The sequence below is a fragment of the Dicentrarchus labrax genome, unplaced genomic scaffold (assembly GCF_905237075.1).
Source record: "Dicentrarchus labrax unplaced genomic scaffold, dlabrax2021, whole genome shotgun sequence".
NCBI lineage: Eukaryota > Metazoa > Chordata > Actinopteri > Moronidae > Dicentrarchus > Dicentrarchus labrax.
Window position 1 is genome coordinate 6,929,260 of NW_026136721.1, and position 72,089 is coordinate 7,001,348.

Below are 72,089 nucleotides of genomic sequence, written 5' to 3' on the forward strand. Positions count from 1 at the left end.
TGTGGAAATGGTTGTATTCTGTATTTAAGATGGGGAAATCTGAGGAAGAAATGTCACTTCCACTGCTGCTGGGACACAAGACAGAACAAACCAGAAACTGCAGAGAAACTCAAGAGCAAAGAAGATTCATCACTGCGAGTCTGTGATATTGGTCCAACATGAGCATTGACTTTGAATTCAGTAAGTGCTACTTGTTGGGGCGGTTGTGCATGACAAATGCTACAGATTATAACTGAAGAAAGATGCCACATTCAGATCACCTCAAATGGAGACACTGCTGATTCTTGTGTTCATAAGTGCTTCTCTTTGGGGTTGTCTTAATTGTGAGTCCCTCAACAGGCAAATCACTGGACAAATGCAGTGACTGGACTGTCAATTTTTATCATTGTCCTATGACTGGCTCTAAGTTTGTCACCAACATTACCCAAACACAAGCACTGACTTGAGTTCTGAATGCAGTAATAGCTACTTGTTGGGGTACTTTTGTTGACATCTGAAGTCCTGTGTTCCCTTTGAAGAATGTACCTACACTGCTATTCTAGATCAGTTGTTGCTGGGTGAGGAATGAAGTTTTGTGGCCATTTTATTTGAGGACAGTTTATTGAAGGTATCGGAAGCAATACTGTGCGAAAATCATTCTCAGACCACCTCAAACAGAGTCACTGGTGATTTTTGTTTTCACAAGTGCTTCTCTTTGGGGTTGTCTTGGTTTTGAGAAGTTCCTTGGGGAAATGTCTCCACAAAGCTCATTGAGGGGTCATGTGTTATTACTCCTAAACCAAACGAGGGACACATTTCAACTACTGACTTCAATGCTATTTACACAGGATTTCAACCTGATGGGAAGGAATGCCCTTTAGCTTTAGCTCCCCATGGTCCAGATTTGGTCATTAATATTACCCTAACACAAACACTAACTTTGGTTCTCATTGCAGTAAGTGCTTTTTGTTGGGGTAATTTTGCTGACTTCTGCATCCTCAGGTGTGTGTCTGTCATTTGATAACTTGAGTGAGAAATAGACTCCAATTTTAGAATGAATCTTAGACAAACATTTCCAAAGTTGTGTACACATACAATGAAAACCAATTCTCAAAAGCTTTTTTTGGGGTCTTTTGGCAGAATATGCCCTTCGAAGTAGATATTCAGTGCCAACTGTACTACGTTCTCTTGCTTCAAAGGTCTGCTGATGGAGCTGAAACTGGAGGTCACTACGTGGCAATGAGTCGTATCAAAAACCATGGGCGTGTAATTGACCACTCATCAACTGCTAATGGCATGCATGGAATTAAGATGATGGTCCCCTGTTCATCAAGTACAAAGAGTGCTATTGTTTACTCACCGTTGTCTATAAAGAGTGGGCGGAGGTTTGTGGAAATGGTTGTATTCTGTATTTAAGATGGGGAAATCTGAGGAAGAAATGTCACTTCCACTGCTGCTGGGACACAAGACAGAACAAACCAGAAACTGCAGAGAAACTCAAGAGCAAAGAAGATTCATCACTGCGAGTCTGTGATATTGGTCCAACATGAGCATTGACTTTGAATTCAGTAAGTGCTACTTGTTGGGGCGGTTGTGCATGACAAATGCTACAGATTATAACTGAAGAAAGATGCCACATTCAGATCACCTCAAATGGAGACACTGCTGATTCTTGTGTTCATAAGTGCTTCTCTTTGGGGTTGTCTTAATTGTGAGTCCCTCAACAGGCAAATCACTGGACAAATGCAGTGACTGGACTGTCAATTTTTATCATTGTCCTATGACTGGCTCTAAGTTTGTCACCAACATTACCCAAACACAAGCACTGACTTGAGTTCTGAATGCAGTAATAGCTACTTGTTGGGGTACTTTTGTTGACATCTGAAGTCCTGTGTTCCCTTTGAAGAATGTACCTACACTGCTATTCTAGATCAGTTGTTGCTGGGTGAGGAATGAAGTTTTGTGGCCATTTTATTTGAGGACAATTTATTGAAGGTATCGGGAGCAATACTGTGCGAAAATCATTCTCAGACCACCTCAAACAGAGTCACTGGTGATTTTTGTTTTCACAAGTGCTTCTCTTTGGGGTTGTCTTGGTTTTGAGAAGTTCCTTGGGGAAATGTCTCCACAAAGCTCATTGAGGGGTCATGTGTTATTACTCCTAAACCAAACGAGGGACACATTTCAACTACTGACTTCAATGCTATTTACACAGGATTTCAACCTGATGGGAAGGAATGCCCTTTAGCTTTAGCTCCCCATGGTCCAGATTTGGTCATTAATATTACCCTAACACAAACACTAACTTTGGTTCTCATTGCAGTAAGTGCTTTTTGTTGGGGTAATTTTGCTGACTTCTGCATCCTCAGGTGTGTGTCTGTCATTTGATAACTTGAGTGAGAAATAGACTCCAATTTTAGAATGAATCTTAGACAAACATTTCCAAAGTTGTGTACACATACAATGAAAACCAATTCTCAAAAGCTTTTTTTGGGGTCTTTTGGCAGAATATGCCCTTCGAAGTAGATATTCAGTGCCAACTGTACTACGTTCTCTTGCTTCAAAGGTCTGCTGATGGAGCTGAAACTGGAGGTCACTACGTGGCAATGAGTCGTATCAAAAACCATGGGCGTGTAATTGACCACTCATCAACTGCTAATGGCATGCATGGAATTAAGATGATGGTCCCCTGTTCATCAAGTACAAAGAGTGCTATTGTTTACTCACCGTTGTCTATAAAGAGTGGGCGGAGGTTTGTGGAAATGGTTGTATTCTGTATTTAAGATGGGGAAATCTGAGGAAGAAATGTCACTTCCACTGCTGCTGGGACACAAGACAGAACAAACCAGAAACTGCAGAGAAACTCAAGAGCAAAGAAGATTCATCACTGCGAGTCTGTGATATTGGTCCAACATGAGCATTGACTTTGAATTCAGTAAGTGCTACTTGTTGGGGCGGTTGTGCATGACAAATGCTACAGATTATAACTGAAGAAAGATGCCACATTCAGATCACCTCAAATGGAGACACTGCTGATTCTTGTGTTCATAAGTGCTTCTCTTTGGGGTTGTCTTAATTGTGAGTCCCTCAACAGGCAAATCACTGGACAAATGCAGTGACTGGACTGTCAATTTTTATCATTGTCCTATGACTGGCTCTAAGTTTGTCACCAACATTACCCAAACACAAGCACTGACTTGAGTTCTGAATGCAGTAATAGCTACTTGTTGGGGTACTTTTGTTGACATCTGAAGTCCTGTGTTCCCTTTGAAGAATGTACCTACACTGCTATTCTAGATCAGTTGTTGCTGGGTGAGGAATGAAGTTTTGTGGCCATTTTATTTGAGGACAATTTATTGAAGGTATCGGGAGCAATACTGTGCGAAAATCATTCTCAGACCACCTCAAACAGAGTCACTGGTGATTTTTGTTTTCACAAGTGCTTCTCTTTGGGGTTGTCTTGGTTTTGAGAAGTTCCTTGGGGAAATGTCTCCACAAAGCTCATTGAGGGGTCATGTGTTATTACTCCTAAACCAAACGAGGGACACATTTCAACTACTGACTTCAATGCTATTTACACAGGATTTCAACCTGATGGGAAGGAATGCCCTTTAGCTTTAGCTCCCCATGGTCCAGATTTGGTCATTAATATTACCCTAACACAAACACTAACTTTGGTTCTCATTGCAGTAAGTGCTTTTTGTTGGGGTAATTTTGCTGACTTCTGCATCCTCAGGTGTGTGTCTGTCATTTGATAACTTGAGTGAGAAATAGACTCCAATTTTAGAATGAATCTTAGACAAACATTTCCAAAGTTGTGTACACATACAATGAAAACCAATTCTCAAAAGCTTTTTTTGGGGTCTTTTGGCAGAATATGCCCTTCGAAGTAGATATTCAGTGCCAACTGTACTACGTTGTCTTTCTTCAAAGGTCTGCTGATGGAGCTGAAACTGGAGGTCACTACGTGGCAATGAGTCGTATCAAAAACCATGGGGCGTGTAATTGACCACTCATCAACTGCTAATGGCATGCATGGAATTAAGATGATGGTCCCCTGTTCATCAAGTACAAAGAGTGCTATTGTTTACTCACCGTTGTCTATAAAGAGTGGGCGGAGGTTTGTGGAAATGGTTGTATTCTGTATTTAAGATGGGGAAATCTGAGGAAGAAATGTCACTTCCACTGCTGCTGGGACACAAGACAGAACAAACCAGAAACTGCAGAGAAACTCAAGAGCAAAGAAGATTCATCACTGCGAGTCTGTGATATTGGTCCAACATGAGCATTGACTTTGAATTCAGTAAGTGCTACTTGTTGGGGCGGTTGTGCATGACAAATGCTACAGATTATAACTGAAGAAAGATGCCACATTCAGATCACCTCAAATGGAGACACTGCTGATTCTTGTGTTCATAAGTGCTTCTCTTTGGGGTTGTCTTAATTGTGAGTCCCTCAACAGGCAAATCACTGGACAAATGCAGTGACTGGACTGTCAATTTTTATCATTGTCCTATGACTGGCTCTAAGTTTGTCACCAACATTACCCAAACACAAGCACTGACTTGAGTTCTGAATGCAGTAATAGCTACTTGTTGGGGTACTTTTGTTGACATCTGAAGTCCTGTGTTCCCTTTGAAGAATGTACCTACACTGCTATTCTAGATCAGTTGTTGCTGGGTGAGGAATGAAGTTTTGTGGCCATTTTATTTGAGGACAATTTATTGAAGGTATCGGGAGCAATACTGTGCGAAAATCATTCTCAGACCACCTCAAACAGAGTCACTGGTGATTTTTGTTTTCACAAGTGCTTCTCTTTGGGGTTGTCTTGGTTTTGAGAAGTTCCTTGGGGAAATGTCTCCACAAAGCTCATTGAGGGGTCATGTGTTATTACTCCTAAACCAAACGAGGGACACATTTCAACTACTGACTTCAATGCTATTTACACAGGATTTCAACCTGATGGGAAGGAATGCCCTTTAGCTTTAGCTCCCCATGGTCCAGATTTGGTCATTAATATTACCCTAACACAAACACTAACTTTGGTTCTCATTGCAGTAAGTGCTTTTTGTTGGGGTAATTTTGCTGACTTCTGCATCCTCAGGTGTGTGTCTGTCATTTGATAACTTGAGTGAGAAATAGACTCCAATTTTAGAATGAATCTTAGACAAACATTTCCAAAGTTGTGTACACATACAATGAAAACCAATTCTCAAAAGCTTTTTTTGGGGTCTTTTGGCAGAATATGCCCTTCGAAGTAGATATTCAGTGCCAACTGTACTACGTTCTCTTGCTTCAAAGGTCTGCTGATGGAGCTGAAACTGGAGGTCACTACGTGGCAATGAGTCGTATCAAAAACCATGGGCGTGTAATTGACCACTCATCAACTGCTAATGGCATGCATGGAATTAAGATGATGGTCCCCTGTTCATCAAGTACAAAGAGTGCTATTGTTTACTCACCGTTGTCTATAAAGAGTGGGCGGAGGTTTGTGGAAATGGTTGTATTCTGTATTTAAGATGGGGAAATCTGAGGAAGAAATGTCACTTCCACTGCTGCTGGGACACAAGACAGAACAAACCAGAAACTGCAGAGAAACTCAAGAGCAAAGAAGATTCATCACTGCGAGTCTGTGATATTGGTCCAACATGAGCATTGACTTTGAATTCAGTAAGTGCTACTTGTTGGGGCGGTTGTGCATGACAAATGCTACAGATTATAACTGAAGAAAGATGCCACATTCAGATCACCTCAAATGGAGACACTGCTGATTCTTGTGTTCATAAGTGCTTCTCTTTGGGGTTGTCTTAATTGTGAGTCCCTCAACAGGCAAATCACTGGACAAATGCAGTGACTGGACTGTCAATTTTTATCATTGTCCTATGACTGGCTCTAAGTTTGTCACCAACATTACCCAAACACAAGCACTGACTTGAGTTCTGAATGCAGTAATAGCTACTTGTTGGGGTACTTTTGTTGACATCTGAAGTCCTGTGTTCCCTTTGAAGAATGTACCTACACTGCTATTCTAGATCAGTTGTTGCTGGGTGAGGAATGAAGTTTTGTGGCCATTTTATTTGAGGACAATTTATTGAAGGTATCGGGAGCAATACTGTGCGAAAATCATTCTCAGACCACCTCAAACAGAGTCACTGGTGATTTTTGTTTTCACAAGTGCTTCTCTTTGGGGTTGTCTTGGTTTTGAGAAGTTCCTTGGGGAAATGTCTCCACAAAGCTCATTGAGGGGTCATGTGTTATTACTCCTAAACCAAACGAGGGACACATTTCAACTACTGACTTCAATGCTATTTACACAGGATTTCAACCTGATGGGAAGGAATGCCCTTTAGCTTTAGCTCCCCATGGTCCAGATTTGGTCATTAATATTACCCTAACACAAACACTAACTTTGGTTCTCATTGCAGTAAGTGCTTTTTGTTGGGGTAATTTTGCTGACTTCTGCATCCTCAGGTGTGTGTCTGTCATTTGATAACTTGAGTGAGAAATAGACTCCAATTTTAGAATGAATCTTAGACAAACATTTCCAAAGTTGTGTACACATACAATGAAAACCAATTCTCAAAAGCTTTTTTTGGGGTCTTTTGGCAGAATATGCCCTTCGAAGTAGATATTCAGTGCCAACTGTACTACGTTCTCTTGCTTCAAAGGTCTGCTGATGGAGCTGAAACTGGAGGTCACTACGTGGCAATGAGTCGTATCAAAAACCATGGGCGTGTAATTGACCACTCATCAACTGCTAATGGCATGCATGGAATTAAGATGATGGTCCCCTGTTCATCAAGTACAAAGAGTGCTATTGTTTACTCACCGTTGTCTATAAAGAGTGGGCGGAGGTTTGTGGAAATGGTTGTATTCTGTATTTAAGATGGGGAAATCTGAGGAAGAAATGTCACTTCCACTGCTGCTGGGACACAAGACAGAACAAACCAGAAACTGCAGAGAAACTCAAGAGCAAAGAAGATTCATCACTGCGAGTCTGTGATATTGGTCCAACATGAGCATTGACTTTGAATTCAGTAAGTGCTACTTGTTGGGGCGGTTGTGCATGACAAATGCTACAGATTATAACTGAAGAAAGATGCCACATTCAGATCACCTCAAATGGAGACACTGCTGATTCTTGTGTTCATAAGTGCTTCTCTTTGGGGTTGTCTTAATTGTGAGTCCCTCAACAGGCAAATCACTGGACAAATGCAGTGACTGGACTGTCAATTTTTATCATTGTCCTATGACTGGCTCTAAGTTTGTCACCAACATTACCCAAACACAAGCACTGACTTGAGTTCTGAATGCAGTAATAGCTACTTGTTGGGGTACTTTTGTTGACATCTGAAGTCCTGTGTTCCCTTTGAAGAATGTACCTACACTGCTATTCTAGATCAGTTGTTGCTGGGTGAGGAATGAAGTTTTGTGGCCATTTTATTTGAGGACAATTTATTGAAGGTATCGGGAGCAATACTGTGCGAAAATCATTCTCAGACCACCTCAAACAGAGTCACTGGTGATTTTTGTTTTCACAAGTGCTTCTCTTTGGGGTTGTCTTGGTTTTGAGAAGTTCCTTGGGGAAATGTCTCCACAAAGCTCATTGAGGGGTCATGTGTTATTACTCCTAAACCAAACGAGGGACACATTTCAACTACTGACTTCAATGCTATTTACACAGGATTTCAACCTGATGGGAAGGAATGCCCTTTAGCTTTAGCTCCCCATGGTCCAGATTTGGTCATTAATATTACCCTAACACAAACACTAACTTTGGTTCTCATTGCAGTAAGTGCTTTTTGTTGGGGTAATTTTGCTGACTTCTGCATCCTCAGGTGTGTGTCTGTCATTTGATAACTTGAGTGAGAAATAGACTCCAATTTTAGAATGAATCTTAGACAAACATTTCCAAAGTTGTGTACACATACAATGAAAACCAATTCTCAAAAGCTTTTTTTGGGGTCTTTTGGCAGAATATGCCCTTCGAAGTAGATATTCAGTGCCAACTGTACTACGTTCTCTTGCTTCAAAGGTCTGCTGATGGAGCTGAAACTGGAGGTCACTACGTGGCAATGAGTCGTATCAAAAACCATGGGCGTGTAATTGACCACTCATCAACTGCTAATGGCATGCATGGAATTAAGATGATGGTCCCCTGTTCATCAAGTACAAAGAGTGCTATTGTTTACTCACCGTTGTCTATAAAGAGTGGGCGGAGGTTTGTGGAAATGGTTGTATTCTGTATTTAAGATGGGGAAATCTGAGGAAGAAATGTCACTTCCACTGCTGCTGGGACACAAGACAGAACAAACCAGAAACTGCAGAGAAACTCAAGAGCAAAGAAGATTCATCACTGCGAGTCTGTGATATTGGTCCAACATGAGCATTGACTTTGAATTCAGTAAGTGCTACTTGTTGGGGCGGTTGTGCATGACAAATGCTACAGATTATAACTGAAGAAAGATGCCACATTCAGATCACCTCAAATGGAGACACTGCTGATTCTTGTGTTCATAAGTGCTTCTCTTTGGGGTTGTCTTAATTGTGAGTCCCTCAACAGGCAAATCACTGGACAAATGCAGTGACTGGACTGTCAATTTTTATCATTGTCCTATGACTGGCTCTAAGTTTGTCACCAACATTACCCAAACACAAGCACTGACTTGAGTTCTGAATGCAGTAATAGCTACTTGTTGGGGTACTTTTGTTGACATCTGAAGTCCTGTGTTCCCTTTGAAGAATGTACCTACACTGCTATTCTAGATCAGTTGTTGCTGGGTGAGGAATGAAGTTTTGTGGCCATTTTATTTGAGGACAATTTATTGAAGGTATCGGGAGCAATACTGTGCGAAAATCATTCTCAGACCACCTCAAACAGAGTCACTGGTGATTTTTGTTTTCACAAGTGCTTCTCTTTGGGGTTGTCTTGGTTTTGAGAAGTTCCTTGGGGAAATGTCTCCACAAAGCTCATTGAGGGGTCATGTGTTATTACTCCTAAACCAAACGAGGGACACATTTCAACTACTGACTTCAATGCTATTTACACAGGATTTCAACCTGATGGGAAGGAATGCCCTTTAGCTTTAGCTCCCCATGGTCCAGATTTGGTCATTAATATTACCCTAACACAAACACTAACTTTGGTTCTCATTGCAGTAAGTGCTTTTTGTTGGGGTAATTTTGCTGACTTCTGCATCCTCAGGTGTGTGTCTGTCATTTGATAACTTGAGTGAGAAATAGACTCCAATTTTAGAATGAATCTTAGACAAACATTTCCAAAGTTGTGTACACATACAATGAAAACCAATTCTCAAAAGCTTTTTTTGGGGTCTTTTGGCAGAATATGCCCTTCGAAGTAGATATTCAGTGCCAACTGTACTACGTTCTCTTGCTTCAAAGGTCTGCTGATGGAGCTGAAACTGGAGGTCACTACGTGGCAATGAGTCGTATCAAAAACCATGGGCGTGTAATTGACCACTCATCAACTGCTAATGGCATGCATGGAATTAAGATGATGGTCCCCTGTTCATCAAGTACAAAGAGTGCTATTGTTTACTCACCGTTGTCTATAAAGAGTGGGCGGAGGTTTGTGGAAATGGTTGTATTCTGTATTTAAGATGGGGAAATCTGAGGAAGAAATGTCACTTCCACTGCTGCTGGGACACAAGACAGAACAAACCAGAAACTGCAGAGAAACTCAAGAGCAAAGAAGATTCATCACTGCGAGTCTGTGATATTGGTCCAACATGAGCATTGACTTTGAATTCAGTAAGTGCTACTTGTTGGGGCGGTTGTGCATGACAAATGCTACAGATTATAACTGAAGAAAGATGCCACATTCAGATCACCTCAAATGGAGACACTGCTGATTCTTGTGTTCATAAGTGCTTCTCTTTGGGGTTGTCTTAATTGTGAGTCCCTCAACAGGCAAATCACTGGACAAATGCAGTGACTGGACTGTCAATTTTTATCATTGTCCTATGACTGGCTCTAAGTTTGTCACCAACATTACCCAAACACAAGCACTGACTTGAGTTCTGAATGCAGTAATAGCTACTTGTTGGGGTACTTTTGTTGACATCTGAAGTCCTGTGTTCCCTTTGAAGAATGTACCTACACTGCTATTCTAGATCAGTTGTTGCTGGGTGAGGAATGAAGTTTTGTGGCCATTTTATTTGAGGACAATTTATTGAAGGTATCGGGAGCAATACTGTGCGAAAATCATTCTCAGACCACCTCAAACAGAGTCACTGGTGATTTTTGTTTTCACAAGTGCTTCTCTTTGGGGTTGTCTTGGTTTTGAGAAGTTCCTTGGGGAAATGTCTCCACAAAGCTCATTGAGGGGTCATGTGTTATTACTCCTAAACCAAACGAGGGACACATTTCAACTACTGACTTCAATGCTATTTACACAGGATTTCAACCTGATGGGAAGGAATGCCCTTTAGCTTTAGCTCCCCATGGTCCAGATTTGGTCATTAATATTACCCTAACACAAACACTAACTTTGGTTCTCATTGCAGTAAGTGCTTTTTGTTGGGGTAATTTTGCTGACTTCTGCATCCTCAGGTGTGTGTCTGTCATTTGATAACTTGAGTGAGAAATAGACTCCAATTTTAGAATGAATCTTAGACAAACATTTCCAAAGTTGTGTACACATACAATGAAAACCAATTCTCAAAAGCTTTTTTTGGGGTCTTTTGGCAGAATATGCCCTTCGAAGTAGATATTCAGTGCCAACTGTACTACGTTCTCTTGCTTCAAAGTTCTGCTGATGGAGCTGAAACTGGAGGTCACTACGTGGCAATGAGTCGTATCAAAAACCATGGGCGTGTAATTGACCACTCATCAACTGCTAATGGCATGCATGGAATTAAGATGATGGTCCCCTGTTCATCAAGTACAAAGAGTGCTATTGTTTACTCACCGTTGTCTATAAAGAGTGGGCGGAGGTTTGTGGAAATGGTTGTATTCTGTATTTAAGATGGGGAAATCTGAGGAAGAAATGTCACTTCCACTGCTGCTGGGACACAAGACAGAACAAACCAGAAACTGCAGAGAAACTCAAGAGCAAAGAAGATTCATCACTGCGAGTCTGTGATATTGGTCCAACATGAGCATTGACTTTGAATTCAGTAAGTGCTACTTGTTGGGGCGGTTGTGCATGACAAATGCTACAGATTATAACTGAAGAAAGATGCCACATTCAGATCACCTCAAATGGAGACACTGCTGATTCTTGTGTTCATAAGTGCTTCTCTTTGGGGTTGTCTTAATTGTGAGTCCCTCAACAGGCAAATCACTGGACAAATGCAGTGACTGGACTGTCAATTTTTATCATTGTCCTATGACTGGCTCTAAGTTTGTCACCAACATTACCCAAACACAAGCACTGACTTGAGTTCTGAATGCAGTAATAGCTACTTGTTGGGGTACTTTTGTTGACATCTGAAGTCCTGTGTTCCCTTTGAAGAATGTACCTACACTGCTATTCTAGATCAGTTGTTGCTGGGTGAGGAATGAAGTTTTGTGGCCATTTTATTTGAGGACAATTTATTGAAGGTATCGGGAGCAATACTGTGCGAAAATCATTCTCAGACCACCTCAAACAGAGTCACTGGTGATTTTTGTTTTCACAAGTGCTTCTCTTTGGGGTTGTCTTGGTTTTGAGAAGTTCCTTGGGGAAATGTCTCCACAAAGCTCATTGAGGGGTCATGTGTTATTACTCCTAAACCAAACGAGGGACACATTTCAACTACTGACTTCAATGCTATTTACACAGGATTTCAACCTGATGGGAAGGAATGCCCTTTAGCTTTAGCTCCCCATGGTCCAGATTTGGTCATTAATATTACCCTAACACAAACACTAACTTTGGTTCTCATTGCAGTAAGTGCTTTTTGTTGGGGTAATTTTGCTGACTTCTGCATCCTCAGGTGTGTGTCTGTCATTTGATAACTTGAGTGAGAAATAGACTCCAATTTTAGAATGAATCTTAGACAAACATTTCCAAAGTTGTGTACACATACAATGAAAACCAATTCTCAAAAGCTTTTTTGGGGTCTTTTGGCAGAATATGCCCTTCGAAGTAGATATTCAGTGCCAACTGTACTACGTTCTCTTGCTTCAAAGTTCTGCTGATGGAGCTGAAACTGGAGGTCACTACGTGGCAATGAGTCGTATCAAAAACCATGGGCGTGTAATTGACCACTCATCAACTGCTAATGGCATGCATGGAATTAAGATGATGGTCCCCTGTTCATCAAGTACAAAGAGTGCTATTGTTTACTCACCGTTGTCTATAAAGAGTGGGCGGAGGTTTGTGGAAATGGTTGTATTCTGTATTTAAGATGGGGAAATCTGAGGAAGAAATGTCACTTCCACTGCTGCTGGGACACAAGACAGAACAAACCAGAAACTGCAGAGAAACTCAAGAGCAAAGAAGATTCATCACTGCGAGTCTGTGATATTGGTCCAACATGAGCATTGACTTTGAATTCAGTAAGTGCTACTTGTTGGGGCGGTTGTGCATGACAAATGCTACAGATTATAACTGAAGAAAGATGCCACATTCAGATCACCTCAAATGGAGACACTGCTGATTCTTGTGTTCATAAGTGCTTCTCTTTGGGGTTGTCTTAATTGTGAGTCCCTCAACAGGCAAATCACTGGACAAATGCAGTGACTGGACTGTCAATTTTTATCATTGTCCTATGACTGGCTCTAAGTTTGTCACCAACATTACCCAAACACAAGCACTGACTTGAGTTCTGAATGCAGTAATAGCTACTTGTTGGGGTACTTTTGTTGACATCTGAAGTCCTGTGTTCCCTTTGAAGAATGTACCTACACTGCTATTCTAGATCAGTTGTTGCTGGGTGAGGAATGAAGTTTTGTGGCCATTTTATTTGAGGACAATTTATTGAAGGTATCGGGAGCAATACTGTGCGAAAATCATTCTCAGACCACCTCAAACAGAGTCACTGGTGATTTTTGTTTTCACAAGTGCTTCTCTTTGGGGTTGTCTTGGTTTTGAGAAGTTCCTTGGGGAAATGTCTCCACAAAGCTCATTGAGGGGTCATGTGTTATTACTCCTAAACCAAACGAGGGACACATTTCAACTACTGACTTCAATGCTATTTACACAGGATTTCAACCTGATGGGAAGGAATGCCCTTTAGCTTTAGCTCCCCATGGTCCAGATTTGGTCATTAATATTACCCTAACACAAACACTAACTTTGGTTCTCATTGCAGTAAGTGCTTTTTGTTGGGGTAATTTTGCTGACTTCTGCATCCTCAGGTGTGTGTCTGTCATTTGATAACTTGAGTGAGAAATAGACTCCAATTTTAGAATGAATCTTAGACAAACATTTCCAAAGTTGTGTACACATACAATGAAAACCAATTCTCAAAAGCTTTTTTTGGGGTCTTTTGGCAGAATATGCCCTTCGAAGTAGATATTCAGTGCCAACTGTACTACGTTCTCTTGCTTCAAAGTTCTGCTGATGGAGCTGAAACTGGAGGTCACTACGTGGCAATGAGTCGTATCAAAAACCATGGGCGTGTAATTGACCACTCATCAACTGCTAATGGCATGCATGGAATTAAGATGATGGTCCCCTGTTCATCAAGTACAAAGAGTGCTATTGTTTACTCACCGTTGTCTATAAAGAGTGGGCGGAGGTTTGTGGAAATGGTTGTATTCTGTATTTAAGATGGGGAAATCTGAGGAAGAAATGTCACTTCCACTGCTGCTGGGACACAAGACAGAACAAACCAGAAACTGCAGAGAAACTCAAGAGCAAAGAAGATTCATCACTGCGAGTCTGTGATATTGGTCCAACATGAGCATTGACTTTGAATTCAGTAAGTGCTACTTGTTGGGGCGGTTGTGCATGACAAATGCTACAGATTATAACTGAAGAAAGATGCCACATTCAGATCACCTCAAATGGAGACACTGCTGATTCTTGTGTTCATAAGTGCTTCTCTTTGGGGTTGTCTTAATTGTGAGTCCCTCAACAGGCAAATCACTGGACAAATGCAGTGACTGGACTGTCAATTTTTATCATTGTCCTATGACTGGCTCTAAGTTTGTCACCAACATTACCCAAACACAAGCACTGACTTGAGTTCTGAATGCAGTAATAGCTACTTGTTGGGGTACTTTTGTTGACATCTGAAGTCCTGTGTTCCCTTTGAAGAATGTACCTACACTGCTATTCTAGATCAGTTGTTGCTGGGTGAGGAATGAAGTTTTGTGGCCATTTTATTTGAGGACAATTTATTGAAGGTATCGGGAGCAATACTGTGCGAAAATCATTCTCAGACCACCTCAAACAGAGTCACTGGTGATTTTTGTTTTCACAAGTGCTTCTCTTTGGGGTTGTCTTGGTTTTGAGAAGTTCCTTGGGGAAATGTCTCCACAAAGCTCATTGAGGGGTCATGTGTTATTACTCCTAAACCAAACGAGGGACACATTTCAACTACTGACTTCAATGCTATTTACACAGGATTTCAACCTGATGGGAAGGAATGCCCTTTAGCTTTAGCTCCCCATGGTCCAGATTTGGTCATTAATATTACCCTAACACAAACACTAACTTTGGTTCTCATTGCAGTAAGTGCTTTTTGTTGGGGTAATTTTGCTGACTTCTGCATCCTCAGGTGTGTGTCTGTCATTTGATAACTTGAGTGAGAAATAGACTCCAATTTTAGAATGAATCTTAGACAAACATTTCCAAAGTTGTGTACACATACAATGAAAACCAATTCTCAAAAGCTTTTTTTGGGGTCTTTTGGCAGAATATGCCCTTCGAAGTAGATATTCAGTGCCAACTGTACTACGTTCTCTTGCTTCAAAGTTCTGCTGATGGAGCTGAAACTGGAGGTCACTACGTGGCAATGAGTCGTATCAAAAACCATGGGCGTGTAATTGACCACTCATCAACTGCTAATGGCATGCATGGAATTAAGATGATGGTCCCCTGTTCATCAAGTACAAAGAGTGCTATTGTTTACTCACCGTTGTCTATAAAGAGTGGGCGGAGGTTTGTGGAAATGGTTGTATTCTGTATTTAAGATGGGGAAATCTGAGGAAGAAATGTCACTTCCACTGCTGCTGGGACACAAGACAGAACAAACCAGAAACTGCAGAGAAACTCAAGAGCAAAGAAGATTCATCACTGCGAGTCTGTGATATTGGTCCAACATGAGCATTGACTTTGAATTCAGTAAGTGCTACTTGTTGGGGCGGTTGTGCATGACAAATGCTACAGATTATAACTGAAGAAAGATGCCACATTCAGATCACCTCAAATGGAGACACTGCTGATTCTTGTGTTCATAAGTGCTTCTCTTTGGGGTTGTCTTAATTGTGAGTCCCTCAACAGGCAAATCACTGGACAAATGCAGTGACTGGACTGTCAATTTTTATCATTGTCCTATGACTGGCTCTAAGTTTGTCACCAACATTACCCAAACACAAGCACTGACTTGAGTTCTGAATGCAGTAATAGCTACTTGTTGGGGTACTTTTGTTGACATCTGAAGTCCTGTGTTCCCTTTGAAGAATGTACCTACACTGCTATTCTAGATCAGTTGTTGCTGGGTGAGGAATGAAGTTTTGTGGCCATTTTATTTGAGGACAATTTATTGAAGGTATCGGGAGCAATACTGTGCGAAAATCATTCTCAGACCACCTCAAACAGAGTCACTGGTGATTTTTGTTTTCACAAGTGCTTCTCTTTGGGGTTGTCTTGGTTTTGAGAAGTTCCTTGGGGAAATGTCTCCACAAAGCTCATTGAGGGGTCATGTGTTATTACTCCTAAACCAAACGAGGGACACATTTCAACTACTGACTTCAATGCTATTTACACAGGATTTCAACCTGATGGGAAGGAATGCCCTTTAGCTTTAGCTCCCCATGGTCCAGATTTGGTCATTAATATTACCCTAACACAAACACTAACTTTGGTTCTCATTGCAGTAAGTGCTTTTTGTTGGGGTAATTTTGCTGACTTCTGCATCCTCAGGTGTGTGTCTGTCATTTGATAACTTGAGTGAGAAATAGACTCCAATTTTAGAATGAATCTTAGACAAACATTTCCAAAGTTGTGTACACATACAATGAAAACCAATTCTCAAAAGCTTTTTTTGGGGTCTTTTGGCAGAATATGCCCTTCGAAGTAGATATTCAGTGCCAACTGTACTACGTTCTCTTGCTTCAAAGTTCTGCTGATGGAGCTGAAACTGGAGGTCACTACGTGGCAATGAGTCGTATCAAAAACCATGGGCGTGTAATTGACCACTCATCAACTGCTAATGGCATGCATGGAATTAAGATGATGGTCCCCTGTTCATCAAGTACAAAGAGTGCTATTGTTTACTCACCGTTGTCTATAAAGAGTGGGCGGAGGTTTGTGGAAATGGTTGTATTCTGTATTTAAGATGGGGAAATCTGAGGAAGAAATGTCACTTCCACTGCTGCTGGGACACAAGACAGAACAAACCAGAAACTGCAGAGAAACTCAAGAGCAAAGAAGATTCATCACTGCGAGTCTGTGATATTGGTCCAACATGAGCATTGACTTTGAATTCAGTAAGTGCTACTTGTTGGGGCGGTTGTGCATGACAAATGCTACAGATTATAACTGAAGAAAGATGCCACATTCAGATCACCTCAAATGGAGACACTGCTGATTCTTGTGTTCATAAGTGCTTCTCTTTGGGGTTGTCTTAATTGTGAGTCCCTCAACAGGCAAATCACTGGACAAATGCAGTGACTGGACTGTCAATTTTTATCATTGTCCTATGACTGGCTCTAAGTTTGTCACCAACATTACCCAAACACAAGCACTGACTTGAGTTCTGAATGCAGTAATAGCTACTTGTTGGGGTACTTTTGTTGACATCTGAAGTCCTGTGTTCCCTTTGAAGAATGTACCTACACTGCTATTCTAGATCAGTTGTTGCTGGGTGAGGAATGAAGTTTTGTGGCCATTTTATTTGAGGACAATTTATTGAAGGTATCGGGAGCAATACTGTGCGAAAATCATTCTCAGACCACCTCAAACAGAGTCACTGGTGATTTTTGTTTTCACAAGTGCTTCTCTTTGGGGTTGTCTTGGTTTTGAGAAGTTCCTTGGGGAAATGTCTCCACAAAGCTCATTGAGGGGTCATGTGTTATTACTCCTAAACCAAACGAGGGACACATTTCAACTACTGACTTCAATGCTATTTACACAGGATTTCAACCTGATGGGAAGGAATGCCCTTTAGCTTTAGCTCCCCATGGTCCAGATTTGGTCATTAATATTACCCTAACACAAACACTAACTTTGGTTCTCATTGCAGTAAGTGCTTTTTGTTGGGGTAATTTTGCTGACTTCTGCATCCTCAGGTGTGTGTCTGTCATTTGATAACTTGAGTGAGAAATAGACTCCAATTTTAGAATGAATCTTAGACAAACATTTCCAAAGTTGTGTACACATACAATGAAAACCAATTCTCAAAAGCTTTTTTTGGGGTCTTTTGGCAGAATATGCCCTTCGAAGTAGATATTCAGTGCCAACTGTACTACGTTCTCTTGCTTCAAAGTTCTGCTGATGGAGCTGAAACTGGAGGTCACTACGTGGCAATGAGTCGTATCAAAAACCATGGGCGTGTAATTGACCACTCATCAACTGCTAATGGCATGCATGGAATTAAGATGATGGTCCCCTGTTCATCAAGTACAAAGAGTGCTATTGTTTACTCACCGTTGTCTATAAAGAGTGGGCGGAGGTTTGTGGAAATGGTTGTATTCTGTATTTAAGATGGGGAAATCTGAGGAAGAAATGTCACTTCCACTGCTGCTGGGACACAAGACAGAACAAACCAGAAACTGCAGAGAAACTCAAGAGCAAAGAAGATTCATCACTGCGAGTCTGTGATATTGGTCCAACATGAGCATTGACTTTGAATTCAGTAAGTGCTACTTGTTGGGGCGGTTGTGCATGACAAATGCTACAGATTATAACTGAAGAAAGATGCCACATTCAGATCACCTCAAATGGAGACACTGCTGATTCTTGTGTTCATAAGTGCTTCTCTTTGGGGTTGTCTTAATTGTGAGTCCCTCAACAGGCAAATCACTGGACAAATGCAGTGACTGGACTGTCAATTTTTATCATTGTCCTATGACTGGCTCTAAGTTTGTCACCAACATTACCCAAACACAAGCACTGACTTGAGTTCTGAATGCAGTAATAGCTACTTGTTGGGGTACTTTTGTTGACATCTGAAGTCCTGTGTTCCCTTTGAAGAATGTACCTACACTGCTATTCTAGATCAGTTGTTGCTGGGTGAGGAATGAAGTTTTGTGGCCATTTTATTTGAGGACAATTTATTGAAGGTATCGGGAGCAATACTGTGCGAAAATCATTCTCAGACCACCTCAAACAGAGTCACTGGTGATTTTTGTTTTCACAAGTGCTTCTCTTTGGGGTTGTCTTGGTTTTGAGAAGTTCCTTGGGGAAATGTCTCCACAAAGCTCATTGAGGGGTCATGTGTTATTACTCCTAAACCAAACGAGGGACACATTTCAACTACTGACTTCAATGCTATTTACACAGGATTTCAACCTGATGGGAAGGAATGCCCTTTAGCTTTAGCTCCCCATGGTCCAGATTTGGTCATTAATATTACCCTAACACAAACACTAACTTTGGTTCTCATTGCAGTAAGTGCTTTTTGTTGGGGTAATTTTGCTGACTTCTGCATCCTCAGGTGTGTGTCTGTCATTTGATAACTTGAGTGAGAAATAGACTCCAATTTTAGAATGAATCTTAGACAAACATTTCCAAAGTTGTGTACACATACAATGAAAACCAATTCTCAAAAGCTTTTTTTGGGGTCTTTTGGCAGAATATGCCCTTCGAAGTAGATATTCAGTGCCAACTGTACTACGTTCTCTTGCTTCAAAGTTCTGCTGATGGAGCTGAAACTGGAGGTCACTACGTGGCAATGAGTCGTATCAAAAACCATGGGCGTGTAATTGACCACTCATCAACTGCTAATGGCATGCATGGAATTAAGATGATGGTCCCCTGTTCATCAAGTACAAAGAGTGCTATTGTTTACTCACCGTTGTCTATAAAGAGTGGGCGGAGGTTTGTGGAAATGGTTGTATTCTGTATTTAAGATGGGGAAATCTGAGGAAGAAATGTCACTTCCACTGCTGCTGGGACACAAGACAGAACAAACCAGAAACTGCAGAGAAACTCAAGAGCAAAGAAGATTCATCACTGCGAGTCTGTGATATTGGTCCAACATGAGCATTGACTTTGAATTCAGTAAGTGCTACTTGTTGGGGCGGTTGTGCATGACAAATGCTACAGATTATAACTGAAGAAAGATGCCACATTCAGATCACCTCAAATGGAGACACTGCTGATTCTTGTGTTCATAAGTGCTTCTCTTTGGGGTTGTCTTAATTGTGAGTCCCTCAACAGGCAAATCACTGGACAAATGCAGTGACTGGACTGTCAATTTTTATCATTGTCCTATGACTGGCTCTAAGTTTGTCACCAACATTACCCAAACACAAGCACTGACTTGAGTTCTGAATGCAGTAATAGCTACTTGTTGGGGTACTTTTGTTGACATCTGAAGTCCTGTGTTCCCTTTGAAGAATGTACCTACACTGCTATTCTAGATCAGTTGTTGCTGGGTGAGGAATGAAGTTTTGTGGCCATTTTATTTGAGGACAATTTATTGAAGGTATCGGGAGCAATACTGTGCGAAAATCATTCTCAGACCACCTCAAACAGAGTCACTGGTGATTTTTGTTTTCACAAGTGCTTCTCTTTGGGGTTGTCTTGGTTTTGAGAAGTTCCTTGGGGAAATGTCTCCACAAAGCTCATTGAGGGGTCATGTGTTATTACTCCTAAACCAAACGAGGGACACATTTCAACTACTGACTTCAATGCTATTTACACAGGATTTCAACCTGATGGGAAGGAATGCCCTTTAGCTTTAGCTCCCCATGGTCCAGATTTGGTCATTAATATTACCCTAACACAAACACTAACTTTGGTTCTCATTGCAGTAAGTGCTTTTTGTTGGGGTAATTTTGCTGACTTCTGCATCCTCAGGTGTGTGTCTGTCATTTGATAACTTGAGTGAGAAATAGACTCCAATTTTAGAATGAATCTTAGACAAACATTTCCAAAGTTGTGTACACATACAATGAAAACCAATTCTCAAAAGCTTTTTTTGGGGTCTTTTGGCAGAATATGCCCTTCGAAGTAGATATTCAGTGCCAACTGTACTACGTTCTCTTGCTTCAAAGTTCTGCTGATGGAGCTGAAACTGGAGGTCACTACGTGGCAATGAGTCGTATCAAAAACCATGGGCGTGTAATTGACCACTCATCAACTGCTAATGGCATGCATGGAATTAAGATGATGGTCCCCTGTTCATCAAGTACAAAGAGTGCTATTGTTTACTCACCGTTGTCTATAAAGAGTGGGCGGAGGTTTGTGGAAATGGTTGTATTCTGTATTTAAGATGGGGAAATCTGAGGAAGAAATGTCACTTCCACTGCTGCTGGGACACAAGACAGAACAAACCAGAAACTGCAGAGAAACTCAAGAGCAAAGAAGATTCATCACTGCGAGTCTGTGATATTGGTCCAACATGAGCATTGACTTTGAATTCAGTAAGTGCTACTTGTTGGGGCGGTTGTGCATGACAAATGCTACAGATTATAACTGAAGAAAGATGCCACATTCAGATCACCTCAAATGGAGACACTGCTGATTCTTGTGTTCATAAGTGCTTCTCTTTGGGGTTGTCTTAATTGTGAGTCCCTCAACAGGCAAATCACTGGACAAATGCAGTGACTGGACTGTCAATTTTTATCATTGTCCTATGACTGGCTCTAAGTTTGTCACCAACATTACCCAAACACAAGCACTGACTTGAGTTCTGAATGCAGTAATAGCTACTTGTTGGGGTACTTGTGTTGACATCTGAAGTCCTGTGTTCCCTTTGAAGAATGTACCTACACTGCTATTCTAGATCAGTTGTTGCTGGGTGAGGAATGAAGTTTTGTGGCCATTTTATTTGAGGACAATTTATTGAAGGTATCGGGAGCAATACTGTGCGAAAATCATTCTCAGACCACCTCAAACAGAGTCACTGGTGATTTTTGTTTTCACAAGTGCTTCTCTTTGGGGTTGTCTTGGTTTTGAGAAGTTCCTTGGGGAAATGTCTCCACAAAGCTCATTGAGGGGTCATGTGTTATTACTCCTAAACCAAACGAGGGACACATTTCAACTACTGACTTCAATGCTATTTACACAGGATTTCAACCTGATGGGAAGGAATGCCCTTTAGCTTTAGCTCCCCATGGTCCAGATTTGGTCATTAATATTACCCTAACACAAACACTAACTTTGGTTCTCATTGCAGTAAGTGCTTTTTGTTGGGGTAATTTTGCTGACTTCTGCATCCTCAGGTGTGTGTCTGTCATTTGATAACTTGAGTGAGAAATAGACTCCAATTTTAGAATGAATCTTAGACAAACATTTCCAAAGTTGTGTACACATACAATGAAAACCAATTCTCAAAAGCTTTTTTTGGGGTCTTTTGGCAGAATATGCCCTTCGAAGTAGATATTCAGTGCCAACTGTACTACGTTCTCTTGCTTCAAAGTTCTGCTGATGGAGCTGAAACTGGAGGTCACTACGTGGCAATGAGTCGTATCAAAAACCATGGGCGTGTAATTGACCACTCATCAACTGCTAATGGCATGCATGGAATTAAGATGATGGTCCCCTGTTCATCAAGTACAAAGAGTGCTATTGTTTACTCACCGTTGTCTATAAAGAGTGGGCGGAGGTTTGTGGAAATGGTTGTATTCTGTATTTAAGATGGGGAAATCTGAGGAAGAAATGTCACTTCCACTGCTGCTGGGACACAAGACAGAACAAACCAGAAACTGCAGAGAAACTCAAGAGCAAAGAAGATTCATCACTGCGAGTCTGTGATATTGGTCCAACATGAGCATTGACTTTGAATTCAGTAAGTGCTACTTGTTGGGGCGGTTGTGCATGACAAATGCTACAGATTATAACTGAAGAAAGATGCCACATTCAGATCACCTCAAATGGAGACACTGCTGATTCTTGTGTTCATAAGTGCTTCTCTTTGGGGTTGTCTTAATTGTGAGTCCCTCAACAGGCAAATCACTGGACAAATGCAGTGACTGGACTGTCAATTTTTATCATTGTCCTATGACTGGCTCTAAGTTTGTCACCAACATTACCCAAACACAAGCACTGACTTGAGTTCTGAATGCAGTAATAGCTACTTGTTGGGGTACTTGTGTTGACATCTGAAGTCCTGTGTTCCCTTTGAAGAATGTACCTACACTGCTATTGTAGATCAGTTGTTGCTGGGTGAGGAATGAAGTTTTGTGGCCATTTTATTTGAGGACAATTTATTGAAGGTATCGGGAGCAATACTGTGCGAAAATCATTCTCAGACCACCTCAAACAGAGTCACTGGTGATTTTTGTTTTCACAAGTGCTTCTCTTTGGGGTTGTCTTGGTTTTGAGAAGTTCCTTGGGGAAATGTCTCCACAAAGCTCATTGAGGGGTCATGTGTTATTACTCCTAAACCAAACGAGGGACACATTTCAACTACTGACTTCAATGCTATTTACACAGGATTTCAACCTGATGGGAAGGAATGCCCTTTAGCTTTAGCTCCCCATGGTCCAGATTTGGTCATTAATATTACCCTAACACAAACACTAACTTTGGTTCTCATTGCAGTAAGTGCTTTTTGTTGGGGTAATTTTGCTGACTTCTGCATCCTCAGGTGTGTGTCTGTCATTTGATAACTTGAGTGAGAAATAGACTCCAATTTTAGAATGAATCTTAGACAAACATTTCCAAAGTTGTGTACACATACAATGAAAACCAATTCTCAAAAGCTTTTTTTGGGGTCTTTTGGCAGAATATGCCCTTCGAAGTAGATATTCAGTGCCAACTGTACTACGTTCTCTTGCTTCAAAGTTCTGCTGATGGAGCTGAAACTGGAGGTCACTACGTGGCAATGAGTCGTATCAAAAACCATGGGCGTGTAATTGACCACTCATCAACTGCTAATGGCATGCATGGAATTAAGATGATGGTCCCCTGTTCATCAAGTACAAAGAGTGCTATTGTTTACTCACCGTTGTCTATAAAGAGTGGGCGGAGGTTTGTGGAAATGGTTGTATTCTGTATTTAAGATGGGGAAATCTGAGGAAGAAATGTCACTTCCACTGCTGCTGGGACACAAGACAGAACAAACCAGAAACTGCAGAGAAACTCAAGAGCAAAGAAGATTCATCACTGCGAGTCTGTGATATTGGTCCAACATGAGCATTGACTTTGAATTCAGTAAGTGCTACTTGTTGGGGCGGTTGTGCATGACAAATGCTACAGATTATAACTGAAGAAAGATGCCACATTCAGATCACCTCAAATGGAGACACTGCTGATTCTTGTGTTCATAAGTGCTTCTCTTTGGGGTTGTCTTAATTGTGAGTCCCTCAACAGGCAAATCACTGGACAAATGCAGTGACTGGACTGTCAATTTTTATCATTGTCCTATGACTGGCTCTAAGTTTGTCACCAACATTACCCAAACACAAGCACTGACTTGAGTTCTGAATGCAGTAATAGCTACTTGTTGGGGTACTTGTGTTGACATCTGAAGTCCTGTGTTCCCTTTGAAGAATGTACCTACACTGCTATTGTAGATCAGTTGTTGCTGGGTGAGGAATGAAGTTTTGTGGCCATTTTATTTGAGGACAATTTATTGAAGGTATCGGGAGCAATACTGTGCGAAAATCATTCTCAGACCACCTCAAACAGAGTCACTGGTGATTTTTGTTTTCACAAGTGCTTCTCTTTGGGGTTGTCTTGGTTTTGAGAAGTTCCTTGGGGAAATGTCTCCACAAAGCTCATTGAGGGGTCATGTGTTATTACTCCTAAACCAAACGAGGGACACATTTCAACTACTGACTTCAATGCTATTTACACAGGATTTCAACCTGATGGGAAGGAATGCCCTTTAGCTTTAGCTCCCCATGGTCCAGATTTGGTCATTAATATTACCCTAACACAAACACTAACTTTGGTTCTCATTGCAGTAAGTGCTTTTTGTTGGGGTAATTTTGCTGACTTCTGCATCCTCAGGTGTGTGTCTGTCATTTGATAACTTGAGTGAGAAATAGACTCCAATTTTAGAATGAATCTTAGACAAACATTTCCAAAGTTGTGTACACATACAATGAAAACCAATTCTCAAAAGCTTTTTTGGGGTCTTTTGGCAGAATATGCCCTTCGAAGTAGATATTCAGTGCCAACTGTACTACGTTCTCTTGCTTCAAAGTTCTGCTGATGGAGCTGAAACTGGAGGTCACTACGTGGCAATGAGTCGTATCAAAAACCATGGGCGTGTAATTGACCACTCATCAACTGCTAATGGCATGCATGGAATTAAGATGATGGTCCCCTGTTCATCAAGTACAAAGAGTGCTATTGTTTACTCACCGTTGTCTATAAAGAGTGGGCGGAGGTTTGTGGAAATGGTTGTATTCTGTATTTAAGATGGGGAAATCTGAGGAAGAAATGTCACTTCCACTGCTGCTGGGACACAAGACAGAACAAACCAGAAACTGCAGAGAAACTCAAGAGCAAAGAAGATTCATCACTGCGAGTCTGTGATATTGGTCCAACATGAGCATTGACTTTGAATTCAGTAAGTGCTACTTGTTGGGGCGGTTGTGCATGACAAATGCTACAGATTATAACTGAAGAAAGATGCCACATTCAGATCACCTCAAATGGAGACACTGCTGATTCTTGTGTTCATAAGTGCTTCTCTTTGGGGTTGTCTTAATTGTGAGTCCCTCAACAGGCAAATCACTGGACAAATGCAGTGACTGGACTGTCAATTTTTATCATTGTCCTATGACTGGCTCTAAGTTTGTCACCAACATTACCCAAACACAAGCACTGACTTGAGTTCTGAATGCAGTAATAGCTACTTGTTGGGGTACTTGTGTTGACATCTGAAGTCCTGTGTTCCCTTTGAAGAATGTACCTACACTGCTATTGTAGATCAGTTGTTGCTGGGTGAGGAATGAAGTTTTGTGGCCATTTTATTTGAGGACAATTTATTGAAGGTATCGGGAGCAATACTGTGCGAAAATCATTCTCAGACCACCTCAAACAGAGTCACTGGTGATTTTTGTTTTCACAAGTGCTTCTCTTTGGGGTTGTCTTGGTTTTGAGAAGTTCCTTGGGGAAATGTCTCCACAAAGCTCATTGAGGGGTCATGTGTTATTACTCCTAAACCAAACGAGGGACACATTTCAACTACTGACTTCAATGCTATTTACACAGGATTTCAACCTGATGGGAAGGAATGCCCTTTAGCTTTAGCTCCCCATGGTCCAGATTTGGTCATTAATATTACCCTAACACAAACACTAACTTTGGTTCTCATTGCAGTAAGTGCTTTTTGTTGGGGTAATTTTGCTGACTTCTGCATCCTCAGGTGTGTGTCTGTCATTTGATAACTTGAGTGAGAAATAGACTCCAATTTTAGAATGAATCTTAGACAAACATTTCCAAAGTTGTGTACACATACAATGAAAACCAATTCTCAAAAGCTTTTTTGGGGTCTTTTGGCAGAATATGCCCTTCGAAGTAGATATTCAGTGCCAACTGTACTACGTTCTCTTGCTTCAAAGTTCTGCTGATGGAGCTGAAACTGGAGGTCACTACGTGGCAATGAGTCGTATCAAAAACCATGGGCGTGTAATTGACCACTCATCAACTGCTAATGGCATGCATGGAATTAAGATGATGGTCCCCTGTTCATCAAGTACAAAGAGTGCTATTGTTTACTCACCGTTGTCTATAAAGAGTGGGCGGAGGTTTGTGGAAATGGTTGTATTCTGTATTTAAGATGGGGAAATCTGAGGAAGAAATGTCACTTCCACTGCTGCTGGGACACAAGACAGAACAAACCAGAAACTGCAGAGAAACTCAAGAGCAAAGAAGATTCATCACTGCGAGTCTGTGATATTGGTCCAACATGAGCATTGACTTTGAATTCAGTAAGTGCTACTTGTTGGGGCGGTTGTGCATGACAAATGCTACAGATTATAACTGAAGAAAGATGCCACATTCAGATCACCTCAAATGGAGACACTGCTGATTCTTGTGTTCATAAGTGCTTCTCTTTGGGGTTGTCTTAATTGTGAGTCCCTCAACAGGCAAATCACTGGACAAATGCAGTGACTGGACTGTCAATTTTTATCATTGTCCTATGACTGGCTCTAAGTTTGTCACCAACATTACCCAAACACAAGCACTGACTTGAGTTCTGAATGCAGTAATAGCTACTTGTTGGGGTACTTTTGTTGACATCTGAAGTCCTGTGTTCCCTTTGAAGAATGTACCTACACTGCTATTCTAGATCAGTTGTTGCTGGGTGAGGAATGAAGTTTTGTGGCCATTTTATTTGAGGACAATTTATTGAAGGTATCGGGAGCAATACTGTGCGAAAATCATTCTCAGACCACCTCAAACAGAGTCACTGGTGATTTTTGTTTTCACAAGTGCTTCTCTTTGGGGTTGTCTTGGTTTTGAGAAGTTCCTTGGGGAAATGTCTCCACAAAGCTCATTGAGGGGTCATGTGTTATTACTCCTAAACCAAACGAGGGACACATTTCAACTACTGACTTCAATGCTATTTACACAGGATTTCAACCTGATGGGAAGGAATGCCCTTTAGCTTTAGCTCCCCATGGTCCAGATTTGGTCATTAATATTACCCTAACACAAACACTAACTTTGGTTCTCATTGCAGTAAGTGCTTTTTGTTGGGGTAATTTTGCTGACTTCTGCATCCTCAGGTGTGTGTCTGTCATTTGATAACTTGAGTGAGAAATAGACTCCAATTTTAGAATGAATCTTAGACAAACATTTCCAAAGTTGTGTACACATACAATGAAAACCAATCCTCAAAAGCTTTTTTTGGGGTCTTTTGGCAGAATATGCCCTTCGAAGTAGATATTCAGTGCCAACTGTACTACGTTCTCTTGCTTCAAAGTTCTGCTGATGGAGCTGAAACTGGAGGTCACTACGTGGCAATGAGTCGTATCAAAAACCATGGGCGTGTAATTGACCACTCATCAACTGCTAATGGCATGCATGGAATTAAGATGATGGTCCCCTGTTCATCAAGTACAAAGAGTGCTATTGTTTACTCACCGTTGTCTATAAAGAGTGGGCGGAGGTTTGTGGAAATGGTTGTATTCTGTATTTAAGATGGGGAAATCTGAGGAAGAAATGTCACTTCCACTGCTGCTGGGACACAAGACAGAACAAACCAGAAACTGCAGAGAAACTCAAGAGCAAAGAAGATTCATCACTGCGAGTCTGTGATATTGGTCCAACATGAGCATTGACTTTGAATTCAGTAAGTGCTACTTGTTGGGGCGGTTGTGCATGACAAATGCTACAGATTATAACTGAAGAAAGATGCCACATTCAGATCACCTCAAATGGAGACACTGCTGATTCTTGTGTTCATAAGTGCTTCTCTTTGGGGTTGTCTTAATTGTGAGTCCCTCAACAGGCAAATCACTGGACAAATGCAGTGACTGGACTGTCAATTTTTATCATTGTCCTATGACTGGCTCTAAGTTTGTCACCAACATTACCCAAACACAAGCACTGACTTGAGTTCTGAATGCAGTAATAGCTACTTGTTGGGGTACTTGTGTTGACATCTGAAGTCCTGTGTTCCCTTTGAAGAATGTACCTACACTGCTATTGTAGATCAGTTGTTGCTGGGTGAGGAATGAAGTTTTGTGGCCATTTTATTTGAGGACAATTTATTGAAGGTATCGGGAGCAATACTGTGCGAAAATCATTCTCAGACCACCTCAAACAGAGTCACTGGTGATTTTTGTTTTCACAAGTGCTTCTCTTTGGGGTTGTCTTGGTTTTGAGAAGTTCCTTGGGGAAATGTCTCCACAAAGCTCATTGAGGGGTCATGTGTTATTACTCCTAAACCAAACGAGGGACACATTTCAACTACTGACTTCAATGCTATTTACACAGGATTTCAACCTGATGGGAAGGAATGCCCTTTAGCTTTAGCTCCCCATGGTCCAGATTTGGTCATTAATATTACCCTAACACAAACACTAACTTTGGTTCTCATTGCAGTAAGTGCTTTTTGTTGGGGTAATTTTGCTGACTTCTGCATCCTCAGGTGTGTGTCTGTCATTTGATAACTTGAGTGAGAAATAGACTCCAATTTTAGAATGAATCTTAGACAAACATTTCCAAAGTTGTGTACACATACAATGAAAACCAATTCTCAAAAGCTTTTTTTGGGGTCTTTTGGCAGAATATGCCCTTCGAAGTAGATATTCAGTGCCAACTGTACTACGTTCTCTTGCTTCAAAGTTCTGCTGATGGAGCTGAAACTGGAGGTCACTACGTGGCAATGAGTCGTATCAAAAACCATGGGCGTGTAATTGACCACTCATCAACTGCTAATGGCATGCATGGAATTAAGATGATGGTCCCCTGTTCATCAAGTACAAAGAGTGCTATTGTTTACTCACCGTTGTCTATAAAGAGTGGGCGGAGGTTTGTGGAAATGGTTGTATTCTGTATTTAAGATGGGGAAATCTGAGGAAGAAATGTCACTTCCACTGCTGCTGGGACACAAGACAGAACAAACCAGAAACTGCAGAGAAACTCAAGAGCAAAGAAGATTCATCACTGCGAGTCTGTGATATTGGTCCAACATGAGCATTGACTTTGAATTCAGTAAGTGCTACTTGTTGGGGCGGTTGTGCATGACAAATGCTACAGATTATAACTGAAGAAAGATGCCACATTCAGATCACCTCAAATGGAGACACTGCTGATTCTTGTGTTCATAAGTGCTTCTCTTTGGGGTTGTCTTAATTGTGAGTCCCTCAACAGGCAAATCACTGGACAAATGCAGTGACTGGACTGTCAATTTTTATCATTGTCCTATGACTGGCTCTAAGTTTGTCACCAACATTACCCAAACACAAGCACTGACTTGAGTTCTGAATGCAGTAATAGCTACTTGTTGGGGTACTTGTGTTGACATCTGAAGTCCTGTGTTCCCTTTGAAGAATGTACCTACACTGCTATTGTAGATCAGTTGTTGCTGGGTGAGGAATGAAGTTTTGTGGCCATTTTATTTGAGGACAATTTATTGAAGGTATCGGGAGCAATACTGTGCGAAAATCATTCTCAGACCACCTCAAACAGAGTCACTGGTGATTTTTGTTTTCACAAGTGCTTCTCTTTGGGGTTGTCTTGGTTTTGAGAAGTTCCTTGGGGAAATGTCTCCACAAAGCTCATTGAGGGGTCATGTGTTATTACTCCTAAACCAAACGAGGGACACATTTCAACTACTGACTTCAATGCTATTTACACAGGATTTCAACCTGATGGGAAGGAATGCCCTTTAGCTTTAGCTCCCCATGGTCCAGATTTGGTCATTAATATTACCCTAACACAAACACTAACTTTGGTTCTCATTGCAGTAAGTGCTTTTTGTTGGGGTAATTTTGCTGACTTCTGCATCCTCAGGTGTGTGTCTGTCATTTGATAACTTGAGTGAGAAATAGACTCCAATTTTAGAATGAATCTTAGACAAACATTTCCAAAGTTGTGTACACATACAATGAAAACCAATTCTCAAAAGCTTTTTTTGGGGTCTTTTGGCAGAATATGCCCTTCGAAGTAGATATTCAGTGCCAACTGTACTACGTTCTCTTGCTTCAAAGTTCTGCTGATGGAGCTGAAACTGGAGGTCACTACGTGGCAATGAGTCGTATCAAAAACCATGGGCGTGTAATTGACCACTCATCAACTGCTAATGGCATGCATGGAATTAAGATGATGGTCCCCTGTTCATCAAGTACAAAGAGTGCTATTGTTTACTCACCGTTGTCTATAAAGAGTGGGCGGAGGTTTGTGGAAATGGTTGTATTCTGTATTTAAGATGGGGAAATCTGAGGAAGAAATGTCACTTCCACTGCTGCTGGGACACAAGACAGAACAAACCAGAAACTGCAGAGAAACTCAAGAGCAAAGAAGATTCATCACTGCGAGTCTGTGATATTGGTCCAACATGAGCATTGACTTTGAATTCAGTAAGTGCTACTTGTTGGGGCGGTTGTGCATGACAAATGCTACAGATTATAACTGAAGAAAGATGCCACATTCAGATCACCTCAAATGGAGACACTGCTGATTCTTGTGTTCATAAGTGCTTCTCTTTGGGGTTGTCTTAATTGTGAGTCCCTCAACAGGCAAATCACTGGACAAATGCAGTGACTGGACTGTCAATTTTTATCATTGTCCTATGACTGGCTCTAAGTTTGTCACCAACATTACCCAAACACAAGCACTGACTTGAGTTCTGAATGCAGTAATAGCTACTTGTTGGGGTACTTGTGTTGACATCTGAAGTCCTGTGTTCCCTTTGAAGAATGTACCTACACTGCTATTGTAGATCAGTTGTTGCTGGGTGAGGAATGAAGTTTTGTGGCCATTTTATTTGAGGACAATTTATTGAAGGTATCGGGAGCAATACTGTGCGAAAATCATTCTCAGACCACCTCAAACAGAGTCACTGGTGATTTTTGTTTTCACAAGTGCTTCTCTTTGGGGTTGTCTTGGTTTTGAGAAGTTCCTTGGGGAAATGTCTCCACAAAGCTCATTGAGGGGTCATGTGTTATTACTCCTAAACCAAACGAGGGACACATTTCAACTACTGACTTCAATGCTATTTACACAGGATTTCAACCTGATGGGAAGGAATGCCCTTTAGCTTTAGCTCCCCATGGTCCAGATTTGGTCATTAATATTACCCTAACACAAACACTAACTTTGGTTCTCATTGCAGTAAGTGCTTTTTGTTGGGGTAATTTTGCTGACTTCTGCATCCTCAGGTGTGTGTCTGTCATTTGATAACTTGAGTGAGAAATAGACTCCAATTTTAGAATGAATCTTAGACAAACATTTCCAAAGTTGTGTACACATACAATGAAAACCAATTCTCAAAAGCTTTTTTGGGGTCTTTTGGCAGAATATGCCCTTCGAAGTAGATATTCAGTGCCAACTGTACTACGTTCTCTTGCTTCAAAGTTCTGCTGATGGAGCTGAAACTGGAGGTCACTACGTGGCAATGAGTCGTATCAAAAACCATGGGCGTGTAATTGACCACTCATCAACTGCTAATGGCATGCATGGAATTAAGATGATGGTCCCCTGTTCATCAAGTACAAAGAGTGCTATTGTTTACTCACCGTTGTCTATAAAGAGTGGGCGGAGGTTTGTGGAAATGGTTGTATTCTGTATTTAAGATGGGGAAATCTGAGGAAGAAATGTCACTTCCACTGCTGCTGGGACACAAGACAGAACAAACCAGAAACTGCAGAGAAACTCAAGAGCAAAGAAGATTCATCACTGCGAGTCTGTGATATTGGTCCAACATGAGCATTGACTTTGAATTCAGTAAGTGCTACTTGTTGGGGCGGTTGTGCATGACAAATGCTACAGATTATAACTGAAGAAAGATGCCACATTCAGATCACCTCAAATGGAGACACTGCTGATTCTTGTGTTCATAAGTGCTTCTCTTTGGGGTTGTCTTAATTGTGAGTCCCTCAACAGGCAAATCACTGGACAAATGCAGTGACTGGACTGTCAATTTTTATCATTGTCCTATGACTGGCTCTAAGTTTGTCACCAACATTACCCAAACACAAGCACTGACTTGAGTTCTGAATGCAGTAATAGCTACTTGTTGGGGTACTTGTGTTGACATCTGAAGTCCTGTGTTCCCTTTGAAGAATGTACCTACACTGCTATTGTAGATCAGTTGTTGCTGGGTGAGGAATGAAGTTTTGTGGCCATTTTATTTGAGGACAATTTATTGAAGGTATCGGGAGCAATACTGTGCGAAAATCATTCTCAGACCACCTCAAACAGAGTCACTGGTGATTTTTGTTTTCACAAGTGCTTCTCTTTGGGGTTGTCTTGGTTTTGAGAAGTTCCTTGGGGAAATGTCTCCACAAAGCTCATTGAGGGGTCATGTGTTATTACTCCTAAACCAAACGAGGGACACATTTCAACTACTGACTTCAATGCTATTTACACAGGATTTCAACCTGATGGGAAGGAATGCCCTTTAGCTTTAGCTCCCCATGGTCCAGATTTGGTCATTAATATTACCCTAACACAAACACTAACTTTGGTTCTCATTGCAGTAAGTGCTTTTTGTTGGGGTAATTTTGCTGACTTCTGCATCCTCAGGTGTGTGTCTGTCATTTGATAACTTGAGTGAGAAATAGACTCCAATTTTAGAATGAATCTTAGACAAACATTTCCAAAGTTGTGTACACATACAATGAAAACCAATTCTCAAAAGCTTTTTTTGGGGTCTTTTGGCAGAATATGCCCTTCGAAGTAGATATTCAGTGCCAACTGTACTACGTTCTCTTGCTTCAAAGTTCTGCTGATGGAGCTGAAACTGGAGGTCACTACGTGGCAATGAGTCGTATCAAAAACCATGGGCGTGTAATTGACCACTCATCAACTGCTAATGGCATGCATGGAATTAAGATGATGGTCCCCTGTTCATCAAGTACAAAGAGTGCTATTGTTTACTCACCGTTGTCTATAAAGAGTGGGCGGAGGTTTGTGGAAATGGTTGTATTCTGTATTTAAGATGGGGAAATCTGAGGAAGAAATGTCACTTCCACTGCTGCTGGGACACAAGACAGAACAAACCAGAAACTGCAGAGAAACTCAAGAGCAAAGAAGATTCATCACTGCGAGTCTGTGATATTGGTCCAACATGAGCATTGACTTTGAATTCAGTAAGTGCTACTTGTTGGGGCGGTTGTGCATGACAAATGCTACAGATTATAACTGAAGAAAGATGCCACATTCAGATCACCTCAAATGGAGACACTGCTGATTCTTGTGTTCATAAGTGCTTCTCTTTGGGGTTGTCTTAATTGTGAGTCCCTCAACAGGCAAATCACTGGACAAATGCAGTGACTGGACTGTCAATTTTTATCATTGTCCTATGACTGGCTCTAAGTTTGTCACCAACATTACCCAAACACAAGCACTGACTTGAGTTCTGAATGCAGTAATAGCTACTTGTTGGGGTACTTGTGTTGACATCTGAAGTCCTGTGTTCCCTTTGAAGAATGTACCTACACTGCTATTGTAGATCAGTTGTTGCTGGGTGAGGAATGAAGTTTTGTGGCCATTTTATTTGAGGACAATTTATTGAAGGTATCGGGAGCAATACTGTGCGAAAATCATTCTCAGACCACCTCAAACAGAGTCACTGGTGATTTTTGTTTTCACAAGTGCTTCTCTTTGGGGTTGTCTTGGTTTTGAGAAGTTCCTTGGGGAAATGTCTCCACAAAGCTCATTGAGGGGTCATGTGTTATTACTCCTAAACCAAACGAGGGACACATTTCAACTACTGACTTCAATGCTATTTACACAGGATTTCAACCTGATGGGAAGGAATGCCCTTTAGCTTTAGCTCCCCATGGTCCAGATTTGGTCATTAATATTACCCTAACACAAACACTAACTTTGGTTCTCATTGCAGTAAGTGCTTTTTGTTGGGGTAATTTTGCTGACTTCTGCATCCTCAGGTGTGTGTCTGTCATTTGATAACTTGAGTGAGAAATAGACTCCAATTTTAGAATGAATCTTAGACAAACATTTCCAAAGTTGTGTACACATACAATGAAAACCAATTCTCAAAAGCTTTTTTGGGGTCTTTTGGCAGAATATGCCCTTCGAAGTAGATATTCAGTGCCAACTGTACTACGTTCTCTTGCTTCAAAGTTCTGCTGATGGAGCTGAAACTGGAGGTCACTACGTGGCAATGAGTCGTATCAAAAACCATGGGCGTGTAATTGACCACTCATCAACTGCTAATGGCATGCATGGAATTAAGATGATGGTCCCCTGTTCATCAAGTACAAAGAGTGCTATTGTTTACTCACCGTTGTCTATAAAGAGTGGGCGGAGGTTTGTGGAAATGGTTGTATTCTGTATTTAAGATGGGGAAATCTGAGGAAGAAATGTCACTTCCACTGCTGCTGGGACACAAGACAGAACAAACCAGAAACTGCAGAGAAACTCAAGAGCAAAGAAGATTCATCACTGCGAGTCTGTGATATTGGTCCAACATGAGCATTGACTTTGAATTCAGTAAGTGCTACTTGTTGGGGCGGTTGTGCATGACAAATGCTACAGATTATAACTGAAGAAAGATGCCACATTCAGATCACCTCAAATGGAGACACTGCTGATTCTTGTGTTCATAAGTGCTTCTCTTTGGGGTTGTCTTAATTGTGAGTCCCTCAACAGGCAAATCACTGGACAAATGCAGTGACTGGACTGTCAATTTTTATCATTGTCCTATGACTGGCTCTAAGTTTGTCACCAACATTACCCAAACACAAGCACTGACTTGAGTTCTGAATGCAGTAATAGCTACTTGTTGGGGTACTTGTGTTGACATCTGAAGTCCTGTGTTCCCTTTGAAGAATGTACCTACACTGCTATTGTAGATCAGTTGTTGCTGGGTGAGGAATGAAGTTTTGTGGCCATTTTATTTGAGGACAATTTATTGAAGGTATCGGGAGCAATACTGTGCGAAAATCATTCTCAGACCACCTCAAACAGAGTCACTGGTGATTTTTGTTTTCACAAGTGCTTCTCTTTGGGGTTGTCTTGGTTTTGAGAAGTTCCTTGGGGAAATGTCTCCACAAAGCTCATTGAGGGGTCATGTGTTATTACTCCTAAACCAAACGAGGGACACATTTCAACTACTGACTTCAATGCTATTTACACAGGATTTCAACCTGATGGGAAGGAATGCCCTTTAGCTTTAGCTCCCCATGGTCCAGATTTGGTCATTAATATTACCCTAACACAAACACTAACTTTGGTTCTCATTGCAGTAAGTGCTTTTTGTTGGGGTAATTTTGCTGACTTCTGCATCCTCAGGTGTGTGTCTGTCATTTGATAACTTGAGTGAGAAATAGACTCCAATTTTAGAATGAATCTTAGACAAACATTTCCAAAGTTGTGTACACATACAATGAAAACCAATTCTCAAAAGCTTTTTTGGGGTCTTTTGGCAGAATATGCCCTTCGAAGTAGATATTCAGTGCCAACTGTACTACGTTCTCTTGCTTCAAAGTTCTGCTGATGGAGCTGAAACTGGAGGTCACTACGTGGCAATGAGTCGTATCAAAAACCATGGGCGTGTAATTGACCACTCATCAACTGCTAATGGCATGCATGGAATTAAGATGATGGTCCCCTGTTCATCAAGTACAAAGAGTGCTATTGTTTACTCACCGTTGTCTATAAAGAGTGGGCGGAGGTTTGTGGAAATGGTTGTATTCTGTATTTAAGATGGGGAAATCTGAGGAAGAAATGTCACTTCCACTGCTGCTGGGACACAAGACAGAACAAACCAGAAACTGCAGAGAAACTCAAGAGCAAAGAAGATTCATCACTGCGAGTCTGTGATATTGGTCCAACATGAGCATTGACTTTGAATTCAGTAAGTGCTACTTGTTGGGGCGGTTGTGCATGACAAATGCTACAGATTATAACTGAAGAAAGATGCCACATTCAGATCACCTCAAATGGAGACACTGCTGATTCTTGTGTTCATAAGTGCTTCTCTTTGGGGTTGTCTTAATTGTGAGTCCCTCAACAGGCAAATCACTGGACAAATGCAGTGACTGGACTGTCAATTTTTATCATTGTCCTATGACTGGCTCTAAGTTTGTCACCAACATTACCCAAACACAAGCACTGACTTGAGTTCTGAATGCAGTAATAGCTACTTGTTGGGGTACTTGTGTTGACATCTGAAGTCCTGTGTTCCCTTTGAAGAATGTACCTACACTGCTATTGTAGATCAGTTGTTGCTGGGTGAGGAATGAAGTTTTGTGGCCATTTTATTTGAGGACAATTTATTGAAGGTATCGGGAGCAATACTGTGCGAAAATCATTCTCAGACCACCTCAAACAGAGTCACTGGTGATTTTTGTTTTCACAAGTGCTTCTCTTTGGGGTTGTCTTGGTTTTGAGAAGTTCCTTGGGGAAATGTCTCCACAAAGCTCATTGAGGGGTCATGTGTTATTACTCCTAAACCAAACGAGGGACACATTTCAACTACTGACTTCAATGCTATTTACACAGGATTTCAACCTGATGGGAAGGAATGCCCTTTAGCTTTAGCTCCCCATGGTCCAGATTTGGTCATTAATATTACCCTAACACAAACACTAACTTTGGTTCTCATTGCAGTAAGTGCTTTTTGTTGGGGTAATTTTGCTGACTTCTGCATCCTCAGGTGTGTGTCTGTCATTTGATAACTTGAGTGAGAAATAGACTCCAATTTTAGAATGAATCTTAGACAAACATTTCCAAAGTTGTGTACACATACAATGAAAACCAATTCTCAAAAGCTTTTTTGGGGTCTTTTGGCAGAATATGCCCTTCGAAGTAGATATTCAGTGCCAACTGTACTACGTTCTCTTGCTTCAAAGTTCTGCTGATGGAGCTGAAACTGGAGGTCACTACGTGGCAATGAGTCGTATCAAAAACCATGGGCGTGTAATTGACCACTCATCAACTGCTAATGGCATGCATGGAATTAAGATGATGGTCCCCTGTTCATCAAGTACAAAGAGTGCTATTGTTTACTCACCGTTGTCTATAAAGAGTGGGCGGAGGTTTGTGGAAATGGTTTTATTCTGTATTTAAGATGGGGAAATCTGAGGAAGAAATGTCACTTCCACTGCTGCTGGGACACAAGACAGAACAAACCAGAAACTGCAGAGAAACTCAAGAGCAAAGAAGATTCATCACTGCGAGTCTGTGATATTGGTCCAACATGAGCATTGACTTTGAATTCAGTAAGTGCTACTTGTTGGGGCGGTTGTGCATGACAAATGCTACAGATTATAACTGAAGAAAGATGCCACATTCAGATCACCTCAAATGGAGACACTGCTGATTCTTGTGTTCATAAGTGCTTCTCTTTGGGGTTGTCTTAATTGTGAGTCCCTCAACAGGCAAATCACTGGACAAATGCAGTGACTGGACTGTCAATTTTTATCATTGTCCTATGACTGGCTCTAAGTTTGTCACCAACATTACCCAAACACAAGCACTGACTTGAGTTCTGAATGCAGTAATAGCTACTTGTTGGGGTACTTGTGTTGACATCTGAAGTCCTGTGTTCCCTTTGAAGAATGTACCTACACTGCTATTGTAGATCAGTTGTTGCTGGGTGAGGAATGAAGTTTTGTGGCCATTTTATTTGAGGACAATTTATTGAAGGTATCGGGAGCAATACTGTGCGAAAATCATTCTCAGACCACCTCAAACAGAGTCACTGGTGATTTTTGTTTTCACAAGTGCTTCTCTTTGGGGTTGTCTTGGTTTTGAGAAGTTCCTTGGGGAAATGTCTCCACAAAGCTCATTGAGGGGTCATGTGTTATTACTCCTAAACCAAACGAGGGACACATTTCAACTACTGACTTCAATGCTATTTACACAGGATTTCAACCTGATGGGAAGGAATGCCCTTTAGCTTTAGCTCCCCATGGTCCAGATTTGGTCATTAATATTACCCTAACACAAACACTAACTTTGGTTCTCATTGCAGTAAGTGCTTTTTGTTGGGGTAATTTTGCTGACTTCTGCATCCTCAGGTGTGTGTCTGTCATTTGATAACTTGAGTGAGAAATAGACTCCAATTTTAGAATGAATCTTAGACAAACATTTCCAAAGTTGTGTACACATACAATGAAAACCAATTCTCAAAAGCTTTTTTTGGGGTCTTTTGGCAGAATATGCCCTTCGAAGTAGATATTCAGTGCCAACTGTACTACGTTCTCTTGCTTCAAAGTTCTGCTGATGGAGCTGAAACTGGAGGTCACTACGTGGCAATGAGTCGTATCAAAAACCATGGGCGTGTAATTGACCACTCATCAACTGCTAATGGCATGCATGGAATTAAGATGATGGTCCCCTGTTCATCAAGTACAAAGAGTGCTATTGTTTACTCACCGTTGTCTATAAAGAGTGGGCGGAGGTTTGTGGAAATGGTTGTATTCTGTATTTAAGATGGGGAAATCTGAGGAAGAAATGTCACTTCCACTGCTGCTGGGACACAAGACAGAACAAACCAGAAACTGCAGAGAAACTCAAGAGCAAAGAAGATTCATCACTGCGAGTCTGTGATATTGGTCCAACATGAGCATTGACTTTGAATTCAGTAAGTGCTACTTGTTGGGGCGGTTGTGCATGACAAATGCTACAGATTATAACTGAAGAAAGATGCCACATTCAGATCACCTCAAATGGAGACACTGCTGATTCTTGTGTTCATAAGTGCTTCTCTTTGGGGTTGTCTTAATTGTGAGTCCCTCAACAGGCAAATCACTGGACAAATGCAGTGACTGGACTGTCAATTTTTATCATTGTCCTATGACTGGCTCTAAGTTTGTCACCAACATTACCCAAACACAAGCACTGACTTGAGTTCTGAATGCAGTAATAGCTACTTGTTGGGGTACTTGTGTTGACATCTGAAGTCCTGTGTTCCCTTTGAAGAATGTACCTACACTGCTATTGTAGATCAGTTGTTGCTGGGTGAGGAATGAAGTTTTGTGGCCATTTTATTTGAGGACAATTTATTGAAGGTATCGGGAGCAATACTGTGCGAAAATCATTCTCAGACCACCTCAAACAGAGTCACTGGTGATTTTTGTTTTCACAAGTGCTTCTCTTTGGGGTTGTCTTGGTTTTGAGAAGTTCCTTGGGGAAATGTCTCCACAAAGCTCATTGAGGGGTCATGTGTTATTACTCCTAAACCAAACGAGGGACACATTTCAACTACTGACTTCAATGCTATTTACACAGGATTTCAACCTGATGGGAAGGAATGCCCTTTAGCTTTAGCTCCCCATGGTCCAGATTTGGTCATTAATATTACCCTAACACAAACACTAACTTTGGTTCTCATTGCAGTAAGTGCTTTTTGTTGGGGTAATTTTGCTGACTTCTGCATCCTCAGGTGTGTGTCTGTCATTTGATAACTTGAGTGAGAAATAGACTCCAATTTTAGAATGAATCTTAGACAAACATTTCCAAAGTTGTGTACACATACAATGAAAACCAATTCTCAAAAGCTTTTTTTGGGGTCTTTTGGCAGAATATGCCCTTCGAAGTAGATATTCAGTGCCAACTGTACTACGTTCTCTTGCTTCAAAGTTCTGCTGATGGAGCTGAAACTGGAGGTCACTACGTGGCAATGAGTCGTATCAAAAACCATGGGCGTGTAATTGACCACTCATCAACTGCTAATGGCATGCATGGAATTAAGATGATGGTCCCCTGTTCATCAAGTACAAAGAGTGCTATTGTTTACTCACCGTTGTCTATAAAGAGTGGGCGGAGGTTTGTGGAAATGGTTTTATTCTGTATTTAAGATGGGGAAATCTGAGGAAGAAATGTCACTTCCACTGCTGCTGGGACACAAGACAGAACAAACCAGAAACTGCAGAGAAACTCAAGAGCAAAGAAGATTCATCACTGCGAGTCTGTGATATTGGTCCAACATGAGCATTGACTTTGAATTCAGTAAGTGCTACTTGTTGGGGCGGTTGTGCATGACAAATGCTACAGATTATAACTGAAGAAAGATGCCACATTCAGATCACCTCAAATGGAGACACTGCTGATTCTTGTGTTCATAAGTGCTTCTCTTTGGGGTTGTCTTAATTGTGAGTCCCTCAACAGGCAAATCACTGGACAAATGCAGTGACTGGACTGTCAATTTTTATCATTGTCCTATGACTGGCTCTAAGTTTGTCACCAACATTACCCAAACACAAGCACTGACTTGAGTTCTGAATGCAGTAATAGCTACTTGTTGGGGTACTTGTGTTGACATCTGAAGTCCTGTGTTCCCTTTGAAGAATGTACCTACACTGCTATTGTAGATCAGTTGTTGCTGGGTGAGGAATGAAGTTTTGTGGCCATTTTATTTGAGGACAATTTATTGAAGGTATCGGGAGCAATACTGTGCGAAAATCATTCTCAGACCACCTCAAACAGAGTCACTGGTGATTTTTGTTTTCACAAGTGCTTCTCTTTGGGGTTGTCTTGGTTTTGAGAAGTTCCTTGGGGAAATGTCTCCACAAAGCTCATTGAGGGGTCATGTGTTATTACTCCTAAACCAAACGAGGGACACATTTCAACTACTGACTTCAATGCTATTTACACAGGATTTCAACCTGATGGGAAGGAATGCCCTTTAGCTTTAGCTCCCCATGGTCCAGATTTGGTCATTAATATTACCCTAACACAAACACTAACTTTGGTTCTCATTGCAGTAAGTGCTTTTTGTTGGGGTAATTTTGCTGACTTCTGCATCCTCAGGTGTGTGTCTGTCATTTGATAACTTGAGTGAGAAATAGACTCCAATTTTAGAATGAATCTTAGACAAACATTTCCAAAGTTGTGTACACATACAATGAAAACCAATTCTCAAAAGCTTTTTTGGGGTCTTTTGGCAGAATATGCCCTTCGAAGTAGATATTCAGTGCCAACTGTACTACGTTCTCTTGCTTCAAAGTTCTGCTGATGGAGCTGAAACTGGAGGTCACTACGTGGCAATGAGTCGTATCAAAAACCATGGGCGTGTAATTGACCACTCATCAACTGCTAATGGCATGCATGGAATTAAGATGATGGTCCCCTGTTCATCAAGTACAAAGAGTGCTATTGTTTACTCACCGTTGTCTATAAAGAGTGGGCGGAGGTTTGTGGAAATGGTTTTATTCTGTATTTAAGACGGGGAAATCTGAGGAAGAAATGTCACTTCCACTGCTGCTGGGACACAAGACAGAACAAACCAGAAACTGCAGAGAAACTCAAGAGCAAAGAAGATTCATCACTGCGAGTCTGTGATATTGGTCCAACATGAGCATTGACTTTGAATTCAGTAAGTGCTACTTGTTGGGGCGGTTGTGCATGACAAATGCTACAGATTATAACTGAAGAAAGATGCCACATTCAGATCACCTCAAATGGAGACACTGCTGATTCTTGTGTTCATAAGTGCTTCTCTTTGGGGTTGTCTTAATTGTGAGTCCCTCAACAGGCAAATCACTGGACAAATGCAGTGACTGGACTGTCAATTTTTATCATTGTCCTATGACTGGCTCTAAGTTTGTCACCAACATTACCCAAACACAAGCACTGACTTGAGTTCTGAATGCAGTAATAGCTACTTGTTGGGGTACTTTTGTTGACATCTGAAGTCCTGTGTTCCCTTTGAAGAATGTACCTACACTGCTATTCTAGATCAGTTGTTGCTGGGTGAGGAATGAAGTTTTGTGGCCATTTTATTTGAGGACAATTTATTGAAGGTATCGGGAGCAATACTGTGCGAAAATCATTCTCAGACCACCTCAAACAGAGTCACTGGTGATTTTTGTTTTCACAAGTGCTTCTCTTTGGGGTTGTCTTGGTTTTGAGAAGTTCCTTGGGGAAATGTCTCCACAAAGCTCATTGAGGGGTCATGTGTTATTACTCCTAAACCAAACGAGGGACACATTTCAACTACTGACTTCAATGCTATTTACACAGGATTTCAACCTGATGGGAAGGAATGCCCTTTAGCTTTAGCTCCCCATGGTCCAGATTTGGTCATTAATATTACCCTAACACAAACACTAACTTTGGTTCTCATTGCAGTAAGTGCTTTTTGTTGGGGTAATTTTGCTGACTTCTGCATCCTCAGGTGTGTGTCTGTCATTTGATAACTTGAGTGAGAAATAGACTCCAATTTTAGAATGAATCTTAGACAAACATTTCCAAAGTTGTGTACACATACAATGAAAACCAATTCTCAAAAGCTTTTTTGGGGTCTTTTGGCAGAATATGCCCTTCGAAGTAGATATTCAGTGCCAACTGTACTACGTTCTCTTGCTTCAAAGTTCTGCTGATGGAGCTGAAACTGGAGGTCACTACGTGGCAATGAGTCGTATCAAAAACCATGGGCGTGTAATTGACCACTCATCAACTGCTAATGGCATGCATGGAATTAAGATGATGGTCCCCTGTTCATCAAGTACAAAGAGTGCTATTGTTTACTCACCGTTGTCTATAAAGAGTGGGCGGAGGTTTGTGGAAATGGTTGTATTCTGTATTTAAGATGGGGAAATCTGAGGAAGAAATGTCACTTCCACTGCTGCTGGGACACAAGACAGAACAAACCAGAAACTGCAGAGAAACTCAAGAGCAAAGAAGATTCATCACTGCGAGTCTGTGATATTGGTCCAACATGAGCATTGACTTTGAATTCAGTAAGTGCTACTTGTTGGGGCGGTTGTGCATGACAAATGCTACAGATTATAACTGAAGAAAGATGCCACATTCAGATCACCTCAAATGGAGACACTGCTGATTCTTGTGTTCATAAGTGCTTCTCTTTGGGGTTGTCTTAATTGTGAGTCCCTCAACAGGCAAATCACTGGACAAATGCAGTGACTGGACTGTCAATTTTTATCATTGTCCTATGACTGGCTCTAAGTTTGTCACCAACATTACCCAAACACAAGCACTGACTTGAGTTCTGAATGCAGTAATAGCTACTTGTTGGGGTACTTTTGTTGACATCTGAAGTCCTGTGTTCCCTTTGAAGAATGTACCTACACTGCTATTCTAGATCAGTTGTTGCTGGGTGAGGAATGAAGTTTTGTGGCCATTTTATTTGAGGACAATTTATTGAAGGTATCGGGAGCAATACTGTGCGAAAATCATTCTCAGACCACCTCAAACAGAGTCACTGGTGATTTTTGTTTTCACAAGTGCTTCTCTTTGGGGTTGTCTTGGTTTTGAGAAGTTCCTTGGGGAAATGTCTCCACAAAGCTCATTGAGGGGTCATGTGTTATTACTCCTAAACCAAACGAGGGACACATTTCAACTACTGACTTCAATGCTATTTACACAGGATTTCAACCTGATGGGAAGGAATGCCCTTTAGCTTTAGCTCCCCATGGTCCAGATTTGGTCATTAATATTACCCTAACACAAACACTAACTTTGGTTCTCATTGCAGTAAGTGCTTTTTGTTGGGGTAATTTTGCTGACTTCTGCATCCTCAGGTGTGTGTCTGTCATTTGATAACTTGAGTGAGAAATAGACTCCAATTTTAGAATGAATCTTAGACAAACATTTCCAAAGTTGTGTACACATACAATGAAAACCAATTCTCAAAAGCTTTTTTGGGGTCTTTTGGCAGAATATGCCCTTCGAAGTAGATATTCAGTGCCAACTGTACTACGTTCTCTTGCTTCAAAGTTCTGCTGATGGAGCTGAAACTGGAGGTCACTACGTGGCAATGAGTCGTATCAAAAACCATGGGCGTGTAATTGACCACTCATCAACTGCTAATGGCATGCATGGAATTAAGATGATGGTCCCCTGTTCATCAAGTACAAAGAGTGCTATTGTTTACTCACCGTTGTCTATAAAGAGTGGGCGGAGGTTTGTGGAAATGGTTTTATTCTGTATTTAAGATGGGGAAATCTGAGGAAGAAATGTCACTTCCACTGCTGCTGGGACACAAGACAGAACAAACCAGAAACTGCAGAGAAACTCAAGAGCAAAGAAGATTCATCACTGCGAGTCTGTGATATTGGTCCAACATGAGCATTGACTTTGAATTCAGTAAGTGCTACTTGTTGGGGCGGTTGTGCATGACAAATGCTACAGATTATAACTGAAGAAAGATGCCACATTCAGATCACCTCAAATGGAGACACTGCTGATTCTTGTGTTCATAAGTGCTTCTCTTTGGGGTTGTCTTAATTGTGAGTCCCTCAACAGGCAAATCACTGGACAAATGCAGTGACTGGACTGTCAATTTTTATCATTGTCCTATGACTGGCTCTAAGTTTGTCACCAACATTACCCAAACACAAGCACTGACTTGAGTTCTGAATGCAGTAATAGCTACTTGTTGGGGTACTTGTGTTGACATCTGAAGTCCTGTGTTCCCTTTGAAGAATGTACCTACACTGCTATTGTAGATCAGTTGTTGCTGGGTGAGGAATGAAGTTTTGTGGCCATTTTATTTGAGGACAATTTATTGAAGGTATCGGGAGCAATACTGTGCGAAAATCATTCTCAGACCACCTCAAACAGAGTCACTGGTGATTTTTGTTTTCACAAGTGCTTCTCTTTGGGGTTGTCTTGGTTTTGAGAAGTTCCTTGGGGAAATGTCTCCACAAAGCTCATTGAGGGGTCATGTGTTATTACTCCTAAACCAAACGAGGGACACATTTCAACTACTGACTTCAATGCTATTTACACAGGATTTCAACCTGATGGGAAGGAATGCCCTTTAGCTTTAGCTCCCCATGGTCCAGATTTGGTCATTAATATTACCCTAACACAAACACTAACTTTGGTTCTCATTGCAGTAAGTGCTTTTTGTTGGGGTAATTTTGCTGACTTCTGCATCCTCAGGTGTGTGTCTGTCATTTGATAACTTGAGTGAGAAATAGACTCCAATTTTAGAATGAATCTTAGACAAACATTTCCAAAGTTGTGTACACATACAATGAAAACCAATTCTCAAAAGCTTTTTTGGGGTCTTTTGGCAGAATATGCCCTTCGAAGTAGATATTCAGTGCCAACTGTACTACGTTCTCTTGCTTCAAAGTTCTGCTGATGGAGCTGAAACTGGAGGTCACTACGTGGCAATGAGTCGTATCAAAAACCATGGGCGTGTAATTGACCACTCATCAACTGCTAATGGCATGCATGGAATTAAGATGATGGTCCCCTGTTCATCAAGTACAAAGAGTGCTATTGTTTACTCACCGTTGTCTATAAAGAGTGGGCGGAGGTTTGTGGAAATGGTTGTATTCTGTATTTAAGATGGGGAAATCTGAGGAAGAAATGTCACTTCCACTGCTGCTGGGACACAAGACAGAACAAACCAGAAACTGCAGAGAAACTCAAGAGCAAAGAAGATTCATCACTGCGAGTCTGTGATATTGGTCCAACATGAGCATTGACTTTGAATTCAGTAAGTGCTACTTGTTGGGGCGGTTGTGCATGACAAATGCTACAGATTATAACTGAAGAAAGATGCCACATTCAGATCACCTCAAATGGAGACACTGCTGATTCTTGTGTTCATAAGTGCTTCTCTTTGGGGTTGTCTTAATTGTGAGTCCCTCAACAGGCAAATCACTGGACAAATGCAGTGACTGGACTGTCAATTTTTATCATTGTCCTATGACTGGCTCTAAGTTTGTCACCAACATTACCCAAACACAAGCACTGACTTGAGTTCTGAATGCAGTAATAGCTACTTGTTGGGGTACTTTTGTTGACATCTGAAGTCCTGTGTTCCCTTTGAAGAATGTACCTACACTGCTATTGTAGATCAGTTGTTGCTGGGTGAGGAATGAAGTTTTGTGGCCATTTTATTTGAGGACAATTTATTGAAGGTATCGGGAGCAATACTGTGCGAAAATCATTCTCAGACCACCTCAAACAGAGTCACTGGTGATTTTTGTTTTCACAAGTGCTTCTCTTTGGGGTTGTCTTGGTTTTGAGAAGTTCCTTGGGGAAATGTCTCCACAAAGCTCATTGAGGGGTCATGTGTTATTACTCCTAAACCAAACGAGGGACACATTTCAACTACTGACTTCAATGCTATTTACACAGGATTTCAACCTGATGGGAAGGAATGCCCTTTAGCTTTAGCTCCCCATGGTCCAGATTTGGTCATTAATATTACCCTAACACAAACACTAACTTTGGTTCTCATTGCAGTAAGTGCTTTTTGTTGGGGTAATTTTGCTGACTTCTGCATCCTCAGGTGTGTGTCTGTCATTTGATAACTTGAGTGAGAAATAGACTCCAATTTTAGAATGAATCTTAGACAAACATTTCCAAAGTTGTGTACACATACAATGAAAACCAATTCTCAAAAGCTTTTTTGGGGGTCTTTTGGCAGAATATGCCCTTCGAAGTAGATATTCAGTGCCAACTGTACTACGTTCTCTTGCTTCAAAGTTCTGCTGATGGAGCTGAAACTGGAGGTCACTACGTGGCAATGAGTCGTATCAAAAACCATGGGCGTGTAATTGACCACTCATCAACTGCTAATGGCATGCATGGAATTAAGATGATGGTCCCCTGTTCATCAAGTACAAAGAGTGCTATTGTTTACTCACCGTTGTCTATAAAGAGTGGGCGGAGGTTTGTGGAAATGGTTGTATTCTGTATTTAAGATGGGGAAATCTGAGGAAGAAATGTCACTTCCACTGCTGCTGGGACACAAGACAGAACAAACCAGAAACTGCAGAGAAACTCAAGAGCAAAGAAGATTCATCACTGCGAGTCTGTGATATTGGTCCAACATGAGCATTGACTTTGAATTCAGTAAGTGCTACTTGTTGGGGCGGTTGTGCATGACAAATGCTACAGATTATAACTGAAGAAAGATGCCACGTTCAGATCACCTCAAATGGAGACACTGCTGATTCTTGTGTTCATAAGTGCTTCTCTTTGGGGTTGTCTTAATTGTGAGTCCCTCAACAGGCAAATCACTGGACAAATGCAGTGACTGGACTGTCAATTTTTATCATTGTCCTATGACTGGCTCTAAGTTTGTCACCAACATTACCCAAACACAAGCACTGACTTGAGTTCTGAATGCAGTAATAGCTACTTGTTGGGGTACTTTTGTTGACATCTGAAGTCCTGTGTTCCCTTTGAAGAATGTACCTACACTGCTATTCTAGATCAGTTGTTGCTGGGTGAGGAATGAAGTTTTGTGGCCATTTTATTTGAGGACAATTTATTGAAGGTATCGGGAGCAATACTGTACGAAAATCATTCTCAGACCACCTCAAACAGAGTCACTGGTGATTTTTGTTTTCACAAGTGCTTCTCTTTGGGGTTGTCTTGGTTTTGAGAAGTTCCTTGGGGAAATGTCTCCACAAAGCTCATTGAGGGGTCATGTGTTATTACTCCTAAACCAAACGAGGGACACATTTCAACTACTGACTTCAATGCTATTTACACAGGATTTCAACCTGATGGGAAGGAATGCCCTTTAGCTTTAGCTCCCCATGGTCCAGATTTGGTCATTAATATTACCCTAACACAAACACTAACTGTGCAGTAAGTGCTTTTTGTTGGGGTAATTTTGCTGACTTCTGCAACCTCAGGTGTGTATCTTATTTTGATACACACATGATTTATTTACTATTTATGTCACCAATGTGCTGATGGTTATTGTATACCTTGTATTTAAATTTTTCAATAAAACAAAAAAAAAATGTGGTACAGGTGACTCCAGGACCCACAAGATTGGCCACATCTTATGCATCACTATTAATAAAATATATTTATTAATAGTGTTATGTTTTCATGTCTTAGGTAAAACAGGACATGATATAGTGTGATATAGCTGTTTTTTCTCGAAAAACAAGTCGTCTAGAACCTAAAAAATACACTCTCATGCCATCTAAAATCATAAATTATGGATTAATAATGAATTTATTAATTTAAGATAGGCTATTTACATATTCTTAACAGATCTGCAGTTCAAAATATGGTATAGACACTTTTTATAAGGACTCTCTTGGGCCGGGTCAAATTTGACCCAGACCATCCTGTGTAGGCATTGGATATGAACAGTTTGTAAGGGTTAAAAAGTAAATAAAACTGTTTTTGATGCAAGAAAGGTGGCGAAGATGAACTTCAGTGAATTCATCACCAAAGCAGGAAAGCCATTCACTGAAGGGCAGTTTGTGGTGGACTGCATGTTGAGAAATGCCGATATTTTGTCTAAAAAGGCCTCATTGTGTCTGTTGTCCTGAAATGTTTTAATAACATCAGATCAGGGTTTACAGCACTGCCAGTTCAGGGCCTTTTTACAAGAAAATTAGTCAGCACATCATTTAGTGGTGATGAATATGACTTTGCTAATGAAAACTTTCCAGCTGTTTGCAGACCCTGTTTACTTACACACTGCAAAAAAGGAATTTCAAGAAAGTAAAAAAGCCTTGTATCAAGGAAATAAGTCTTATTTTTTGTTCAAAAAGAAAATTAATCTTGTCAAGCATGTTTTGCATTGGAAAAATAATCTAATTTTAAGAAAGTACGGCTAACTTATTCCAGCTACTTTTGAGCTAGAATGAACCAGTAACAGGGTATACAAATGTTTTACAATAAAACCCAGTGGAGCAACAAGATTATTTGCCTCATTTTAAGTGTAAGACCACTTGCACAACTTCTCAATTTAAGAGTGCCAAGAAACTTAAAATTAAAGGTTGTTTATTTTCATTTGTCATGTGTTCTCAGGCCATCTGAACCTGGCAGAACCTGCTGCTTCATATCTAACATATTAAAGGAGTCATATTATGCCCTTTTTCAGGTTCATAATTGTATTTTGTGGCTCTCCTACAATAGGTTTAGATGTTTTAATGTTTATGTTTATTTTTCTCATACTGCCTACAGCTGAGCACCTCTTTTCAGCCTCTGTCTGAATCGCTAGGTTTTAGCGCCTGTCTCTTTAAGACCCCCCTCCCGAAAAGCCCAGTCTGCTCTGATAGGACGGCATTATGACGCGGATTATGCGGCTCACGCGGATGACGCTCCGGCCCCTCCCCTTCGTTGCCGGCTCCTCACTGCTACTGAGATTAGCTTCATTTCTACCGTCAATATTAATTCAATAACTGCTTCTAAAGCAAAAACTTCACCAGCGGACATGTTAGAGCGGGAGTCTGACCTGAAATCACAGAGAAATGAACAACTTCAACAATCAGGATTACAGCTTTCTGTGACGTTTTCCTCAGGTAAATACTGCTATATTAACTACATATACATACATATAACTAATATATATATATATATATATATATATATTATATATATATATTAACCTCTATCTATCACATAATGTTAGTGTTTATACCTTAACTATGAGAACCAACACTGTGTTTTATGCTTGTCTTTACAGGTACAGCAGTGAGCAGTGACCTACAATCTACACAGCCCAGTGAAGTTAAACATATTATATATTACATAATATTAACAGCATTAGTCAAGCAGTTGTTTCTAGTGAAGAAACACCCAGTAAATGTACCAAAGTAATCAGAGTAATAGTATAATGATTACTGTAACCTCCCCTCTGTTATATTCTTTATACACCATTAGTTTACTGAGACCATGGAAACAGAAACCTGGAATACTTTATCCTGTACAACATGTCAACATAACTGAAGCAATTACTCATCTAATAAAGTAAATTGTTTATGTGGTTTAAAAACAGCTAAGTAACCAACTGTTAACGGTACTGTAGCCATATTTCATAGTCTGATATTTTAACTTAAAAGTATTATTACCAAAGTTAACCTTCAGATATGTGTAAAAGCTGCAATTATGTTTGAACCCCATTAAAAATACTGTATACTGAATATTCTATCATTTATATTATATACTGTATTATGATTATGAATTTATCTTCCAATGTAATAAAGTTTGAATGTGAGACAGTAATGTATTGTGTTGCTTACAGTCATTAATACAGGTTTAAGTTCCACATTTTCATATTGATAGATGTTACACGAATCAGGTTTTCAACTCTTGTACATCCAGGAAATCTTCATAAAACCTGAAATAACATGTTATTTATATAAAACCACACTTATTACTGAATTTAAAAATGACCAAAACTCTTTTTAAAAGTAAAACACTTTATTTATGTTACTTCATATTCCAGTTACACATGTTGTAAGTAACAAAGCTAGAACTTTTATGTAAGCTGTGCAGATCATGTTCTCCATCAAGGTTTATGGTTTCTAGTATATTGAAGTGTGAGCTGGTAATGGAGCTCTGCAGTCAGTGTTCATCTTCATCAGTCTTCCTTTGGATACCCAGACTGTCCTGATGCTGCAGCCGTCTCTGTCCTCTGATGGGTCCAGGAGCACCTGAGCTTCATCAGGTCACCCATAAAACAAGGCAGATTCAGTGTTACTTGTAAGGCAGCATATAATATACAGTGTAATATAATACAGTACAATTACAACAGCTCATTGTGGCACAAAGTAGTCCTAAGTTATAAACTAAAATAATAAGCAGTGTCTCTGGTGGTTCCTTGTTGCAGCTAACTGTAGTGATGTGTTGTTGAAACAGTCTGAGGTTACAAACACAATGTCTATCTAATGGCAGCAGATACACACACAGGACATTTACTGACTGTAACTGATGTTGTAAGTTCCCGGTGCAATAACAGACATTTAACAGTGAGGCTCTGTGTTTATAATACAATAGGAGATTATATGAGTATAGGATGTTACACTGGACCTACACTTATATCGTCAGTAATAGCAGTACTTCAGTAACACAAAATAAATGGATCAGAAACTTTTATTCGTCGGTTTGACTCCACATAAAGCCTAGTGAGCAACCCCAGCTGCTGGGTGCTAATCAAAGTTACAGAATATTACTAAACTAATGAATCCCTGCAGTTTGACTGTTTCTCTCTCACTGTAGCTCTAGTGTTAACTCTGGTGCACGTTGATCAAGTTCATTTACACACGTAACACACACACACACACACACACAACACACACCTGAACGAAGCAGAGAAACAACAAAGCTAGCGCTAGCTGAGATAACGTTAGCACGTCAGTATAAAGTTACACAATAATCACCATAACTCACTCTCTGTATTCTGTTAGCTTCTAAGGAGGCTTGATCACAGTTTGACTATTTCTCTCTCACAGTAGCTCTATCTTTACCTCCGGTACATTTACACACACACACACACAGAGCGGAGCAGGACAATGGCTCCGGAATAACAAAGCTAGCGCTAGCTCAGCGAGCTAACAGCTGATGAGCAGCTACAGTTTGTTCACTCGGAGGTTTTCTGCTCTTTCTAACAGCGACACAAACATATTACTGACTCAGCACGTTTAACTAAATACAGATCAACGTAAAGCCAATTACCCCCCGGACACAAAACACACAACAGTTACGGAGTAACGGAGTCCCCCCCCCCCGCACGAAGCTTGGTGATTCACGACATAATCTTTGTGTGAATCTCTATAAAAATATCAGCAGGGGAGAATATGGAGACATCTGCACCAGCTGGTTAATACATTAACTTCACCTTATAAGTTTCATGTTCATCTTGCACACATTTAACAAACATTTAACAAACAATAACAAACATTTAACAAACAATAACTACGTTAGCATCACTGAGGCTCCTGCAGCTAACAGCGGTTAGCATGTGCTAGCAGTACACGAACAATGAAAAACAGCATCAATTGTTAAAAATCCTTCCAGTTTCTTCCTCTGCCGTCTCTCCACAGACAGTTGGTACAATCCCTCTTTCAGGAACAGTCTTTCAGTCAGTCCACTGTTGTACTGACCGAGGTTGTGAAAACAGTCCGAAGGTTCACACACACATTCCGGTTTTCGTGACTCTAGCCGGACATCGCCAAAAAATAATTTACATACATTTACATATGTAAATTAGTGTTGGGCTGTGCAGCCAATGACTGAACAGTTTGTCTGCTGAGGCCTTTGCCCAGACATTAGGCTGCAGGCTGCTGGCTGGACTTGCTTGTTCTCCGCTAGCTTGCCTTTTATAGTAACAATGGCAGAGCTCCGATAGTCAACAGGAAGTAAAGAGAGGTGGGTGGCAACAGGCAGAGCATGTGACGTCACAAACTACTACTCCTATATTCTGACTGAGGCAGCCCACAAAAACATGATTGAGTCATCTTTTTTCACACTTTGCCTGCTGATAGGCCCTCCAGAGTCCTAAATGTACATAATCAAATGATTAAAAAGTTGGTTTTGCATAATATGTCCCCTTTAAGATGACAGCAGGCTGGCCTATACAACATAATACAAATAACCATGCTGGACAAAAACGGCATGGCTCATAAACAAACCAAAATGACCAAAAATGACCAAAATGAAATGACCCTTGACTCAACTGCATTCTCAATCACAATGTAGCAATGACTATGGTTTATGCAGTAGGATCCTGCAAACATCAGCATAAAGACTGCTATTAATTCATTGATTGCTGATCTGCTGTTTTATCATTCAGATTAAAGTTATTTTGATACATGAAAAGAAGAAACAATCATGAAACAAAAAAAAACAAAAAACAGTCAAGAAACAGTTTGTCTGCGAGAGGCCAACACATTAAACAGTGTGCCTTTTACAGGTCATCAGATGAGGCTCTGTGTAGCCCAAGCACATCTCCCAGATAATATTTCGGAGGAACATATGTCACATCCTGAGTATAACTGTAATATGGAGTGTAATCTACCAGACTATCAGGCGTTATTAGTTCAGTTGCTTGTGCCATGTTTGGAATCTCTATTGTATATGCCATGTCATTTCTATCATAACAAACAGTATTATGCAGCTGGAACTCAAAACAATCCATTTAACAGACACTGCATTGTTTATGTGATAATTTCCAAGGAAAGCCCTCATTTTTTCTTTTAAATATGACATGCTACGTATTTCTGTTGGTACCAATGCACACCCAAAAAAAATTGGGTGTTCAGATTGACTTACATTTTGACAACATTCATACATGTGATTATGCCTTATTAAAGACTTGCAAACATTTCTAAAATTTAATTTTGAGGCCCACTGTTTGAAAAAACTATGTTTTGATTCAAATCTCATGCACATGTGACGGACCATTGGTCCCAGGAACTTTATCTGCGATGGAGCATGAATCAAATAATGCTGTTTTGGGTAATGTTGTTATCAGGGAAAAGATTTTTAATATGTTTTAAATGCTGTTCAATTAGTGTTTTCAACTTGCTAATTGTCTGTAGACCAATGACAGGAGCAAACAAAATTTTAACAATTTCTATGAGTTCAAGAATTATTTTGTAGTATACATTATCTTTAACTGTATCAGTAAGAAATGGCAATATTGTTAGTAGAACAATCATTTGGCCTGAGGACTACTTCAACTTATTATCACTTGAAGCTAATGTGCTGTAAGCTATAGGGCTTGGTTTGTCTGTGACATCAAGTGGGGAGTAGGGAAATCCAGTTAATGCAGTATTGAGGACATCAAAGTCTAGTTGACCTAAAAGAACTAGGTGTTTTATCACACACTTTATTTCTAATGGAGCAATGCCTTCAAGAATTATATGCATCATATCCTGGGGTGTTTGTTGGATCAAGTTAAAGGCCGGAAATTCTACCAGCTTGCTCCTTCTGTTGATGCCAAATGTAGTTTTTAAACTGTTTCTAAGATACTCAGTATTTGCCTTCTCAATGTCACCACACTGCCGAACATGTCTTTCTAGTGTCCTGAGCTCAAAGTTGTCCTCGTCAAAATACATTTGCATGTCCTCAAACAAACATTCACACTGCCGGCACTTACTATAGGCAAAGCCAACACTCTCTTTAAATCCACAAAGCTCATGTTGTGCTAAAGTGTCTCCACATATCAAAACCAATGCTCCAAATATTTCACGTTCACCATTCCCAGTTTGAATATTAACACCACCATATAAAATTACAGAGTCCTCATACAACCTGCCCAAAATTCCATCAACTCCACATTCAGACAGCTCGCTCTTCTTTGCAATAGCAATTAGACGGACTGCAGCTAGTTTTGATCTATATTTTGGATTAATGTTTCCCAATGTATAATAAAACATTAGCAAATTTCAATTTCATCAGAGTAATTGATTATCTGTAAAGCAGAGGGCCGGGCTGAAAATAAAGGGAGTGATTTCATGAGCTCTCCATCGATGATGTCATACAAATACCCATTTCTGTATTTCTGCAGCTGATCTATCATTTCCAAAACCTTTGGATGGGACAATAACTGTTCTAAACTTTTGATCAGAGGTATGTAATGAAAACATTTGGGTATTGTAGAGAGGACCCTTTTTGTCCCTTTTTTCTTCAAGCAGGCAGTATACCCAACAGAAACCTCCTCTGACTCCACAAAATTGAAATTTTCCATAATCACATTGTCCTGCCTTTATGTTGTCACAACAGAGGCAAATGGATCCTCAATCCGGTCAAATACTGCCATCGCTTCCTTTTCAAGTTCATTTCCTTGATGTTGCTGGAATACAGTTTGTAGCTGACTCCTTAGATTAGTCACCAACAGAGCTTGGTATTGCTGCATTGCTGCCAAAACATCATTCACACCTCGCTGAAAAACAGGCAAGAAAGGGGAAGAAATCAAATCCAAACAGTCCAGTTTTAAAATTATTGTGTAATGCTTCCTATAATGAAAATGACCATACAACCCATTTTATAGAGATAATAATAATAACTAGAAAATTCCTAAAGCAATTTTGATTGTGCCTTGCTCTGGCCCATATGTTAATACCATGTCTATGTGCTAACCGCTATTTAACCGCTAATCGCTAGCTTGCGCTAATCGTAGTAAGTGCTAACCGATAATTGGTAGCTAAGTGCTAGCTGTGGTTAATGTGTTTAATTGTATTATGCTCCTGAAGGAGTGCTAATGTAAATTAAGGAACAGCTCTGTAGGGTTAAATATTTAAGGTGTATTGTTCTTATTTTGTGTTAATATTAAAAAAAATTAACTTTTTAAATTTTTTTTTTTTTACCCCCCTTTTTTTTTTTTTTTCAACCCAACAAATTATAATTTATTAATTGTAATAAACCCCCCCTATAAATTATTAATAAAAAAAACCTTTTTTTTTAAAAAAATAAAATAAAAAAAAAAAAAAAAAAAAAAAAAAAAAAAACAACACCTACCCACAAATAAAAACCAAAAAACCAAAAACAAACAAAAAAAAAACAAAAAACAAAAACCAAACAAAAACAAAAAAAAAAAAAAAAAAAAAAAAAAAAAAAAAACTAAATAAAAAAAAAAAAAAAAAAAAAAAAAAAAAAAAAAAATTTTGGTTATTGTTTATTTATTTGTCCTGAGAGTGTAATGTAAATTAAGGAACAGCTATGTAGGGTAAAATATTTAAGGTGTATTGAACTTATTTTGTGTTAATATTAAAATCATTAGTTTAACTTGTTTGCTTGTTAGCCACCTGCTAATTGTCTTTAGCTAGCAGCTATCGTAGATTATTAATGCCTTGTCATTTCTTAGCTAGCTGTGATTGTGTGTGTGTGTGTGTGTGTGTGTGTGTGTTTAGTGAGCAGGTTTGTTGTCATGGCAATCAGGGGAGCCCACAGCAGCTGCGCTTCTGTTCTAATCTCAGAGACAGAAACATTTAAAATGAATCCCTCAAAAGCATGGCCAGGAACGACCGAAATGAAAACCGAAAACACCGTGGGCGTCGTCATCTTGTTGACTATAGCAGTGCCGAGTTTCAGTGGCTAAAGTTAAAAATGTGACCTGGGAGATTGAGAGAAGAGGTTCAACAAGCGTTTTGAAGATTGTCTTAAATTAACATGGGAGTAGATGGGGCCGTGAGAGGGAGTTGCTGGCGCATCAGTGCGTTTCCCGCCAAAACTATTTGTCTGACAGCTTCAGCAGTCGTATCACTGCACCCAACGGATTTACCTACGTTTCTATCTATAAATTATTTCGTAGAGTGAAATTTGTGGCCGTGACAGCAGTTTACAAATTTATTTTTCGACAAATTTTTCTCTCCCCACACTCTACGATGATGTCACGCACTTGGCAGTTTTTCAGTTGGAGGTTCTCGAATACACACCCATTCATTTTTGGACCGGTTTCGCGATTTACCGGCAAACCGTTTGGCGGAATTCTTAAAAGTCATAGCACTCGATTCCCGCCAGCCGACGTTTTGATACCTTTTTTGTGTATGTGCGACAAAAGCTGCGGGAGAGTAGCGCGCCAAAACGTACGAAGAATAAAATATAACTAGAAAATTCTAAAGCAATTTTGATTGTGCCTTGCTCTGGCCCATATGTTAATACCATGTCTAGCCATGTCTTGCTTCTAGACGCTAGGCTAGCATATTAATACCATGTAATTCTCTTTAGCTAGAGCTAAACATAAAACATTAACCAAGGTAGCGTTAGCTACTGCTAAGGCTGCTAGCTACTAGTAGTGCTAATCGCTGCTAGTGCTAGTTTGGTTAATGTGTTTAATTGTATAATGCTCCTGAAGGAGTGCTAATGTAAATGAAGGAACAGCTCATAGTAGGGTAAAATATTTAAGGTGTATTAAACTTACTTTGTGTTAATATTAAAATCATTCAGCCTTAAATTGTTTGCTTGTTAGCTGCTAATTATCTTTAGCTATGCTAGGCTAGATTATTAATGCCATGTAATCCTCCCTATAGCATATTGATAACCTGTCATCCTCCTTAGCTAGCTAGCATATTAATATCATGTCATTTTTTAGTTAGCTAGCTAGAGCTAGAACATAAACACATAAACCAAAGCTAGCGTTAGTACGTGCTAATCGCTAGCTAACCGTAATGCTAGCTAACCGCTAATGTAGCTAAGCTAATGTAGCTACATGTAATCGTAGTGTAATTAGTAAGGTGTGTGGTTAATGTGTTTAATTGTATTATTTCCTAAGGAGTGCTAATGTAAATTAAGGAACATATAGTAGTAAATATTTAAGGTGTATTGTTTTATTTTGTGTTAATATTAAAATCATTCAGTTTAAATTGTTTTTTGTTAGACTTTAATTATTTTAGTAGAGTACGTAGTTATTAATGTCTTGTATTCTCTGTAGCTAGTGTGTGTGTGTGTGTGTGAGAGCAGGTTGTTGTCATCAATAGGGAGAAGAGCTGGAGCTTCTCTGTCTCTAACTCCTCAGAGACAGAAAACATTTAAAATGAATCCCTCAAAAGCATGGCCAGAACACCGAAATGAAAACCAAAGACCGTGAGCGTCATTTGTTGACTATAGCGCTGCCGTTTCGTGGTTAAGTTAAAAATGTGACCTGGGGAGATTAGAAGAAGAGGTTCAAAGTTTTCAAGAATCCTCCTTCCATTTTAACATGGGAGTAGATGGGGCCATGGAGAGTTGCTCGATGTCTCCGCAAACTATTTGTCTGACAGCTTCGCAGTAGTATCACTGACCCAACGAATTTACCTACGTTTTATTATAAATTATTTCTGTACAGTGAAATTTGGGCCATGACAGAGTTACAAATTTATTTTTCGACAAATTTTTTCCCCCACACTCTAGCGATGATGTCACGCACTCTGCAGTTTTTTTCGGTGGGGGGTTTTCCCAAACCCCCCCCCCCTTTTTTTGGGGGGTTTTTGGGATTTACCAACGAAAAGCTTTGGGAAAAATTTAAAAAAAAAAAAAAACCCCCCCCCCCCCGGCGCGCCCCGGTTTATATATTTTTTTTTTGGGGGGGAAAAAAAAAGGGGGGGGGGGGGGGGAAAACGAAAAAAAAAAAAAAAAAAAAAAAAAAAAAAAAAAAAAAAAGGAAAAGAATATTTTTTAAAAAAAAAAAAAAAAAAAAAAAAAAAAAAAGGAAAATATTATTATAAAAAAGCACAATAATAATAATAATAATAATAAGAGTAAGATCAACACAACAGTGCTTTTTCAACTAATTGATAAGGCATTAAAATTAAATTCAAAATATGGATTTATCTTAACTAGATAGCAGAGAACAAATACAAGGCATTATAAATATCACATCTCACGGATTGATACAACTTATGTTGCAGCTAAGGAAGACTAATAAGATAACTGCATGTTTTAAAAAAAAGTTTTTCATTGTAAACATCACAATATTTTAAACACAATGTTTTAAACTGCAGGCACCAGCACAGAGGTGCAAGATTCAGAGTGAGATGTAGGCCTATGCCTAATACAGTTCACAGCAAGAGCACTCAAGGCTATCACCTTTGACCTAATTTCCAAGACTGGACTTGTTATGCAGATAATCAACAAAGCCACAGATTAAATAAATAATAATAATAATAATAATAATGTTGTATGTAGACAAACCTGTGAAATATGGTGTTTTTCTCTTGCAGTCAACATAATAGCAGTAGCTTGTCTGGTCAAAGTGTCACGCCTGGTGTCATCCTTTAAAAAAAGAAAATTCAGTGTGTAAAACAATGTTGTCACAAACACAGATATGCTGTCATAAAACAGCATTTTATAACAATCAAGTTGAGATTTGTGTTGGCATGCTGAGACATAAACAAAAAGAATGATGATAGGGCTTAGCTCAGAGGTGTCTTAAAATATATATTCATTCATTTGTTTGTTTGTTCTGTACTGTTTTACTGTTATTTTCTGTAGTAAGTATTTCCACACAACGTGTTATGTGTCTCATTAAGATGGCAGAGCCAGAAGTTAATATATTAAGTGCATTCATAATCAGACATGCTTGAATTCATGGCGATTTGTGATCGTTAATCAATTAATAAAAGCACCCGCTTTGGAAAAGTTTGGACACCCCTGGCTTAGTTGAATGTAGTTGTGTAATGAAGGAAACAATAGGATTACCTTTGATTGACATGATGCAGAAGAGTCAACTACAGCAGGACATGGAACATCCGGAATATTCAAAGTTGTATTTAAGGTACTATCAACAGTCTGGGACAAAGCAGGATGACTTGGAGAGGTACAGGTGCCATCGTCAAAGCCAGAGTACAAAGATGCAGTACTGTCAAATGCTCCAAAATGTTGAGGAGACACCAAGTACGAACAAGGCTGCACTCTGTTTTCCTCAATCAATACATCTTCAGCTTGCACTCCGTTTTCCACCACTGCTTCACCCGTTTGATGCTCTCCGTTTATGCCTACACGTTTCTGTTCACCGCTGATGAGGCTTCCCGCCTTGATGTCGCTGTTGCTGTCCTCTCTCTCCCTGACTTGCTGCTGCCACTTTCCAGATGTTCACGGTGGTTTCTTCGAATGTGATACCATAGTGAGTTGTAGACTCGATACTCTTTGGAACATCCATCGATTCCACAAACAACGCAAAAATCTGGACTACGACTATGAGCAGAATTTATATGGCTCAATAAAGATTTGAGAGTGAGAGCCACAAACACAAAGCAAATAACACAGCGCCAAATAATTTTCCCGCCTGGTTTTAGCCTACATTAGCTAGCTGCCGTGTACCGCTTTTGCCTCTGTACCCAGGATGACCAGGTGATACATCATGTGATACCAAGGGTACATAGCATAAATCCGTGCCTTATAAGGACAGAAACGACCTTCTATTTATTAATGATCACGTAGATGTGACTTGATTTTAATAGTTATAAAGTAATATAAACTTATTTAGATAAATATACTTTGTATAAATCTGTTGCATTTTGAAAATAACCGCACGTGCACACGTTGGTGGTGTTCCGTTGCTGTGAGAGTCGAATTATGGATAAACTGAACGATGTTTCAATTGCCACACTCAAAGGTATGCTACAAGGGTTTATTTTATGTCGTGCTGATGTTATATTTTACGTAGCTAAGTTAACCTAGCTTAAGGAGGCTAATGGGCTAAGTGACATAAAAACGAGCTAGTACTTGGTCGGGCTTGGTGCATGATGATCCCCATCTAAAAATATGTGAAGTCTAATTGAGCTTTGGGACTTTTGTTTTATTTTCTTATTATTAAGGGCTGTAAATGCTGAAAATACAGTAACACCTGGTAGTGGTCTAAAGCACATCACTCTGATTTTGATTGTGTTTGTCTCATATGTACATCAGTCCGAGCCCCCTGAGTGCTATCTATTAAATCTGTAACATGTTTGCTTAAAAGTGCTATAGCAAATACTTGTATAATGTATTTAAGTAAAAACAATTGCCATTCTCTATCAAGCATTAATGTAAAATGTGAATGCAGCAAGGCTCTATACTCACTCTTACTGTAGTTTGCATGGCTTGAATATAGATATATCTAATTTATAAATGCTTTCAAATTCACTCATTGCTCTTGAAGTAGAATGGTAGTGTGTAGCAAGACTGAGCAAACTGTCCAAACAATGCTAACTGTACAAGAGGTGTCAGGGTGTTGAGTTGGCAAAATATCCTCATCTGCTATGTTCAAATCTGTAGGAATCCAATGATAACATCAGTTTCTTGGTACTGACTGTAACTTGTCTATATTGCAGCTGCTAATATTGCAGAAGACTTACTACCTTCGCTTTTCCCGTGACGAAATCAAAGATCTGTTTCCTGGTCCTGAAAAGTTCTTGAGGCGCCGTGCAATATGGCTTGTTGTGAATAAAGATGAAAAGGTAAGGTCTTTCACAGTATGACAGAACTGTTTAACAGTACAACAGATTTTCCAATATCACAGAAGTGTTAAGTAACTTAAATTCCTGTCCATATACATAATATTTCATTATTTTAGACATTTCTGCTTTGAGTCTCTTTCAACAGTCCAACAAGTGCTTTTTTCAAGTTTTTTTTAATCCACTTAAAGATAATGTTATTCAATAAAATGTTTGTGTAAATGTATTGTAGGTGGATGCTGCTCCTGAAATCCAGCAGTCACCCCCCACTGGAGGCAGCAACCTTTCAAAAGAGGAGGCCAGTACTTCTAAATTTGTGACTATGTCCAACCCAGAATACATAGTCTTCACAGACAGTGAGCTTGAAGAGGCGCGGCGCTCCTACTTTGAGCAGAAACGGCTGGGGACCGAGCACAGAGTGGCCTTATCCAAGGAGCTCTTCTGCTGACTCATAAGAAATACTATTACTAATATGATTTCTATTGCAAGAGCCACAGAGGACTGCAGATACCCCACCAAACATGAGGTGAATGCCATGGCAAAACGATTGGTGGATTACTATCCAATGATAAAAGACCGGTCATCAAACAGTGAGTGGGTGAGTAGATTTACCATAACAGAAGGTTCAAATGGAGCTAGACTTTGCTGAAAGCTATAACTACAGTATAAGAAAGCTTGGGTCTCTTGTCATTTTTTAATGTTTACTATGTATGCCTCGCAGGAGCATGTTGCTAAAAAGCTCATGAAGAGACTCAAATGTCAGAAGTCCAAGGAAGGCCAAAGTTCCTCCTTCGAAGAAACCACGACAAGATGTGGAAGTCAGTTCAGACATTTCAACCACTGACTATGATGGAGATTCCAGTGCATCCACCATTATTCTGGAACGGTCACCTGTTAGTCCCATGGGCATCTCAGTGCTAGATCTGTCAACTACAGCTAGTACCCCACTGCAGAGCCAGGACAGCAGTGATGAAACATGTATGTATTGTATCATTTTGGCTGAGTTAATACATACACTGGACATTCAGCAACTTTAGAATCTTTCAGTGTCTGTCAAAAAGCATATGTATTCTATTGTCCAATGTTTTGCTTTTATATCAAGTAACATGAACATTAATTAATTCCTTCCACTTCCTGAGTTTCATTATACTGACAACTTGTTAGTTTGGAAATCTTATATACTCTTTCCAACATAACTTCCCTCTAATGTCAAAAACCTTAGAGACTCACTGTCTAAAGATATAGTTACTCTAGATGGCATTAACTTGGCCTCTAGCACCACTGTCAGGAATCTTGGAGTTATCTTTGATCAGGATTTGTCATTTAACTCCCACATAAAGCAGACCTCTAGGACCGCCTTCTTTCATTTACGTAATATTAGAAAAATTAGACACATCCTATCACAGACAGATGCAGAAAAACTAATCCATGCATTTGTTACTTCAAGGCTGGATTACTGCAACTCTTTATTATCAGGTTGCCCCAATAAGTCCATTAAAACGCTCCAATTAATTCAGAACGCTGCAGCACGAGTACTGACAGGAACTAGAAAAAGAGATCACATCTCTCCTGTACTAGCTTCTCTGCATTGGCTCCCTGTAAAATGTAGAATTGAATTTAAAATCCTCCTCCTCACCTATAAAGCTCTTCATGGTCAGGCCCCTTCATATCTTAAAGAGCTCATAGTACCCTATTACCCCTCTAGAACACTACGTTCTCTGAATGCTGGGCTACTTGTGGTTCCTATAGTCTCTAAAAGTAGAACAGGAGCCAGAGCCTTCAGTTACCAAGCTCCTCTCTTGTGGAACCAGCTTCCAGTTGTGGTTCGGGAGGCAGACACCCTCACCACATTCAAGAGTAGGCTTAAGACATTCCTCTTTGATAAAGCTTATAGTTAGGGCTGGATCAGGTGAGTCCTGAACCATCCCTTAGTTATGCTGCTATAGGCCTAGACTATCGGGGGATTTCCCATGGTGCACTGAGCTCCTCCCTTCCTCTCTCTTTCTGCACTCATTCATGTCCCATTAATGCATGTTACTAACTTCACTTCTTCCCCGGAGTTCTTGTGCTTTCTCGTCTCGCAGGTTCTCATGGATCCTGGTGGAGCCTCCTGCCATGGTCCTGCTTGACTGCCATTGCCAATACTGTTGTTGCTGTGCACCTGTCTGTCTGTCTGTCTGTCTCTCGCTCTCTCTCTCTCTGCCTCTCTCTCTCTCTCTTTCACCCCAACTGGTCGAGACAGACGACCACCCACCTAGAGCCGGAGGATCTGTCCTAGGTTTCTGCCTTTTAACAGGCAGTTTTTCCTTGCCCTTGTCGCCAAGTGCTTGCTCATGGTGGTACTGTTGGGTCTCTGTAATTAATGTTAAAGAGTTCGGTCTAGACCTGCTCTATTTGAAAAGTGTCCTGAGATAACTTCTGTTATGAATTGGCGCTATACAAATAAAATTGAATTGAATTGAATTGAATTAATGTCTTCAGCTGGTTCAGTTGACTTCAGGACAGCCTGAAAACCCAAGTAAGACACTACAAGACCCTCCAAGAAATGTTCAAGTCCAAAAAGCCAAACAAAGCTGCAATAACTCATTTGCTGAACCTGGAATTTGAGTCTCGAAGACGCTTCATCACCTCTGATGTGTCAAAGGAGCAAGACAGACCAACAAAGATTCTAGAGGCTTACCCATGTTTCCGAGAACTGGATCACATAAGTAATGTTAGTCCTATTCAGTTCACATTTTCAGCTCTTCCAAGGACTTATTTTAGCACGACATACACTACTCACAATAAGTTAGGGATATTGTTGACCAAATAGTGCTTTTCCTATTTGGTCTGATTTTTAATGAAATAAGTAAAAGTTCCCTTTGATATTACTAATAATGAATGAGAAGAAACACCATTTTCATTAGTTTAATATTTATTACCCCAAAAATTTAGACGATAACAAGGATAGCCCCAAATAACAAAAATTGACAATGTCAGTAGCGGGTGTTTCCACCATTTTACGCAATGACAGCTTGACAGCGACGTCTCATGCTCCTCACTAGCCTCATGATGTTGTTCTGAGGTAATGCGTTCCACTCTTCCACAAGTGCTACACGCAGTTCTGCCAGGTCACGTGGGGGTGGGGTACGATCATCCAGTCTCTGCTTCAGCTGGTCCCAGACGTGCTCTATGGGGTTCAGGTCAGGGGACATTGCTGGTCATACCATATGAGGCACTCCGACTTCCTGAAGTCGAGCTGTGACAATTCTGGCACGATGTGGTGGAGCATTATCCATGAACAGAAAGTTGGGGGTGTGCTGGCGGAATTGGGGGATGATGATGGGTTCTATGCTGTCTGAGGTAAGAACGTGCAGTGACTGAGCCATCTACAATTACCAAATCTGTTTTGCGCTGACTGGTGATGCCTGCCCAGACTGTTGCACCTCCTCCACCAAAGCGAACCCTAGGGACCATGTTGACCTCGGCGTATCGCTCACCTCGCCTTCTACAGTAACGCTGTCGACCATCATTTCTGTGCAAGGTGACCCGACACTCATCAGTGAACAGGACGGTAGACCACTGCTGCATTGTCCAGGTCACACGGTCTTGTGCCCACTGCAAACGTTCACGGGGGTGTCTTGGTGTCAGTGGAGTCACCTGCAACGGTCGTCTGGCATTCAAGCCAAAGCGGTGGAGTCGGTTGCGAATGGTTTGTCTGGAAACCCTAGTACCCCTCACATCTCGTAAACGGGCCTGCAGCTGTGTGGCAGTTGCATAATGATGTCTGAGTGCATAGGTCCTTAGGTACTGGTCATCGTTGCGGTCTGTCACTCGTGGGGCTCCACTCCTGGGTCTGTCACGAACTCTGCCAGTAGTTCTGTGTCTTGATGCAAGTCTGCTGATGACACTTTGAGACACACTAAGTTCACAAGCAACATCTGACTGCCTGCCACCGACCCGAAGGCGCGCTATGGCCAGGTGGCGCTGCTCGTCCGTTAAGTGACGTCGTGTGTTCATGGTTGTTTGAATGATGAACTTGGAATGACTTACTGACAATACCAGCTTTTTATACCCACAGAATGTTGAAATTGATGCCACATTGAAAAGGGTTGTCTTTTACTTTTTTGGTATTGGCCCCAATATTTAAGGCACACTGTACACAGTGAGACCATTACGTGGAAAACACAAAATGAGGTGTCTATCACCCCAATACAATTGCCTCCCTATCCCAAAAATCTCTGAAGTGAAACAAACACCGTATGTATGACATCCACTGAGTCTCTCACAATATCCCTAACTTATTGTGAGTAGTGTGATTGGCATAATGTTCATATACCTTAGATCTATTTTGAAGAACGTTAGTCATCTGAATGTTTGACAAGGACTATCAGTGAATTTTCTTTCTGTGTCTGAATGTATTTTTCAGGTGCTGGATGAGCTGCAGCAACTCATCCAACCAACCAACTCCCAGTACATCTCGGAGATGAAGAGCAGATGGGAAACCTTCTATTCAAAGGTCCAGTTTTATGGGGTGATGAAGAAAGCCATGAAGCCTCCGAAAACTTTGAATGGAGGTAAAGTCACAATACATTGACTTGTTCATTTTATATAATAATGTGTCATAAGTTATTTATGGTACCACCTTGTCTTGCGCCTTTTCCATTAAACCAGTGGAGCATGTCACAGCTGTTCCGAGCCCTGCCACTGCTCTTCCCGTCCAGAACCATGCCAACTAAGAAGCTGGGCTTAAGCAGCGAGGCTCTTTTCCATGTCCTTACGTTGTCCTTACGGTTTAGTTACTTTGAGACAAACGTTTTATTTCAAAAGGTCCAAAGGGTAAGTGTTCTCCATAGTGTAGTTGTTGTAATACTAACTTCATTTGAACTACAGTAGCTGTGGTGCATTCAGTATTTGCAGCACTCAACAATGACAGTACAACATCTTCTCCCTCTCAGGGATTATTGTGACTATATGTTTTGAAGTACAATTATAATTTCACCGATGTCCTAGTCCAGGTCAAAGTGTGTGTTACTTGTGATGTTTTTCTAATCCTCTACATTGATTTGTGTCATCAAGACTTCAGAGGACCCTGATGGTTTCCTGCGCCAGCGACCACTGTCTTGTCCAGTTGTGCTTGTTTCTGAGGACAACTGCATTATTGCCATTGGAAACATGCCAGTGACCACCTTCAACATTGAGAGGTTTGATGAGGGACTGCTCTACCTCATGGCATATTACTATGCCCTGCACCTTACTTACCCAAAGTGTATTTCCACACTTCTGTCAGTACTGCAAACAGAAATTCTCCAAGATTCCATTCATGACCAAGATTTGACCCCTTCCTACAAAAAAGCCATCGGCAAGTGGAAGTCCTTCATTGAGTGAGTGAGTCTCTTTGTTTCTTGTGTGTTTGCCACCTTGATTTCTTGATACTCTCTATCTCATGTAAAAAAAGTTCTGTTTTATAAAAGGTTTATCACTGTTAACTTTTCCTGAGGGATATTGTGCAATAACAGCAGCTGCAAAGTTGTGTTAATTGTTATAGTATGCAGCAACAATAGCAGATATAACATTCTGTTTTTTGATGGATGTTTAATTAAGCAATTGTATTGTATTGAATTGTATTGTAGTGAATAAAAAATATTAAAAATGAGAATGTTTTGGTGTCTTGATTTAAGACAAAGTCACTTATTTTTATAATGCTATTTGAAGAAATTGTGTCTTATTTTTACTACTTTTATACTTATTATTAATCTCAGATTAAGGTGTCATTTCTTAAAGTTAACTCAGTCAAGAGACCAAAATTCTAATTTTAAGTAACTTAATCTTAAATAAGTGGGTTTTCATTGCTTTTTATTGAAGAATTTACTTAAATTTAAGATTTTCTGTCTAGTTTTAGGCCCATTTTAGTCTGTCAGAGGCAAGAACTTTGTGCTTATTTTAAGAATTCTTGTCAAGTAAAAAAAGCTTACCCCATTGGCAGATTTGCTAGATACAAGATAATTTGATTAAATTTAAGAATATTTTGCTTCTTTCTAGTAGGTCTGTTTTTGCAGTGCAAACTTTATAAACGTACTGACTTGCAGTGCAACAGTGAGCTAAAAACTAAATTTCAGAGAAGTACAGGGTAAAGAAGACATGACTGGACAATGTCTGAGAGAAATACCTCCATCCTTCCCAGAGCTGTCCAAAGTGTTCAGTCGGTTAATGTGCCTTTTTGGAAGCACATCTCTGTGTGACAAACTTTTCTCAACTATGAACTTTAATAAAGTACAGGTCCAGGGTCAGTGGTGCCTTCTTGAAGCTGTACTGTTTTTTCTTAAGTATGATGCTCTGTTGGCAGGATTTGAGTTCCTCTGTGGCTTAAGTGTTTTCTTATTTGCATTGTTGCAATATAATGTACTAATGTGCTGACTCACCTGAGCCCTAACTATAAGCTTTATCAAAGAGGAATGTCTTAATCCTACTCTTGAATGTGGAGAGGGTGTCTGCCTCCCGAACCACAGCTGGAAGCTGGTTCCACAGGAGAGATGCTTGGTAACTGAAGGCTCTGGCTCCTGTTCTACTTTTAGAGACTATAGGAACCACAAGTAGCCCAGCATTCAGAGAACGTAGTGTTCTAGAGGGGTAATAGGGTACTATGAGCTCTTTAAGATATTGATAGGTTCTAAACATTTGAAATGAAGCATGTTAGTGTTTTTATTAGTAAATCATACACTGATGGTGGATCACTGTATTGCACTCTACCAAAAATGTTTTGTGCTGCTCTTACTCAGTGGTGAGACATGTGATCAGATGTCACATGAAACATTAACACATGAATGATTTATCTAAGTTATTTTTTGGCCTATTTTGATAGTGACAGCTGTAGATAGATAGGAAAGGTGGGTAGAGAGAGAGGGATGACACGCAACAAAGGGCTGCAGATCAGATTCGAACCCAGGCCGCTGCAGCAACTCCATACATGGGTTGCCAGCTCTACCAACTGAGCTAACCGGGCACCACATGAGTGAGTTATTGATTTAATTAAATTATACACCACAGTTAAGACACATTCTCTCATGCATGTGCACTGGCATGTTTAATTGGTGTTCGAGGTGCTAAACTGCTTTCAGATGCTGCTTGTTTTTTTTTAATGTTTCCCACATGCCAACCTAACTCCAAAGAGTCTTAATTAATAATCAATGATGATTGCTCCTCATGCGTACTCAGAGGGTGGAGTGTCTGTGGGCTGGCTGGACTGCCACCGAAAATTTGACTAAATGTGATTAAATTACAATGTGAACAACCAGGTAAAAAAACAACAACTCCTACAGTAGCTGCTCCTTGTTGCCTTTGTTGTGTTAAGGGTGTGGGTTGACCCTGAAAGAATGTAGGCAGTCAGTTATAATTGCAGGCATGTGCTTCCACCCAGTACTCTATGTACATAGTGTTTTGTTTGAAACTCACATTAACTATAATTTACTGTTGGCTTTCACAGTCACCTGCTTGAAATGCTGTGACAGTTGGCTGATCCGATTACTACATAGCAAATTCATGCAATGGAAACGTTGACATTTTGAAAGAGAAAAAACAAGTCAGCTCTGAGTCAGCATCCAGGCTGCAGTGCAGGGTTCACTGAGTGTTAACTACTTTTTATATGTATGCTGTATGTAATTAAAATATAGCTAAAATAATGTAATATAACCGTATACTTGTATAATTGCAGATTCAGATGAAATGATTCACGGTCTATTTGCACCTGGGTGATAATAAATTAGTTGTACACTAGCTATTTGGCTCTTAACACCACTATTGTGACTATGATGGCATGATCTATATGATCTGGACCTCCTACAGCACCACCTGGTGTCCAATGCTTGCTCCAGTCATCACCTTTATTGATGTTTTTTTTAAAAGAAACCTTGATTAGATAGGGGAAGGGTAGAGGGTGAATACACAGGAAATTAGAGTTAAAAGTGAAAAAGGGGGAAATGACCTGCAACGAAGATCTTGGATTTCACCAGCAGATGTTGCAATCACACAGTCTGCATCCTGAAACATCCATCAGGATGCCCTGAAAGTTTTGTTGTTTTTGAAAGTTTGTGCTGGAACTCCTGCCAACATGTGTGGTTGCATTGTGCAATCAGAGGCTCTGAAACAACTTGCCTGAGGAAATAAAACTGGTTGAGTTGATATTACCTTCTAATCTCTTCTTAAGACACACTTTTATCAGAGAGCTTATCTTGATATTATTTCAGGTTTTACTTGCTGCCACTAAGTTCTTTTTTTTTCTTTTTTTAAAGCTTTTTAGCGCTGCCTCTGGTTCCATATCACAGCTGCTTGTGATCCTCCGTATCTTCGTTTAAATCCAGTATCTGTGGAAAATGGAAAATACAACTGTGCTAACTGGACTTCCAGACTGGAGACATGTAGCTTGGGCTAAGGTTACTTTAATGTGTGTCTTGTTAATGTATTTCCAACAAAAGACTTTTGGTATAAACAGCTTCCACTTGCTTTTTATAGATTGTCTTTAAAGTGACCATCATGGGGCGCCTGGATAGCTCATCTGGTAGAGCAATAATTTTTGACTCCATGTGCATCTCATGTCACTCTTCAGCCGTCACTGTCCATTAAAGGCAAAAAAAAGCCCAAACAAATACTAGTATAATTATGCTGCTGGGAGAGAGAGAGAGAGAGAGAGAGAGAGAGAGTGAGTGAACACAGCCTGGCCATAGAAACGGGTCGCCACAGACAGAACTGGCTACCAGAAGAGGAGAGACTCTGCTCCCAGTGTGACAGAGGACAGAAGCTAGGACAAATTCAAAACTTTAAGAGAAAAACAATTCGCAAACATTTCCCAAATATACCCGAATTCGAATTATTATCAGACACACAGAAACTCCCCTATTTACTGGGAGAAATGCCAAAAAGTCAAATTATTACAGCAAAATATGTCTCTTCATGCCACGAACTGAGGATAACCAGTGGAAACTCAGATAAATGTATAAAATAATTGATTGTTTTAGTTGTTGTTTTTTTTTTTAATACACACACACACACACACACTCTCACACATACACACACACACATACATTTACAGTTTTATCTATCTATTTTATTTTAATTTTAATATATTTTAATACTATATATATTATATTTAATAATTTGTTATTACTGTTATATTGACAACAGACTACTTGTTTTAACTGTAGCCTGTTTTAATGACATTTTTAGTTAACACAAACTGATTGATTGATTCATTGTTATTAATTACTTATTGACTGAGATTGATTGATTTATTGATTGTGACTGTGATTGTGATTGAGACAATCATAGTTACAGTATTACCAACAGTATAGATTATAATTAATTTATTGTAAATATTGTTCCTTTATTGTTACTTTTATTTTTTTTAATTCCAAACGCTTGCTTTGGCAATATGTACAGTGTTACGTCATGCCAATAAAGCCATTTGAATTGTGAATTGTGAGAGACAAACACAGATAATAGAAAGAGAGAGAGTGCGTAAACTGATAGGGTTTAACTGTAATCCTCTTCCTTTGTGATACGGCATTGTTTAGATCTGTTCTATTTGTCTCCATTTGTAATTACACACACACCGTCAAGTTTGCACATCTGAAAAAAAAAATTCTGTCTCAAGTAAAAGTCTTTACTTACTTAGTCAAGTCTTTTTTTCTTCAGTTAAGTACAAAAGTATCAGCATCGAAATATACTTAAAACACAAGAAGTGAACATAGAATAACTTAATTTCATACACATATTAGTAGTTAAAAATATTGACCTAATGTAAGTATATGAAATGTTAAAAATCCAATATATATATATATATATATATAACATCAGAAAAATGGCCACCAAGGATGAACTGCTAAGTGAATGTCTCAGGCAACAGAAACCTGATAAGAGTGCAGAGGAAGAGGAGCAGACAACCTGGAGGGACAAGCCCCTACATGGCATGTACCACCGCCAAATTGAAGAAGTGGCTGATATCGAGAAGACCTACCAATGGCTGGAAAAGGCTGGACTCAGAGACAGCACAGAGGCACTGATCATGGCAGCACAAGAACAGGCCCTAAGTACAAGAGCCATAGAGGCCAAGATCTACAAGAGTAGATCTGACCCAAGGTGCAGACTATGCAAAGATGCCTCTGAGGGTGTAAGATGCTAGCCGGTTCAGCGTACATGGAGAGACACAACCAAGTGGCTGGAATAGTGTACAGGAACATCTGTACCCAGTATGGAATAGAAGTACCCAAATCCCAATGGGCCGCACCACAGAAGATGGCTGAGAACAACAGGGTCAAGGTGCTGTGGGACTTCAGCTTCCAGACTGACAAACAGATCCTGGCCAACCAACCAGACATAGTGGTGGTAGACAAGGAGCAGAAGAAAGCGGTGGTGATAGATGTGGCCATACCAGCAGACGCCAACATCAGAAAGAAGGAACACGAAAAGGTTGAAAAGTACCAAGGGTTGAAAGAACAGCTGGAGCAGATGTGGAAGGTCAAGGTGAGCGTGGTCCCCGTGGTAGTAGGAGCACTCGGGGTAGTGACCTCCAAACTGGGGGAGTGGCTCCAACAGATCCCAGGAACACTATCAGAAGCCTCAGTCCAGAAGAGCACAGTCCTAGGAACAGCTAAGATACTGCACAGAACCCTCAAACTCCCAGGCCTCTGGCAGAGGACCCGAGCTTGAGGATAACACAGATACCACCCCAAGAGGGTGAGAGGGAAGTTTTTTTTTATTTTTTATATTAATATAATAATATATAATAATAATTCAGTAAGGAAATTACTTACTATAAATTACTATAAAAAATACAAAAAACTGAGTCACTCATTCCCATGAATCAAAACCTAAATCAAAAATTAACTTTTGAAGTAATAACTTGAGTGCAATTAAATGTGTGCATTTTTGAAGTATTGGTGATATAATTCCAGTTTGTTCCACTGACTAATTTTCTTGAGTCTTAGTTGACTTTATACTGTTACAAAAATGTAAGCCTCAAAATTAATTGGTTAGCATTTTATTAATTGTGAACTGTTTTTTATTGTACATCAGCTGATATTTAATGTAATAATTTGCTTTAGTGGAAGAAAACTGAGTAAATTCAATTTAAGTGGTAACATTTGTATAATAAGATGCATTTTAGTTAGTTGTTTGGGGTTTGAAATTTGTATAAAAAATGATAAAGCAAGACAACAGAAGAAAGGCTGTAGAGAAAGATGCCGGTTTGCAGATGTTGCTGCTGTCACTAGATGTCGCTAAAAGCCAAACATTTGACTTAATACACCTTTAGACACTAAACTGCAGATGAGTGGATGAGCTAGAGGATTCTAAAGGTCAAACTGTCCTGAGATACACTAATGGCCAAAAATATGTAGACACCTGTACATTACAGCCACATGTGAAAGTGTATTGTGGTGACACGTTTCAGTGTTTTTATTTTATTAATCAGCTTCTCAACGATTCTCATTAGCTTCAAATGTAAAAAAAAAAAAAAAAGTATTGAACTTTTTCAGAATCCAGGGCTGTTTGAAAGTTAAGAGAAATTTGTGAAGAGTGAAGACTGACAATGGATTATATATCCATGTAGAATTTATATACAACTAATCTGTGACATTTGTGAGGTTTCTAGTGAAACTGACAGCAACTCTGAGCTCACAAGAGCCTCATAACTGATAAATAAAATAGGCCAA

General features: G+C 40.2%; 1 long non-coding RNA gene across 3 annotated transcripts; it reads left to right on the plus strand.

The window, feature by feature from the left end:
• The first annotated feature begins 11,134 nt into the window (after positions 1–11,134).
• Positions 11,135–49,774, plus strand: LOC127354998 (uncharacterized). 3 transcript variants are annotated; one of them, XR_007881655.1, is made up of 3 exons: positions 11,135–12,483; positions 48,734–49,071; positions 49,236–49,774. It is a non-coding gene; the product is annotated as an uncharacterized LOC127354998 (long non-coding RNA). The 3 variants fall into 3 exon arrangements; XR_007881656.1 differs by lacking the exon at positions 11,135–12,483 and adding an exon at positions 23,803–24,785; XR_007881654.1 differs by lacking the exon at positions 11,135–12,483 and having other exon boundaries at positions 46,752–49,071.
• The last annotated feature ends 22,315 nt before the right edge of the window (positions 49,775–72,089 follow it).